This window comes from Notamacropus eugenii, chromosome 5 (genome assembly GCF_028372415.1).
Source record: "Notamacropus eugenii isolate mMacEug1 chromosome 5, mMacEug1.pri_v2, whole genome shotgun sequence".
NCBI lineage: Eukaryota > Metazoa > Chordata > Mammalia > Diprotodontia > Macropodidae > Notamacropus > Notamacropus eugenii.
The window spans coordinates 90,628,618-90,700,706 of NC_092876.1; the positions used below are offsets into that span (position 1 = coordinate 90,628,618).

Here is a 72,089-nt window from a genome sequence, read left to right on the forward strand (position 1 = left end):
TTCAAATCTGCTTTGCCTTTCAATTATTTATGTGAACCTGAAATTTGAAGTAGATCAAAATTGTTAATATAAGCTATATAAGCACCTTAATGTCTCATAATTTCTCTGTACTTTTCTACCCTATATACGCAGAACTTCTTGGCTCAGAGTAGGATACATTACTGTGTAGGAGATCTCTGTCACAGACTGTTTCTTCCTTACATTACCATATTCTTTTTTTCTCTGAGATTCCTCACTTTCCTTTGGCATTATTGCAGAGATAGAGGGAAGAAAGGTAGAAAGCCTAATTCCCTCCTTTCCTTCCTTACCCTTTTTCTTCTCCCCTCTATATCTTGAGCTTGTAATAAAAATTGAGACCATGTCTCTCAGATTTTTGTTTCCTAGTTCATGTATGTAGACAGAGTCCACAATGTGAGTGATGAGGCATTGGTGAAATTGATGATGGTCATAGATTCACCTTGGAACCATCAATTATCAATGTCATGTCTATTTCAGTTCCTATAGCCATCACATATGAGGTTCATAATGATACACTCATTAAGCTACAGCTTACCACCATAAGCCTCAGCAAAGTTATGCATTCCATAGATATTCTGGATTCCTCAGTCGTCATTAATTTCAACTTACACTCAGCAATTAATCAAGCCAACTCACCTCTGGAGCTAACAGGAATCTGATGCACTATGTGACCAGACTTCACTGTTCTTGGGCTTGTCCGAGATAGGTTTTCACTCTTTTGTCAATGACATATTCATTTATGTCCATTCCTAAGGAAGGGAAAACTGGAGTTACTAGAGAACCTGAGGAGTCTAGAGATACTTAAAATCCTGTCAAATTCACAAACAACCCCCTAAATCTGTCTTCCTGTCTTCCTCACTATCCACTGGGGAAACCATATCCGAGGCTTCCAGTCTCCTTTACTCAGAATCACAGAATATCAGAATCAGAAAGGATTTCAGGTGACATTATGTTTATCAGATGACATCAGAGTCAGATGATGGTGCAGTGGATACAGCATGGGGCCTAGAATCTGGAAGTTCAGGTCAAATCCAGCTTTAGATACTTCCTAGCTGTGTGATCCCCAACAAATCATTTAATCTTTGTGTCCAACAGTTTCCTTAATTGTGAAATCAGTATACCAGTTATTTTCTAGGATTATTGGAATGATCAAGGAGTGTGTGAATTTGGGTGTGTGTATTTTTTAAAAAAAATTCTTAATGCAATGCCTGATACATTTTAAGTGCTATAAATGCTTATTTCATTTCCTTCCAAAGTTCAGTCCATACCTGAACAATTGTTCCCTTTCTTATATCTCTAAAAATTGGTTATCTAAACCTCTACTTGAAAGCCATGGGTCTACAATTTCATGTAGACCCTCTTGACCTTCCTCCAAGTACCAGACTCACAAAGCATGCCCTGTTTTCCCTTTGCCAGACCGTATCCTTATATTAAATGAACCCCAAACCAGATCCTTGTATTCCATGCCATATCTAAATCTCTCATTAGCCTCAAGAAGAGTCCTCAAAGGACAAGGAGAGTGGAGTTGAGAATGCCCAAATGGGTATTTTACTAAGGTGTCTCTTAATCTACTTCCACCTTCTTCCTGAGCCAAAGTAATAAGAGCTCTACAAGGTGTTCCAAAAGTCTTAGTGCAGCTAAAACTTGAAACTACACAAAGATTGTTTGAGATACCTTACATTATTGGTCCCCTTCCTTCATATGATGGTTTACATGATTTCACACCATTTGTATAACTCAGACTATACTTAAAAGTAAGCCCTTTCACATCTTCTAGAAAGGAACTGCTTTATGTCTAGTGGTAAGAAATAGGCTACATCATGTGTTAGTTCCTTCTACATGTCAAACAGCTATAATTGCTATGACATTGGGGTAGCTAAGTGGTACAGTGGAGAGTGCAGGAGTCTGGAGTCAGGAAGACATCTTCTTAAATTCAAATCTGGCTTCACGCACTAACTAGATGTATGAACCCTATTTGCCTCAGTCTCTTCATCCATAAAATGAGATGGAAGAGAAATGGTAAACCCACCCATGTATTTGGCAAGAAAACCCCACGAGGAATCATGAAGGGTCAAATGTGATTGAACAATAACATTTTTCTTTAGAGTAAGTGAAAAACTGCCCCTTCACAGCTTTAATCCTTGGTTCTAGTTCTTCCTCTGGGCCCAGGAAACACAGCTATCTGATTTATTCTGTCTCTGTACTGACTACTGTTATAACGTCTGAACAAAGTTAACACAACTACTCCCCAATTATCCTTTTGTCTAGGGTAGACATACCTAATTAATTCAACCAATCTTAACATGTCATTTGCTCTAGACTTATCGTCACCATCAAACTTTCTTGGATGCCTTTGAGTTTATCAATGTTCTTCCTAAAATGTTGGGCCCAGAAGTCAACATGATGTGATGTGATCTGATAGACATGGGTTGGGGTGCTGTGTGCATTTAATTTCTACTTACAAAGCCTAAACTTTTATTTGATTTTATACAAAAATGATCATTCTGCTTTTCCAGAGATAAGGAGACTATTTTGTTCCCAGTAAAACAGTGAATTCCAAATAGATGAGTATTTTTTGAGTTTTTCTGAAGTTAGACTTAATCTTTTGTGTGTTAAGACTCTTCTGCCAGTCCAGTCAACCCCATGAACCTCTCCTCAGAATAATGATTTAAAAAGGTTTACTTGGGAAACCAATTATATTAATAGAGTTTTCAAATTATTCAATAATAACAAGTTCATGGATCGCAGGTTAAGAACCCCTGTTCTAAAGACTTTGGTCTTCTTCTTCATGGATATGTTTTATATTTTTATTATATTATTTCACATGGGCTGAGGATGCCAGGCATAGAGAAGACAGAAGTTAGGCTGGGTAATGTAAAATACATACCAAAGAGTAGTAGCTTCCTTTAAGAATAGTGTCAGAAATACTAATGCTTAGAATGACCTGAGGATTTTGAAAATTCCAAGAACAACAAAAGAAATGATTTTTTTTTGCCTTAAACTTCTAGGGGATACAAGGGATAAATCTCTGATACAGTCAGGAAGATCTGAGTTCAAATCCTTGCTCACCCACTTACTAGATGTATGACCCCAGGCAAGTCTCTTGATCTCTCTGTGCATCAGATTCCTCATCTCTAAAATGGAAATAATCAGAGCACTCACCTCACAGGGTTATTGTAAGCACCAAATGAGATATGATGTACGAAAGCACTGTGCAAATTTTCAAGTACTACGTAAATGCTAGCTATTATTACTACAATTATTTATGTCCGGTTGAGGACTGAGGAGAGTAAAAAGAAGCCACGGGACTGCTGCTTAGGTCAGATGGCATTACGATGACATAGGAGGGGCTGTACTTCATGGAACATGTGTGCGTTGTGGGTCTGTTGGGGCCAGCCCATAGATCATGTTCCAGAGCTCGCTTGGCAACTTATGTCTACCCTTGTAGCTCAGTGCTAAAGGACTTGGTTCTTTGGGATGAAAAAGCAATATCCTTATTGGCCCCTGAATGTGAAAAGCCACTGACTTAATCAATCCTGAGAAAAAGGAATGACTCCACAGTCTGTCCTTCTCTCTATCTTCTCAGGAAAATTTGAACCCCTTTCTACAGGGGGTAGTAAGGGTGCCCTTTCCTAACCCTGGGAGGAGGGTGGTTATAAGCACATGGCATTCACCTGGTGAGCTTTCATGTGGGTTTTGTTTTGCTTCTTCTGTTTTGTTACTTTGACATTGCGACATTCTTGTGATAAATGTTTTCAGTCTTGGAGGCAATGCTTTTAGTTTGAGAAGTTCAGAGATCCTAGGTCCTTCAGTTGGAGCTGACAAGAATCAGAAGTATTCATTAGCTGTAGTACTCTTGGAGAAGATGAACACGAATAGGAGAAGGAGCCCTAAGTGCTGACTTGTTAATCTAGAAAACATGGCCCTAGAGGAAATCATTTGGATGGTACAGAGTTAAATTGAAGATGAAGTGCCGATTCAGCAATTCCCACAAACTTTTATATTGTAATTATTTAAATTCTCAACTTCCCAGGATAGTATTATTTTAGTTATGCAATAATTGTTGTTTTCTTAGGTCTTTTGTGAATGTGACCTTGTTGTTTGTTTTAAAATTTCATATGGAGGGGAGGAGCCAAGATGGCGGAGTAGAAAGATACATATATGCTAGCTCTGAACCCACAGCCCTTAAAATATCCTTAAAAAAGAACTCCCAATAAATTCTGGAGCAGCAGAAGCCACAGAACAACCGAGTGGATGAGATTTCTGTTCCAGAGAGACTTGAAAACCTGATGCAAAAGGTCTGTCGCACACCGGACCCGGAGCCCAGCCCAGCCCTGCCTTCGCTGAGAGGCACCAAGAGGAGCAGATCCCAGCAGGCTTCAGGGACAGAATCTCCAGTGGCCACGCATGTCCCTCCACCACAGGTGACAAGGGTCGGTGAGAGAGTCTTTTTGGCTGCCTGAGAGGGGTGTGGGGTGTCCCCGTGGCTTGAGGCCCCTCGGGAGGCAGCAGCAGGGACAGCAGTGGACAGGGGCTCCCAAAGCAGGCAGGAGCTCGGATCCATTGTTGAAGGTCTCCACATAAACCCCCTGAGGGAACTGAGCCCCATGTCGTGACCCTTCTGCCACCTGAGCACCTGAACTTAATCTCACACTGAATAGCAGCCCTGCCCCTGCCCAAAGCCCTGAGGCTGGGAAGCAGCATTTGAATCTCAGACCCCAAGTGGTGGTTGGGAGGATCTGGAGGCGTGGTGGATATGGAAAGAAAACTCAGAAGTCAAGTCACTGGCTGGGAAAATGCCCAGAAAACGGAAAAAAAAAAAAATAAGACTATAGAAGGTTACTTTCTTGGTGAACATATATTTCCTCCTTTACTTTCTGATGAGGAAGAACAATGCTTACCATCAGGGAAAGACACAGAAATCAAGGTTTCTGTATCCCAAACAACCAAAATTAATATACCATGGGCTCAGGCCATGGAAGAGCTCAAAAAGGATTTTGAAAATCAATTAAGAGAGGTGGAGGAAAAACTGGGAGGAGAAATGAGAGAGATGAAAGAAAAGCATGCAAAGCAGGTCAACACCTTGCTAAAGGAGTCCCAAAAAAATGCTGAAGAAAATAACACCTTGAAAAATAGGCTAACTCAATTGCAAAAGAGGTTCAAAAAGCCAATGAGGAGAAGAATGCTTTCAAAAGCAGAATTAGCCAAATGGAAAAGGAGGTTCAAAAGCTCACTGAAGAAAATAGTTCTTTCAAAATTAGAATGGAACAGATGGAGGCCAATGACTTTATGAGAAACCAAGAAATCACAAAACAAAACCAAAAGAATGAAAAAATAGAAGATGATGTGAAGTGTCTCATTGGAAAAACAACTGACCTGGAAAATAGATCCAGGAGAGACAATTTAAAAATTATGGGACTACCTGAAAGCCATGATACAAAAAAGAGCCTAGACATCATCTTTCATGAAATTATCAAGGAAAACTGCCCTGATATTCTAGAACCAGAGGACAAAATAAGTATTCAAGGAATCCACAGATCACCTCCTGAAAGAAATCCAAAAAGAGAAACTCCTAGGAACATTGTGGACAAATTCCAGAGTTCCCTGGTCCAGAAGAAAATATTGCAAGCAGCTAGAAAGAAACAATTGAAGTACTGTGGAAATACAATCAGGATAACACAAAATCTAGCAGTTTCTACATTAAGGGATCGAAGGGAGTAGAATAGGATATTCCAGAAGTCAAAGGAACTAGGACTAAAACCAAGAATCACCTACCCAGCAAAACTGAGTATAGTACTTCAGGGGAAAAATTGGTCTTTCAATGAAATAGAGGACTTTCAAGCATTCTTGATGAAAAGACCAGAGCTGAAAAGAAAATTTGACTTTCAAACACAAGAATGAAGAGAAGCATGAAAAGGTAAACAGCAAAGAGAAGTCATAAGGGACTTACTAAAGCTGAACTGTTTACATTCTTACATGGAAAGACAATATTTGTAACTCTTGAAACTATTCAGTATCTGGGTACTGGGTGGGATTACACACACATACACACACATGCACACGCACATGCACACACACATAGAGACAGAGTGCACAGAGTGAATTGAAGAGGATGGGATCATATCTTAAAAAAATGAAATCAGGCAGTGAGAGAGAAATATATTGGGAGGAGAAAGGGAGAAATGGAATGGGGCAAATTATCTCTCATAAAAGAGGCAAGCAAAAGACTTATTAGTGGAGGGATAAAGAAGGGAGGTGAGAGAGAAACATGAAGTTTACTCTCATCACATTCCACTAAAGGAAGGAATAAATGCATACTCATTTTGGTATGAAAACCTATCTTAAAATACAGGAAAGTGGGGGAGAAGTGGATAAGCAGGGTGGGGGGGATGATGGAACGGAGAGCATGGGGAGGAGGGAGCAATTTGAGATCGACACTCTTGGGGAGGGACAGGATCAAAAGAGAGAATAGAAGCAATGGGGGGCAGGATAGGATGGAGGGAAATATAGTTAGACAACATGACTATTATGGAAGTCATTTGCAAAACTACATGGATATGGCCTATATTGAATTGCTTGCCTTCCAAAGGGAATGGGTAGGGAGGGAGGGATGAAGAGAAGTTGCAACTCAAAGTTTTAGGAGCAACTGTCGAGTACTGTTCTTGCTACTAGGAAATAAGAAATACAGGTAAAGGGGTATAGAAAGTCGTCTGGCCCTACAGGACAAAAGAGAAGATGGGGACAAGGGAAGGGAGGGATGATAGAAGAGAGGGCAGATTGGTGATAGGGGCAATTAGAATGCTTGGTGTTTTGGAGTGGGCAAGGGGACAAATGGGGAGAAAACTTGGAACCTAAAATTTTGTGAAAATGAATGTTAAAAGATAAATAAATTAATAAAAAAATAAAAATAAAATAAAAGTACCTAAAATCTCACCTTCTACAGCAACCTTTTTAATTCTAGTGCTTTTTTCTGTCTTAATTATTTCCTATTTATATAATACATAGCTTGCTTTTAAAAAATAATTAAATAAATAAATATTTGTATGGAGGAAATCAATAGCAGTCCTATACTTGATTTATATTTTACATTGAATGCCTTTCCACTTTCCTCTTTGGGGAGACTGCATGAATTCAGAGTCAAATTGTGATTACTTTTCTAAAAGACTTCAGAGCATGAGAAAGAGTCTAACACTTCTCTTTAGATTCCAATCTGTACATGCATATGTCATGAGACGAAAGGTCTCACAAAATGGAGACAAAAAACAAACCCACCACCCTCCTGGCCTCAGTTGATACAATAAAACAACACTGAGAAGATAGGACTTCCAAACTATTATTTTACTTCTGTTTTCTCATTCAAAAAAGAATGGTTGTGAATTTAAAAGGAGATGGAAATAATGGTTTAAAGGGAATTGAATACAAATAAAAAATTGGATTTACAGACTTAAAATCTATTGTAAAATTGCTATTAAAATATCTGGCATTGGAGGAAAAAGAGAAATCCAATGAAGTCACATATTGTAAGGATTAGGTTCTAGAGTAACTGTGTAAGTGAAAAATGTCATATTCTCAATGACCCTTGACAATTCTTCAAATTATCTTAAAAGTGCTGCAACCTCTTTCAATAGTTGTATTTTGAAAGGGATTAGGTCTCTTTTAAAGAAAGGCAGCCTGAGTCATAAAGCAGGTGGATCTGAGATGGTTGCTATAGAAACATAGAAATATAGATTTTATTTCTAACGGTACCCAGCTAAATTATTGATAAAGAGAGAAGTAGAGATCAAGAAATAGTGAGTAGTCACAGTTACAAACAGTCATTGAGTTTGAAGAGGAGAGAGTACTTTGTGCTGCCCTTTCTGTAGCCTTTAGAGGGAAATGTGGAGCTCTTTGGAATGTCTCCTTCTAACCAAGATAGGGGATAGACAATTACATTTTTTTTCTGTCAGGGCTGCCTGCAAGGTGAACAAGGCCTGGCAACCTTTAATGTGGCCTTCATTCTCATGGATAAACCACTTTGGCTCTTTTGTTTCCTTTTAATTTGCTTGTTATTGTATTATTTCTTATGAGCTGATGGTGAAGAGAGATGGATCTTGAGGGAGATAGGAATAAGAAGACCTTTCTGCACAGGGATCAAGGGTATCATTCTCCTTATCATATCAAAGTTTTATTTTTTCATTATGTTGCTGCTGTCAGAGTGGGGAGAAGGGAGAGAAATAAGGAGCATGGAACTGGGACTGATATTTCAAAATTATAAAGATGGTGTGTATGGGAAGGCATATTTCTATTTCATTTAAAGAATAATGTCCCAACAATTAGAACAGTATAAAAGTGAATGGGAAGCCTTGGGAAGCACTGAGTACCCTATTACTGAAAATTTTCAAAGATTGGCTGCGTGACCACTTGTCAAATTTTTTTGCAAAGGGCATTCATTCCTGTTTAGGTGAATATGGCAGGTTTAGGTGCTGGCCTCTTCATGAGTTAATATTTTTGGGAATGGGATTCCTGAGAAGAAGATCCTTTAAACAAAAAGATGTAGAAGAGAGTCATGGAGATCAATAATTGTACTCACTTATTGTTGGAATGATTTAAGGACAGACTGATAATATTATTAACATTTATGTTACAACTAATATCTCATTTGATCCTTACAACATCTGTGTGAGGCAGGTGCTATTATTATTCCCATTTGGCAGATGATGAAACTGAGGCAGAGGTTGCTTAGTACCACACAGTTGCTAAGTGTCTGAGGTGAGATTTGCCATCTAGTTGCCTAATTATTTTCTCATTTTCTAGAAAACCCAACTCTTATGAAGGCATTAGGGAGAACATTTAAGTGTAAAGCCCTGAAAAGAGACGTCATATTTTATAGTACCTGATCAGCTAAATGGAAGAAGATAGTGACTGAATTAAGTTAATAGTTCTTAGAAAGTCATACTGTGAATGTGATTAAAAAAGATACACTGTATGATTGGGTTGGAAGAGGTAGAGGGGAATTCTCTACCACTGTTTAAAGTGAGTTGGAAAAAGAAAATTTAAAATGGGAGAGGGAAGAGGAGAAAAAAGAGGTAAGAGAGAAGATATGTAGAAAGAGGAGATAGAAAGTGAGGGAGACAGAGAGAGAGAAGGAGACATGGAGACAGGAAGATTGAGACAGAGATAAAGAGCAGAAAGAATTAAAATAAGATTCAATAATTTTAGGCTAAAGATCCTATGAATTTAGACTCAGGTAAGGTAATAAAAGGATAGGACTAGAGGTTGTGTGAAACAACCATAGAGACCTACTATTGGTTTAAAAGTTGAGTTCATTTTTATAACAATTTAATGGAGTAAAAAATAAACTAATCCACTATAATTTTGAATATGATCAGATTAAAGAGAGGATATCCCTTTCTCCCCTCTTAATTAATGTAGTGATTGAAATGCTAGTGATAACAATAAGTTAAGAAAATGAAATAAACATTGGCAAGGAGATAACAATATAAACCCCATTGGAAGATATTAGGATGGTTTAATTGTAAAATCAGCAGATAAATGATTTTATATGATTAATCAATTCAGTAATAAAGATGGACACACATAAAACCACAAAATCACAACAATTCTGTGAATTATTAATAAAAGTCAGATAGAGAAATCTCATTTTAAACAACTGAATGATAGAATAAAATTTGCAATTTATGCTACCAAGATGCAGTTAATCTTTATATAATATAAAAACATTCATTACAAGTATAAAGCATGGCATAATAACTGATATGTTCAACATACATGATTTCCTTTAGCCAATATAGTAAACATTATATTCCTCAACTAAAACTACAGTTTTTATTTTCAATCTGTCAAACTGCCAAGAGGTTACTTCTTAAGTTTTTCAAAAATAAAGACAAATTTCACATAAAGGAATGAAGTAAATAATTTCAAGGATAGCAGTGGGAAAAATCTCATAAAGTGAGCCTGGTATTATGAGGTCTCAAATTATATTATAAAGCAGGAAACATCAAAATTACTTAATACCACTTTAAAAAAAAGTGAGCAAGTATATTAATGGAATACATCCAATATGTAAGTCCTAGAATAAACACACACACACACACACACACACACAAACACACACCTGTCCAATATTTGATGAAAAGTAGAATACAAATTATAATGGCAATGGCTCCCTTTTCTACAAGAATTCTGGGAAAATTGGGAAACTGGTAGAAATTAGGATTAGACAATCATTTTATCAAAATAAACTGCAGATGAATAAATATATCAAAAATAAGTATTCACATCTTTATGAAAATATAAGATGGAAGATTTTCTTTTAGAACCTTGGATCAGGGAAGAATTTATAACAGGACAGGGAACAGAGAAGATTTTGGTTAAAGGGTAGTATGGGTAACAGTGTGGTGGGTTTTATACTCAGGATAGGTACAAAGGATGGCTTAGATTGACTTTATGGTCCCCACAGAGGAGGAAGCCTAAAGAATAAAATAGAAATTCATTATTCTGACATTTAAGTTTCTTGGCAATGTAGCTACCTACTTTCCCAGCTTTATTCATGTGACCCCTGTTCACAAACTCATTGTTCCAACCAAACCATCCTTCTAGTTATTCCCTGAGCTTAACACGTCATCTCTTATCCATCATTAACTCAAGCTTTTCCTCATGCCTGGAATATTCTCCCTCATCTTTCCCTTTCTCAATACTTATCTTCCATCAAGTTATGCTCAGGTGCCACCTCCTTTGTGGAATCTATGAGGGTGACTTACTGGCCAAGTGCTTATGCAGCACTTAAAAAACTATATTATTTCTCTTTCATTTAAATTGATGATTAATGTTAAAATGTGTTGTAAAACTTTGTTTTAGAAACTGCATATTCTGTTAAGAGTTTGTACTTACAGTGTTAGTGACCAGATTTCCACGAATCATATATTCAATATGAGTCGTTGTGAGCGCTATATTTCTCCCATTTACCCTGTAAGGTTGATGTTGTCTTCTTCCTTCATTTTCAAAGAGGACCATGACATCAGGGAAATTATGACATGAGTTGCAGTTGACTTTGTTTTGAGTGAGGGAGGGCTTTGCAAGATCACCAGCCTCACTTTCTTCTCCTGAGCCACCTGGATCCAGTGACCAGATATTCATCTGGATGACTGGACATGGCCCAGGATACAATGGGAGACTAGTTGGGAGACACTCTATATGGCCATATTTTGCTCTCTGAGCAATTGCTTATTCTTAATGAACAATGATGACTTTGAAACAATCTTAGTGGGACTTAGTTTCTTGTCAACTCTTTGTTTGCCAAGGATCCATTTTCCCATACTCACTGCCCCCTTATGTTTTAGTAGTAAAGATTCTGCTTGTATTTATCTCAAAGTCCCCAGGTGGACCATCTCTCAGAATGATTCTAAAAGAGAAACAGAGGGAAAGACAGAGATGCAGATGGTAAAACAGAGACACAGAGACAGGCAGAGTGTTTCAAAAGGAAACAGAGATACAGAATCAGAAAGATGGAGACAAAGAGAATGAGAAGGAAAGAGAGGAGATAGGGAAATACAGGGAAAAGGGAGAGACAGAGAAAGGGACAGACAGAGACAGAGAGATACACAGAGATTGGCAGTCTATCCATTAACCTTTCCCATTCTGCCCTTGTACTGAGGATAGGGTTTATTATTCATGAAAATATCAAGAATGATCAAGCCCTATAGCAGTCATTGGCTTAGTCATTTCATTGTGAAAGGAAATCCACAGGAACTTATGAAACTGACCATTTATTTTTTGGTTCTATCTTCTTCCACAATCATCTGACTCAGGCCAGAGGTCTCTATCAATCAAAGATTTTTCTTTGTGCCCTTATCCACTGATGTCTTGTTTACTGGACTCTTCCTGTTTATAGATGGCCAGGGGAAGATGCTGACACTGAACAGACTATGTTACTGTATTCTTCAAATCTCCATCTGTTTGAGGAAGGGAAATTTAGATTTATTAGTGGTAGTGCAAAGTAGGGATTCTGTAATTGATAGAGGGCTGTCAGACACCTGTTCCTTACCTTGTCTTTGGAAAACTCAACTTCAGTCTCTTCAGTGAGACCCTATATTTATTCCTCCTGTCACTCTTCACCTATCTCTGTCTCTACAATGATAATACATCCCTGTGCCTGGGCACAGTCTCTCTCTCTCTCTCTCTCTCTCTCTCTCTCTCTCTCTCTCTCTCTCTCTCTCTCTCTCTCTCTCTCTCTCTCTCTCTCTCTCTCTCTCCCTCCCTCCCTCTCTCTCTCTCAATATATCTGTATCTATATCTATATCTATATCTATATCTATATTTTCACTGAATTCTCCTACTGGACTCTATTCTCTTTCTCTGTGGTGAGATCAGATCCTTGTGACTCTGACACTCTTTCAATGAGTTCAGGGTGTCCCAAAAGCCTTAACGCAATTTTAAGCTTGAAGAGTTTAACTCCACTAATACTTTCAGAACACTCTGTAAAGCTCACCATCTCTTCAATGCCACAGCATCCCTATTCCTGAGGTCCTTCCTCTAAACCCATCCCTACACATTTGAGCTTATTTTCTAAATTCTACTTTCTTTCTCCATGGTGGGATCATATCCCTGTTTGCCTGCTCTTCCTTCTTGTGATCTGGGCTTCCCTTTCCCACCTCTCCCTCCCTCCCTCCCTTCCTCCCTCCCTTCCTCCCTCCCTCCCTCTCTGTCTCTGTCTCTGTCTCTCTGTCTCTGTCTCTCTCTGTCTCTCTCTCTCTGTCTCTCTCTCTCTCTCTCTCTCTCTCTCTCTCTCTCTCTTTCTCTCTCGATTTCAGTCTAATCAGTTCTGTACTGAATCTGCCCTTGAGTAATTCATTACATCAACATTTCTCAAGTCCATCATTGACTCTGATCTCCAATACCCCAATCTTGCCTAAATGGCTCACCTGCTTTAAAAGGGTGTCCTCAGGAGCAAACTTCTGAGTACCTGACTGTGAAGGGAGTGGTAAAGTTTCAGGGATACTTATTCTTTCTTTTGAGAATCCTGAAGAGACAACTTTGACCCCAGGGAGACCAGAGCTTGTGTCATTTCCAAATCCTTTCTCACTGGGGCAACATGACTATAGCAGATTTTCTCTTCCTCTGGCATATCTTCAATTAATCTGTCTCTCTTTTTGAGATTTTATTACTTTTAACTACACACATATCTAGCTCATTGTTATAATCAAGTATTGTTATTTTGAGGGACTCCTGATCCCAATAAACTGATAAAATAGTATTCTTTCTTGCCATGTCAAAATATGCTAGAATATTCCAGAAGTGAGTTCTCTGTTTTCTAAACATCTCTCTTGTATTCTTTTTTATATCATAAATTGATTAGTCAATCTTCCCTTCATAGGAGGGCAGAGACAATGTGTCTTAAAAATCAGCTTCATTTATGTTCCAGTGTGTGAATTTGTGCTCATTTATATCTCTGCCTAGGTCTTATGTATGTATTTAGGAACTTTCATTTACACAGACAGATTTAAAAGCAATAATTTCTACAGGAGAAAATGTTAAGTTTAGACCATGTTCCCCTAGTACAAGGAATTTAAACAAATGGTATCAACAAAGGAGAGAATATTGAATATAACTATTATTAGAAAGCTATGACCACAAAACTGTGTTGAGTCTACTAGAAATTTATTATTTTATCTCACTTGGTCTTTTATTGCAATGGAACCATCCTTTTTTATGGCCCCATTTCATGTACTATAAAATATGCATACATATTTATAGACATGCATATTTCATGTATAACTATATGAATATATATACATATATTTACATATATTCTTACTGTTGGATAAGCTCTATTGGTTGTCTATTTTACTGAGTATAATTTGCATTATAGACATTTCTCATATTCTTTGTTTTTCCTTTGTAAATGTTTAGGCCCAACTCCTTTGAGACAATGTACATAGAGCAATTTGTAAACCTTAAGGTGATATATAAATACCGGTCATTACAATCATCCTAGTCATCATCCTTATTATGATTATCATGTGATTAATAATGTCTTCCATGAAGGTTTGAAATGTTCTTGGGCTTGATGCAACTAGCACAATATCATTACAGATGCTAATGTCTGGAGTAACTCATCATTTATTAGACATCCCTCTTTGAAATCTGCTTTTTTTGCTTGGACCTTCACACCTATTTTTTATATGTACTTAAAAAGAAGGAAACATAGAAGTCATCTGGACAGCTGTCTATATGCATGTCTATATAGTTGCATGTCTATAAATATGTATATATTTTATAGTACATGAAATGGGGCCATAAATTATATGTTGAATCTATTGAGCACTTAATAGGAAACACAAGCTGTAAGGAATAGTTTTTTGTTCTACTCTTGTTCTACTGTATATATGAAAACGCTCATTTTATTTTTAGTTCTTTAAATTCAGAACAACAATTGCACAAAGTATGAAGACCTGAAAGAGTGTAGTGGATGTGTGTATGGAAAAAAAAGATACATATGAAAGTACTGATGTAATGCTTTAAGGTTTGAAAATACCTTACAAATATTATCTCATTTTATACACACAGCAACTCTGATACGTAAATGTTATCATTATCCCCCTTTTATAGATTAGGATACTAAAGCTGACAGACGTTAAGTGACTTAACCAGGTTCACAAAGCTAGTGTCTGAAGTCAGATTTGAACTCAGGTTTTCCTGACTCCAGGTCTAGTGCTCTGTCCACTATGCTACTACAAGGTTTTGGCAATTGATTGGATATGTGGTGTGAGTGAAATTGATGAGTCAAAGATGACATCAGGATTGCTAAGCTGGAAGACTGAGAGGATGATAGAGCCCTGAACAGTAATTTGAAAGTTTGGAAAGTAGCTGGGGTCTGGGGGCAAAGATAATGGTTCTGTTTTGAACATGTTGACTTTGAGAATACCTACTAGACATCCAGTGTGAGCTGAGAGAACCAAGAGAGAACAATGTTACAAAACCCAAAGAAGAGTAAGTATACAAAGGGATAAAATCTATATTTTCAACTGCTGTATAGATGTCAAGAAGGATGAAAATTGGGAAAGAAGTAAAAATTTTAAATTAAGCAATCATTGTTTGCTTGAATATATATGTGTGTCTGTGTATATATATATATGCATATGTACATATATATATATATATATATATATATATATATATATATATATATATATATATATATATATATATATATATATATATATATATATATACATGTCATAAAGACTTTTTTTTCTTCTTTTAAGGTGAGGTAAGGGGGAAAGGTAACAAATGCTTTGTAATTAAAAAATTAAAATAAAAAAATATATCATTGGTAACTTTGGAGAAAGCAGGTGATTTAAGTTGAACAATAAGTTGTTTGTAGGGGCTTTGGGAGTCAGATAGAAGCAAATGGAGGTACTCAATATACACTTAAAATATAAGTTTCAATGGAAAGGGAGAAGAGATGTAGGTCAATAGCCAAGGGGAATAGAGGTATGTCGTGAAGGCTTCATTGTTTTATTTTTAAGATTTGGAAACATATATGTGTCTAGGGACAGCATAGAGGGAGCCAGTAGTTAGAAAGAGATTGAAAGTTAGATAAAAAATTGATCTTGTCAAAAATGAGAAGGTGACCATCTTATGACTATTTTAAGACCACTTAGTCAATGTAGATGCCCCATGCTTCGTTAAACCTAAGACTCCTTGCCAATGTGCCATTTTTGGCTCCCATGAGCAAAGTCTATCAACCAGTGAGATTCTGTATTTCACTATTACTCTTTTGCCTATTTGGGTATCAAAGCCTATAATACAAGGTCCTGGAAGAGAGAGGGCTCTCAGATTACGATGAAGATCTGAGGTTCACTTCATTAGGGGGTACCATGGACCCTTTAATAAAGATCCATTGGTTTTGGAAAAATGAAAATAATAGTGGGATCAATATGTTGGAAAAGATAAAAGGTAATGGGATTAATGTTACATGAAGAGAGGTTAAACTTTGGGTTAAGGACCACCACATAAATGGAATCTATCAGTGAAAAAAAATTTGAACATCAGAAAGTCAAGGATGAAGACAGTTAAATGTCTTATCAAGCCAAGATCGCAGATTGAGAGCATGGACTCACCTAAGCTCTACCACTGATTCCTTCAGATACCTCTAAAAAGAGAATATGAACAAATTTTAGATCGGAAGAATCAAATATGAAACAAAATGTGACAGATTTTCATCCCAGGATACCTTGAAACGTCGACTGGAAGGATCTGTTACATGGGGCTCAGGGAGCACAGTACACAGGCTGTATCAGTGCAGACCCCACCATAGTAAAACTGAACAGGAACCAATGGGCAGACTGAATCAGAAGCAGCAGTGCACATTCTCAAACACATCAACCAAGGATGGGAGTCCAGCGGAAATGAGTCTAAGAGAAGCACAGAACCCCAGGAAACAGCAGCAGCCACTCCTGAGTCTATCGACCCTGAGATTAAATGTTTGTAAGTCACTTACATGAACTTCCAGGAGCCAAGATGGGAGAGTGACCTGTAAGTGCTCATACACCTCCTCCCCTTGTTGACTTTGAACAATCCAAAGACTATTTCCCCAGGAAAAAAAAACTGGAATGATGTGATCCTCTGAAAGGATGAACAGTCTCTCAACTTGAGAGGCTAGGAAAATTGTCAAGAGGAGTCCTTCTTGCTATAGCTGAGGACACTGGAGGACCAGAGCTGTCCCAGAGCTATCCTCAGCAAACTAGGAGGAGATCCTGAGCTCCAGGAGTGTAGAGCCCTTAAGAGCAAAACCAGGACGCTAGGCCTGCCTTAACGCAGCCAGGAAGTTGGGAAGACACCAATGCAGACTGGGGTTCACCAACTGCTGAGCCTGTCTTTGCTCTAGCTCAGAGGAGGAGACCTCCTGTGTTCAGACCACCTCAACCCCACACCTCATTCAGTGAGCTCCAGGGTAACTCTGGGGAAACTCAGAAAGACTTCACCTTGGCACAGTAGCCAGCTCAGCACCAAGTAAGCTGCAGTGTTCTAGCTTCCAGCTGAAAGAACCAGAAGCCACAACAAACAAAGCCTCAAGTTCTCAGCACAAGAATTTTGGGACAGAGCCCCCTGTGCCACAGAAGCAGAGATCCACTTTAAAATCCAGGGAAAAGTTAATCATCATGAGCAAGAAGCAAACAAGAAAAGAAAAGGCCATAGAATCTTACTATGGAGCCAAAGAAAAAAACACGAATAAAGAAAAGGTTGGGATTGAGACTGTACTCACAACTGAAACCTCAGAAGGGAATATGAACTGGTCTCAAGCCCAAACAGCATCTTAGAAGAGCTCAAGAAGGATTTTAAAAGCCAGAATAGAGAGGTAGAAGCAAAATTAGCCAAGGATTTTGAAAATATTTTTTAAAAAAAGGAATTCTGGAAGAATTTAAAAGGAATATTGTGCTAATGGAGAAGAGGTAGAAAACCTAACAGGAAAAATTGGACAAAATGAAAAGGAGATGCAAAAGTTAACTGAAGATAACAATCTATTAAAAATTAGCATTAGGCAAGTAGAAGTTAATGACTCCATGAGACATCAAGAATCAGTCAAACAGAATCTAAAGAATGAAAAGAAAGAAGAAAATGTAAAATATCTAATTGGGAAAAAAAAAACTGACCTGGAAAATAGATCCAGGAGAGAAAATCTAAAAATTATTGGTCCACCAGAAAGCCTTGATGAAAAAAAGAACCTGGACAATATCTTCCAAGAAATAATCAAGAAAAACTGCACAGAAGTCCTAGATTCAGAAGGCAAAATAGTTATCAAAAGACTCCACCTTTCACCTCATGAAAGGGATTCCCAAAATAAAAATGCCAAGAAGTATTGTTGCAAAATTCCAGAACTATTAAGTGAAGGAGAAAATACTGCAGGCAGCCAGAAAGAAACAATTCAGCTACTAAAAAGTTACAGTCAGGATCACACAGGACCTTGCAGCTTCTACATGAAAAGACTGAAGGAATTGAAATATGATATTCCGCAAGGCAAAGGAGCTGGGACTACAACCAAGGATCGATTACCCAGCACAATTGAGCATAATATTTCAGGCAAGAGGATGGACATTCAATGAAATAAGGGATTTCCAGACCTTCCTGAGGAAAAGGCAAGAGATCAGTAGAAAATTTGATCTTCAAATACAAGTGTCAAAAGAGGGATAAAAAGGTAAACAGGGGAAGAAATACTTGTGATTCAATATGGACAAACTGTTGACATCCCTATAAGGGAAGAAGATACTTATAAATCTTGAGAATTGTATATTTATTATGATGTTTAAAAGGAATATAGATAGAAGGGGGGTATAAAGGAAATGAATTGATGATAGACATGTGATTTAAGGGTACAAAGGGAATGTAATAGGAGATATGAAAAGGAGGAAACAGAAAAAGGTAAATTACACCAGAGAAAGAGGCAAAAAAATATATTACACTAGAGGGAAAGAAGGGAAGGAGATGAGCATTGTTTGAGATTTACTCTCAAGTGATTTGGTTCAGGGAGGGAAGAACAACCTCAATTAAGCATAGAAATCTAACAACCTCTATAGGCAGTAAGGGGGGAAGGGGGAAAGAAAAGGGAGGTGAGGTTAAAAGGGAGGGAAAAAGTAATAATGGAAAAAGGAAATAAAAGGAATGGGGACCAAAAGAAGGGAGGAAGATTGAAGGAGGCCATGGTCAAAAAGTAAAACTTTATTGTGGAGGGAAAGGGAGAAGGTGGAACTAAAATCATAGACAGGGAGAAAGAGGATAGAGGGAAAGATACAGACTAATCATAACTGTGACTATGAATAGGATGAGCTCTCCCATAAAATAGAGACTGATAGTAGACAGTATTAAAAAACCACAATCCAACAATATGTTGTTTACAAGAAGCACATTTGAAACAGGGGGATACACACAGGGTAAAGATAAAAGGTTGAACAGAACATATTTTACTTCAGCTGATATAAAAAAACAGAAGTAGCAATCCTAATCTCAGAGAAAGCAAAAGCAGAAATAGATCTAATCAAAAGCAATAAGGAAGGAAATTATATTCTGTTAAAAGGCACCATGGACAGCAAAGTAATATCATATAAAAGTGGTATAGCATCCAGATTCTTAGTGGAGAAGTTAAGGGAGTTACAGGAAAAAATAGAAGACAAATCTATACTAGAGGGACCTCAAACTTCCCCTCTCTGAATTTGATAAGTTTAACCTCAAAATAAACAAGAAAGAAGTTAAGGAGGTGATTAGAACTCTGGATAAGGTAGATATGATAGATCTCTGGAGAAAACTGGATGGGGATAGAAAGGAATATACCTTTTTCTCAGTGGTACCTGGCACAAATACAAAAATTAACCATATACTAGGGCACAAAATCCTCACAATCTATTGCAGAAAGACAGAGATAGTCAATGCATCCCTCTGAGATCATAATGCAATAAAAATTATATGTAATAAAAGGCCATGGAAAGATAAACCAAAAATTAATTGGAAACTAAATAATCTAATCCTAAAGAACGAGTGGATTAAAGAACAAATCATAGAAACAATCAACAACTTCATTCAAGAGAAGGACGAAAATGAGACAACCTACCAAAACTTATGGGATACTGCAAAAGCAGTTCTTAGAGGAAGTTTTAAAACATTGAATGCCTACATGAATAAAACAGAGAAAGAGGAGATTAATGAATTGTGCATGCGACTGAAAAAGCTCGAAAAAGAACAAATTGAAAATCCTCAAGTAAATACCAAATTAGCAATACTGAAAACCAAAAGTGAGATTAATAATATTGAAATTAAGAATACTATTGAACTAATAAATAAAATTAAGAATTGGCTTTATGAAAGGGACAATAAAGTTGATAAATCGTTGGTCAATTTGATTGAAAAAAGATAGAAGAAAAGCAAATTACCAATGTCAAAAATGAAAAGGGTGAACTACTCTCCAACAAGGATGAAATTACAAAATTAAATTAGAAATTACTTTCCCCCGCTGTATGTCCATAACTTCAACAATCTGAATGATAGATTTTTTAAAAAAACATATAAATTGTCCAGATAAACAGAAGAAGAAGCTGAATATTTAAATTGCTCCATCTCAGAAAAAGAAATTGAACAAGCCATTAATGAAATCCCTAAGAAAAGTCTCCAGGGCCAGATGGATTTACAAGTGAATTCTCTAAAACATTCAAAGAACAGTTAATTCCAATACTTTATGGACAATTAGGGAAAATTAGGGAAGAAAGAGTCCTAACAAACTCTTTTTATGACAGAAATATGGTTCTGATATCTAAACCAGAAAGAGCCAAAACAGAGAAAGAAAATTATAGACCAATTTTTATAATGCATAGAGATGCAAAATTTTTAAATAAGATATTAACAAAGAGAATACAGAAACTTATCATGAGAATAACACATTATGATCAGGTAGGATTTATACCAGGAATGCAGGACTGGTTCAATATTAGGAAAACTATCAGCATTATTGATCATATCAACAACTAACAGAAACCACATGATTATCTCTATAGAAGCAGAAAAGGTTTTGACAAAATATGACAACCATTCCTTTTGAAAACACTGGAGAGCATAAGAATAAAAGGAACTTTCCATAAAATAATAAGCAGTATCTACCTGAAACCATCAACAAGCATTATACACAATGTGAATAAGCTAAATGCATTTCCAATGAGATCATGGGTGAGACAAGGATATCCATTATCACCAGTGTTATTCAATGTGGGACTAAAAATGTTAGCTTTAGCAATAAGAGAAGAAAAAGAAATTGAAAAAAATTTGAGTAGGTAAAGAAAAAACTAAGCTATCACTCTGCAGATAACATGATGATATACTTAAAGAATCCCAGAGAATCAAATAAAATACTACTTGAAATATTAAACAACTTTGGCCAAGTTGTGGGTTACAAAATAAATCACATAAATCAGCTGCTTATCTATATATTACTTCCAAAGCCAAACAGAAGGAGACAGAAAGAGATATCCCATTTAAAGTTATGGTAGACAATTTAAAATATCTTGGAGTCTACCTGCCAAAACAAACCCAGAGACCATAAGAACACAATTTCAAAACATTTTTTGCACAAATAAAGTTAGATCTAAGTAAATGGAAAGACATCAGTTGCTTGTGGGTAGGCTGAGCTAATACAAATGACAATTCCACTTAAATTAATTTACTTATTCAGTGCCATATCAATCAAACTACCAGATAATTATTTTCTAGAGTTTGAAGAAGTAATATGAAATTCATGTGAAAGGACAAAAGTTCCAGAATATCAAAGGAATTAATGAAAAAAAATCCTAGGGAAGGCAATCTAGCCCTAACAGACCTCAAATTGTGTTATAAAGTAGCAGTTATCAAAACCACTTGTTACTGGCAAAGAAATAGAGGTGTAGACCAGTGGTGTAGGTTAGGTACTCAAGACACAATAGTTAATGAACATGATGATCTACTCTTTGATTAACCCAAGCTTCTGGGACAAGAACTCACTGTTTGAACAAAAATTGCTGGAAAAACTGGATAACACTGTGGTGGAAACTGGGCATACACTTGAATGAAGTCCAAATGGATACATGATCTCAGTATCAAGATTGATAGTATAAATAAAGTATGGAAGTAAGGAATAGTGTATTTGTCAATGAAGAATAGAGAAATTTTTGATCAAACAAGAGATAGAGAATATTATGAAGTGCAAAATGTATAATTTTGATTACATTAAATTGAAACAGTTTTGCACAAACCAACTCAATACAACCACAATTAGGAGAGAAGCAGAAAACTGGGAAAGAACTTTTGCAACTAGTGTCTGTGGTAAAGGCATCATTTATAAAATATATAGAGAAATGAGTCAAATATATAAGAATACAAGTCATTCCCCAATTGATAAATGGTCAAAGGATATGACCAGGGAGTTTTCAGAGGAAGAAATTAAAGCTATAATCATATGAAAAAATGCTCTAGGGGGCGGAGCCAAGATGGTGGAGTAGAAACACACAAATACGCTAGCTCTGAACCCACAGCCCATGAAATATCAGTAGAAAAGAGCTGCCAATAAATTCGGGAGCAGGAGAAGCCACATAACAGCGGAACGGACAAGATTTCTGTTCCAGAGAGCCTGAAAACCTCTCGCAAAAGGTTCTTCACTATGCAGACGGGGAGCCGAGTACAGCCCTGACACCTGGTGCTGAGAGGAGCAGATCTGAGTGGGGAGCGGATCCGAGCAGGCTTGAGGGACAGAATCTCCAGCAGCCGCACGGGGTCCTCCACCCACAGGTGACAAGGGTCAGTGAGAGGGTCTCTTTGGCTGGTCGAGAGGGGAGTGGGGAGCCCCCATGACTCACGCCCCCTCAGGAGGCATCAGTGGAGGTTGGAGCAGACCAGGGCTCCCCAAGCAGGCAGGAGCCCTGATCCATTGTTGAAGGTCTCTGCATAAACCCCCTGAGGGAACTGAGCCCGGGAGGCGGCCCTGCCCCGACTCAGGCAGCTGAACTTGATCTCACACTAAATAGCAGCCCCGCCCCCGCCAAAAGCCTGAGGTTGGGAAGCAGCATTTGAGTCTCAGACCCCAAGCGCTGGCTGGGAGGATCTGGAGGCGAGGTGGGTGTAAGGAGAATATTCAGAGGTCAAGTCACTGGCTGAGAAAATGCTCAGAAAAGGGAAAAAAACCAAGACTATAGAGGGTTACTTTCTTGGTGAGCAGGTTTCTCCTCCCCTCCTTTCTGATGAGGAAGAGCAGTGCTCACCATCAGGGAAAGACACGGAAGACAGGACTTCTGTATCCCAGCCCACTAAATGGTATCAGACCTGGGAAAAGCTCAAAAAGAGCTCAGAAAACTTTGAAAATTATGTTAGAGAGGTGGAGAGAAAACTGGGAAGAGCAATGAAAGACTTGCAAGCAAAGTATGAACAGCAGATCAGCATCCTGCTAAAAGAGACGCAAAAAAATGCTGAAGAAAATAACACTCTGAAAAATAGGCTAACTCAATTGGCAAAGGAGGTTCAAGAAGCCAACGAGGAGAAGAATGCTTTCAAAAGCAGAATTAGCCAAATGGAAAAGAAGGTTCAAAAGCTCACTGAAGAAAATAGTTCTTTCAAAATTAGAATGGCACAGATGGAGGCTAATGACTTTATGAGAAACCAAGAAATCACAAAACAAAACCAAAAGAATGAAAAAATTGAAGATAATGTGAAATATCTCATTGGAAAAACAACTGACCTGGAAAATAGATCCAGGAGAGACAATTTAAAAATTATGGGACTACCTGAAAGCCATGATACAAAAAAGAGCCTAGACATCATCTTTCATGAAATTATCAAGGAAAACTGCCCTGATATTCTAGAAACAGAGGGCAAAATAAATATTGAAAGAATCCACCGATCACCACCTGAAAAAGATCCAAAAAGAGAAACTCCTAGGAATATTGTGGCCAAATTCCAGAATTCTCAGGTCAAGGAGAAAATATTGCAAGCAGCTAGAAAGAAACAATTCAAGTATTGTGGAAATACAATCAGGATAACACAAGATCTAGCAGCTTCTACATTAAGGGATCGAAGGGAGTAGAATAGGATATTCCAGAAGTCAAAGGAACTAGGACTAAAACCAAGAATCACCTACCCAGCAAAACTGAGTAGAATACTTCAGGGGAAAAATTGGTCTTTCAATGAAATAGAGGACTTTCAAGCATTCTTGATGAAAAGACCAGAGCTGAAAAGAAAATTTGACTTTCAAACACAAGAATGAAGAGAAGCATGAAAAGGTAAACAGCAAAGAGAAGTCATAAGGGACTTATAAAAGTTGAACTGTTTACATCCCTACATGGAAAGACAATATTTGTAACTCTTGAAACTATTCAGTATCTGGGTACTGGGTGGGATTACACACACACACATGCACACGCACACACACATAGAGACAGAGTGCACAGAGTGAATTGAATAGGATGGGATCATATCTTTAAAAAAAATGAAATCAAGCAGTGAGAGAGAAATATATTGGGAGGAGAAAGGGAGAAATGGAATGGGGCAAATTATCTCTCATAAAAGAGACAAGCAAAAGACTTTGTTAGTTTGGGGAGAAAGAGGGGAGGTGAGAGAAAAACATGAAGTTTACTCTCATCACATTCCACTAAAGCAAGGAATAAAATGCACACTCATTTTGGTATGAAAACCTATCTTACAATACAGGAAAGTGGGGGATAAAGGGATAAACAGGGTGGGGGGGACGATAGAAGGGAGGGCATGGGGAGGAGGGTGCAATTTGAGGTCGACACTCACGGGGAGGGACATGATCAAAAGAGAGAATAGAAGTAATTGGAGGCAGGATAGGATGGAGGGAAATATAGTTAGTCTTATACAACATGACTACTATGGAAGTCATTTGCAAAACTATACAGATTTGGCCTATATTGAATTGCTTGCCTTCCAAAGGGAGGGGATAGGAAGGGAGGGAGGAAAAGAAGTTGGAACTCAAAGTTTTAAGAATAACTGTCGAGTACTGTTCTTGCCGCTAGGAAATAAGAAATACAGGTAAAGGGTTATAGAAAGTTATTTGGCCCAACAGGACAGAGGAGAGGACGGAGACAAGGGCAGAGAGGAATGATGGAGGAGAGAACGGAGTGGTGATGGGGGCAATTGGAATGCTAGGTGTTTTGGGGTGGGGAGAAGGGTCAAGGAGGGAGAAAATTTGGAGCCCAAAAATTCTGTGAAAATGAATGTTAAAAGTGAAATAAATAAATAAATTAAAAATTAAAAAAAAGAAAAAAGAAAAAATGCTCTAAATCCTTATTGGTTAGAGAGATGCAAATCAAAACAGCACTGAGGTACCACATCACACCTATCAGATTGGCTAACATGAAAAAACAGGAAGATGATAAATATTGGAGAAGATCTGGGAGAGTTGGAACATTATTCTTTGTTAGTGGAGCTGTGAGCTGATCCAACCATTCAGGAGAGCAATTTAGAACTGTGCCCAATGGGCCTCAAAACTATTCATACCCTTTGACCTAGCAATATCGCTTCTAGGAATGTATCCCCAAGAGATCATAAAAATGGGAAAGGGTCTCATATGTACAAAATTATTCAAAACAGCTTTCTTTGTGGTGAACAAGAACTGGAGATTGAGGGGATGCCTATGAATTGTGAAATGGCTGAACTGGTTGTGGTATATTAATGTAATGGAATATTATCATGGTATAAAAAATGATGAATAGGTGGACTTCAGAAAGGCTTGGAAGGACTTACATGAATTGATCCTGAGTGAAATGAACAGAACCAAGAGAACACTGTACATAGTAATAGTCATAGTATGCAACGTCTGTTTCTGATAGACTTCACCCTTCACAGCAAAGGAAGAGTCTAAAACATTCCCAAAGGATTCTTGAGGCAAAATCCCATCCACATTCAGAGAAAGAACTATGGAATCGGAATTCAGAATGAAGCAGACTACTTTCTCTTGTGTTATGTTTTGTTTTTTCTCACGGTTTTTCCCATTCATTTTAATTCTTCTATACAACATGACTAATGTGAAAATGTGGTAAATAAGAATGTATGTGTAGAATCCATATAAGGTTGCATGTTGTCTCAGGAATGGTGGTGAGAGGAAGCAGGAGAAAATTTAAGACTTATGGAAGTGATTGTACAAAGCTGAAAACAAATAATTTAATTTAAAAAAGAAAATAAAACAAAAGGTATTTTTACTTATAACCAGATTGTGCTAGATGGCTTATGATTTTTTCCAACTCTGTGAACACTGCAATTATGTGATGAGCCTACAAATTATATTAGGATACACATTTCTGGAGTTCCAGTCAACCACTCAAAAGAGGAGGTCAGAGGGTCTGGGGTTATCTGGTTTAAATCTTGCCTCTGACATATATAGTTTGTAACCCTGGGCAAATCCTTTATCCTCCTTTTCTCCCCTGCAGCATTGTAAGACAATTATTTGCTTTTCCTTACTGATAGGGTGAAATTCCTCTGGAGACATTTTTCGTGAAGAAATCACAAGTATAGGCCAAAAAGGAAAGATCTGATAAGTTTTCTAGCATTCCAAACTTCATGATGAATAGGGTTTAGATGTGATCCATTGGGCCCTAGGGGAGCAGAATTTAGAACATGGATATAGATTTCAAAGATGCAGATTCAGATTTGATATAAGGAGAAACAAAATCTGACATTTGAAGAAATTGAATGGGCTACTTTGGGAGATCGTGGGTGTGATTTCACTGGAAGTCTTCAAACAAAGGATCAATAATCACTTGTTGGAAATATAGTAGTGGAATCTTTTATTTACATAAAGATTATGCTAGCTGTCCTCTTAGCTAATTATACGATAATTAACTGATTTTATGATATGATGAATTTACAATTATATGAATATGCACATTTCTGGTTTTCAAGCCAACAGATCATAAAAGGGGAGATTAACTCTGTTAAGAGCCCCACCTGTAAGCCTTGGGTCTCTTGATTGATGTACTTTTGCCTCCACACTCATGACCAATGGCACAATCTTCATGCCGTCTCTACTTTTATTGATTGGAATACTTGACCTTGAGGCTGTGCAGTCCTGGATTGGAATTCCATTCTGTGCCATGTATGTCCTTGACATGGTTGGAAATTACTTGTTGCTATTCATCATCTTCCGCAAGCCCATGAAGGTCTACCTGGCCATGTTGGGGGTCAATGATATTGCCTTCAGCACTTGCATCCTCACCAAGATGCTGGGTTATCTTCTGATTTAATCTGAAGGAGATCTACTTTTAATCCTTTCTCCTACAGATATGGCTCATCCACACATTCCAGTCTATAGAGTCAGGTATCTTATTGGCCATGGCCCTGGACAGATATGTGGCCATCTGTGAGCCCCTGAGACATACTACTATTTTCACCCCATAGCTCCTCCCCAGATTGGGTTTGAGGTGACATTAAAGGCTGCTGTCCTTTTGGCTCCATGGCTTGTACTTGTCAAAGGCCATCTGAAACACTACTGAACCACCATCATCTCTCATGCCTATTGTGTGTTTCTAAAGCTAGCTGCTGATGATATCTGGGTCAACAAGTCTTATGGTTTGTTTGTGGCCTTTACCATCTTAGACTTTGACATCATCTTCATTACTCTGTCCTACATTCTAATCTTCATTGTAGTGTTCCACTTACCACAGAAAGAGGCTCAATTCAAAGACTTCAACTGCATTGCCCACATATTTGTATGTCTTAAATTTTATTTCCTTACTTCTCTTTTTTCACTGTTTTGGGATACACATTCCCCCCTCTCTCCATATCCTTTTTTCTAACCTTTATCTGTTGGCCCCACCTCTTCCTAACCCCATTGTTTATGGAGTAAAAACCAAGAAAATTAGGAATCGGTGGTCAAAATGGTTCACCATTAGGATCAGTTCTGATCGCTGTAACTTTTCGACATCCTAGAACATTCTTGATAAATATCTGACTTCTCCGGTGACTCCTAAAATACAAAAAACTTTCCAGGATTTTCTCAGATTATGACAATGCAGTTTGTTGAATACAGCAATCTCCACATTGTCAAATAAAAAAAGATCATTCATTAAACAATACATTACAATGGGCTCTTGGAAAAAAAACATTTGAATCAATTAAAATTTTTCTTTAATTATATAACAAGTTCTAGGTGCTGTGCTAGGTTTTTAAGGAGATATAAGAATTAGCATTGTAACTTAAGGTTCAATTCTATTGCATTTTCTTTAAATTTCTTGCTGATGGAGAGGATACTGACACCATGCTGTTTGCCTATATGCAAAGCAAGCATCGGTGTGAGAGCTTAGGAGAATAGAGACCTTTTTCTTTTTTCTTCTTTGAACCACACATGTGGTTCCATAACTTCTTAAGGAAGAATAATGGAGAGAAAGAGAAAAGACTTGAAAGGTAGACATGGAGAAAAAAAGCCATTTCCCTTCCCTCCCTACAATATGGTCCTGGCTTCCAGCTTGTCTTGAGTGAGGTTGGGGATGCTATCTCTCTGTTTCTGTCTGTGTCTCCATCTCTTTCTCTTTCTCTCCCTCTCCCCCCTCTATTTTCACCCTCCCCCCATGACCAAAACATACTCTCTTCTATATAGGATTTAGTTGTATAGTAAAGAAATATTTGATGTCTAGAAAACCAACACAAAGATATGAAAAGCACATAAAAGAGGCACAGATATAATGCATTTCATGTAAGGTACAAGGAGAATATGTCTTTATTAATGGAAAGTGTAGAATTATTAATACATTAGGGATGTAGAGAAGAAGTGGAATCTGTACTGGCTTTTAAAAGATAGAGATATTGATTGGGAAGGAACACAGTGTAAGAAAAAGTATGGAGGCTGAATTGTCAAGACTTGCTGGGAACTAGAGTGTATGAAGGACACATAAAATCAAATTTAAAGAGTATGTGGTCTCATATTTTACAGTGCCTATAATGCAGTTAGAGTCATATAAACTCTATTATAAAGGCAACAGAAAGTCACTTAGTATTTCTGAGTGGAGGAATATTATGATCATAGCTATGTGGAACAGAGACAACTCCAGCAACAGTGTGAAAGTTTTATGCTGGAGATTGGAGAGATTGTAAACAGGAAGATCCTGAGCATATTAGTGCAATAGACTTAAGTAGGCAGGATTGATGACCCTTATTAAAGTGAAGGCTTTGAGTCAGGAGGAAGATACAGATGGAAGTATTGATACAGGGGTAGAATCAATAGGACTTATTGAAAATGAGAGGGAATAGAGAGAGGAGTGTCAAAGATGATGAAGTTTTAGAATAGGTTGCAACATAGGTAAAAGCTGGCAGGGCTGACATATGATGAAAGAATCAAAAGAAAAAGCTGGGTTGTAGGGAAAGATAATAAACTCAAATTTGGACATGTTGATTTTGAGGTCCTTGTGGGAATTTGAAGTATAGATGTCATGTAGCCATTTTCAAGGATGAAGATTTGGCATTTGGAATAAACATCAAGCTTGTAGATATAAATTTTGGAGTCACATAGAGAAAGATGAGTTAACTAAACATGGCACCCACTCCTCTTCCTCATGGTGCAACGTAAAACACATCTGCTCCAACAAACTCTCCTACTATTATTGCCAAGGGCACCATGGTCTTCTGAGTAGCCCAGGCATGCTAGCTAAATGCTGTCTTCTACTTACTCTCACCTCCCTATGCCCAATATATTGCCAAATCCTGTTATTTTTCCCTTCATAACATCTCTTGTATTTGCTTCCTCTTCTCTTCTGCCAGCATCCTGTTGCAGGCCCTCACCACCTCACATCTGAGCTATTTTAATAGATTTCTGGTTGGTGTCTCTGCCTCATCTTTCTCCATTCTTGTCAGCCCTCTCTTCAATTGCTAAAATGATCATCCCAAAGTACAGGTCTGACCATATTACTCTTGCTATAATAAAAAAGTCCAGTGGCTCCCTTTTAGGGGTTCAGTACAAAATTCTCTTTTTGACTTCTAAAGCTCTTCATGACCTGACCCCCTCCTACTTTTCTAGTCTTCTTACATCTTAATTAATCCAATTAATCTGTGATTTAGTGACATAAGCCTCCTTGCTGTTTCTTGAACAAGAAATTCCATCTCCTAATACTAAGCAATTTCACTGACTGAACCCCCCATTCCTGAAATTCTCTCTCTCCTCATTTTCATCTTCTAATTCTCTTCAAATCCCAATTAAAATCCCACCTTCTACAAGAAGCCTTTTCTGATTCCCTTAGAACTAGGGCCTTACTACTATTGTCTCCAACTTATGGTGTATATACCTTTTCTTTGTGTGTGTGTGTGTGTGTGTGTGTGTGTGTGTGTGTGTGTGTGTGTATGTGTATGTTTATTGTATCTCCCATTAGACTGTGAACTACTTAAACAGACTACCTTTTACTTTTCTTTGTATCACTAGAGTTTAGCACAGTCCCTGACCCTTAGTTGGGTAATTAATAAAAGCTCTTGAGTTGACTTGACTGATAAAGAAATGGACTTGTCCCCCTAGCATCAATTTAGCTGAACTTCTTTGCTCATCAATGATCTTCCAGCACTAACCAAAAACATATCACTGCCCCATCTCCATAAGGAATAATAATAACTCCTACTTATATAGCACTTTAAGGTTTACATAATGTTTTCCTCAAAATAGCTATACCACTGCACATCTCAAACCACAACTGAAGAAGTGAAGACCTCAGATGTGCTTGACATAGGCTGAGTTTATGGTACACAGAGTAAAGAATGTGAACTTTCTTAATGTCCACAAAGTAGAAGTTAATGTTACACAGTGTTTTAAAGCCTCTTAGAAATAACCCTATTCCCCACAACTGAACCCCAGCAAGCAGGCTGGGCCTTGAGCTTGTCATAACAACAGTCCTTTACACTCTGGGTGATCTCACCCTTTGGCAAAATGTATTGCACCAGGTGTTGACTCTCCCTATTCCCCAGTGACATGAGAGCCAATATCCATCAGTTCTCTGACATGCTCACAATCCCTGTTTCTTGTACTGTACTCCTGTTCCCATTACTGAACTCTGGTTCCATACCTCACAGAGTAATCAGGACCCCTAATACTTGGGACAATACTGTTCCTACAGGACCCATGGGAACTGTAGCTCCAGACTTAAAAATGATTGTGTCATAGTTCATCCCAGTGTGTGTATAAGCACTGCCTGCACGCCAACATGTTAATCCTTCCTACTCAGGAGGACTTCCACTTGCAAGTGTTTTCCTCACTTTGAAACTAATTAAAACACTACTTGATTCCAGGCACACCTGTCTCTGACCTGCTCTACTTTGGCCCCAGTCTTTCTCAGGTTAGAGACTAGTTCAGTTTGGACTGCATTCAAAATTCTGTTGACACATGTCATTTCCTGGCCACCACTTCCACACTGTGCTGTCTGACCTCTGACCTTCATGCTAAACATCTTCTCCTCCCCTTCTCCATATAACTTTGAACTTTTCCCCTGGAACACTAGGATCTGTTAGATTATCAACAGTAACAGTTTCTCTTTCCCTTCCAGAGTGTTTTAGTTGTTTTTTTCTTTTCCTCACTAAAAAGGCCATTCCCTGACTACTTCTTAAAGAAGCCTATTCACTCAATTAGCATTACTTCCCTCAAAGTGGGAACCTGAAAAGGCCAAGGTCTCCCATTGCATCCCGGGCCATTTCCAGTTATCCTGAGGAATATCAGATCACTGGCTTCAGATGACTCGGGAGAAGAAGTGAGGCTGGTGACCTGCACAGCGCTCCCTCACTCAAAACAATGTCAAGTGCAAGTCATGTCATCATTTCTCTGATGTCATGATTTTCTCTGAAAATGAAGGACAATCTCAATCAAGAATCTGTTAAATTTGCTTTTGTCTTATCTTTCTTAGAACCAGACATCTCTGTCATTTGCTGCTACTTCTCCATTTCTAGCTTCCCTTTGGTTGTTTGCCTCAATTATAAGGCAAGCTCCTTGAAGACAGGGACTTTGCTTTCTTGCATGTATATCTTCTGTACTTGACCAGCACATAATAGCACTTAAGCAGTACTCTTGTCATTTAGTTACCTGTCCTCATATCTGTCTTTTCTTTTATGGATCCACTATTTCTTACATGTGGGAAATCTTTGCCCTGATAGTATTATAATCTCTTCCTTTCTTCTTTTTCGTATTTGAGCTACTAATTGAGAAATGAAGATAATATTTTAATTTCATCCCATCATAAAATTTAAAACTTACAGAAAAGGCAGACATTCTAAGTTGAGTCTATAAGAGTTTATTTGACATGGCCATTAATTTAAAAGATTTTCTCTCAATATTCTAAAGGTCCTGTGACTATCACTCTACTGGTAAAAGGCAGTTCTCCACTTGTAGTCTGTCATATTATCTTCAATAAGGAAAAGAAATATGGAGATTTTTAGACTTTTGAAAATTTTAATTATGAGGCTGCAATCTTGTCAAGAGGAGTATATCTTCTTATTGTCAGTTGTGTGGAATTTTTAGCATCACAGGCATTAAAAAATATTGAGGAGAAACAGGAAGACCAAGACTTTCAGACTCTGGAGGGAGAATTGGCATGGTACCTCATATCTTTGGCATAGGCAGGAATTCATGAATTAAATGCTCTATGACCTGAGGAGGTGATTTAGAATTGGATCCACTATCTGTGAAATAATTCTGTCCTCTACAAGCTCTAGCACCCCTTACTGAAAACACATTTGTCTCAACCCATTTAAAAATTAGTTTGGGTTCCATACCTGACATGGCACAAAGTTCTCTATTTTCTATCTTAGGCTTTGGCAAGCTAGCCTGGTTTCTGCATTGGTGAAGCAATCCCTGTAGAGGTCTTCAAAGGGACTGACTTTTGAACTACTCCTCAGTTATGGATTGGAGACATGACTTCTGTTACATCCTCTTGGGTAGGCCCTAACCAATGTTTCCCTTGCTTCTGTGTGCTGTAGCTGCCTCATGTTCCCCAGTGAAAATCCTGAATGATTCTTATCCCTGCCTGTGTAGACTTGGCTGTCAGGTCTGAGAATGAATGACCTCATAATGTTGAACTCCTGAATGCACTGAAGCGACAACTGTGCAAAGGATGCAAAGCTTAGGGCAAAGCTTCATGTGATGCCCTTTCCAAAATGTTTGTTGAATTGTTTTTTCAGTTATGTCCAAGTCTTCCTTACCTTATTTGAGGTATTCTTGGCAAGGATACTAGAAGGATTTGTCATTTATTTCTCCAACTCATTTGACAGATGATGAAACTGAGGCAAACAGGATTGAGTGAATTGTCCAGCAACACAGAACTAGTAAGTGTCTGAGGCCAGATTTGAACTCATGAAGATGAGTCTTACTGACTCCATGCCCAGCATTCTACCTACTGTTCTTGACCAAACCAGGTCCCTATGCCTTGTTCCTATTTTTTGTTCCTATTGAACCCACTCTTATCCCCAATAACTGAAATATGATATAAGCCCTTCCCCCTTTTCCATTCATACCTGATATCCTGGAATCTCTTCTGGGGTATAAGTCTACTACATATCCAGTTGCTTCTTATCCTGATTATGGAACACTGAAAATACTGGGAGTTACATGACCCCCAAATATGTAAGCCTCATAAATATGTTGTTTGCTCTGATCCCACCAACATTAGTGTTGATTCCTTTGTAACCCCTCTAGCTTTTTACTGTTTGTGAATGCTTTTTAATAAATCCTCTCCTGGGGATACTCCCAACATGCCAGATAACCTCTTGGTGCCAGTGTATGAACTGACTTGATACCGTTGTCTCTATTTGTTGTCTCATTGACCCAATCAAAGAAAAAGAGAATCTTAAGGGTCATTTACTTCTTACCCGAACAAGAAACCCCACCTCAACCCCCTTGATGAGTGAGCATCCAGTTTATATACAAAGACAGCCCCCCACCCCACACATACCTCCTAAAGCAGTCTGTTCTGTGTTGGAATAGCTCTAAGTGTTAGGATGTTTCTTTTGACATAGAACCTAATTTGCCTATATAACTTCCATTCCTTTTTCCTGCTTGTCTGGGTTCAAACAGAACCAATCTAAACACACACATAAGTACACACTCACACACACTCACACACACTGTACTACTACTATCACCCAACACACTTTTTTTTCCTTAGAAGACTAGGTTCTAGAGCTCATTGTCTTTGTAAGTAGTCTTTGTATTCTCTGATTCAATCTTTGATTCACATGGTAGTCCTATAAATACTACAATATCACTATTAAATATTTTTTTTCTCCCACAGTTCTTTATTGCTTTTCTTTGAATGAAGAAACTTCCTCCACTTCTTCCACTGATATCTCTGAAGCTTATTTTGTCAGAGTTGCCTAGCCCTAGAGCACTGACAGGATAAAGAATTTGCCCAGAGCCACACAGGGTCAGAGGCAGGACTTGAACCCTAGTCTCCCAAGGCTAGCTCTCTACCTACTGTGGACTAAACTCTATATCTTAAAACGCTATATCTGGAATTGAAGACATCGTGCTTTTTAAAGAAACCTGAAGTTGCATTGGCTCTTTAGATATTCAAGATGAATAATTGATGTCAGCTATAGGGGATCAATGAAAACGTTATCCTTTCTATAGATGCTGTCCCTTGTCCTTACCCTAAATCCACCTTGTCCCCTCTTAAAGAGTTTTGAAGAATAGCTCAGAGCATCAGACTCCAGCAAGAAAAGTGTTAAAGAATCTGAAATGTTTGTCTGTAGCTGAATGACCTTAGTGAACAGAGATAACAGCAGAGTCAGAAATCCCCAGGGACAGGAGGATGGAACCACTGTCCCTGAGGAACCCAGAGAGAAGATAAATAATCCTGGGGCTTCCTCTTCACCTGGCTCTCTAGCTACTGTCCATACTACAGGATATTAATTTCTGAATTGGATTGTTTGATTTTGAAATGAGGAGGATGAGGTAGGTATGAAATCCTAATAGTAATTAGAACAAGTTTATATTTCTATGTACTTCGCATTTATCTTGTTTTATATTGATCTCATTTGTCTCTATAGGTATTATATCATTTGTTATTCATAGCAACTATAGAAGGCAGATAATACAAAAAAAAATTGTCTTCATTTTATAGATGAAGAAACTACACAGTCTAGAGGGTAAAAAGACTTGCTAACAAAGTGATTATGAGAAAATGACAGAGCCAGGATTCGAACTCAGATTTTTGATTCCAGACCTAGAACTATGCCTTATTTAGCCTCATGACCTTGACCTCTAGAACCTAGTTTTCTAGGGAGAAGAAAGTGTGTGTTGCGGTGGTGGTAGTGGTGTGTGTGTGTGTGTGTGTGTGTGTGTGTGTGTGTGTGTGTGTGTATGTAGGTGTGTGAAGGATGCCAAACTCAGTCCTTGATTTCTTGATGTTATTCAGTTGTTCAACCATACCTAGCTCTTCATGACCCTGTGGACCATAACACACCAGCCCCTTATGTCCTGCACTGACCCCTGAAGTCTGTCCAAGTTCATGATCATCCCTTGCATTATCTCATCCTCTGCTGTCCCATTCTCTTTTTGCCTTCAATTTTCCCCAACATTAAGGTCTTTTCCAATGAATTCTGTTTTCTCATTATGTGACCAAAGTATTTAAGCTTCAGCTTCAACATGTGTTCTTCCAATGAATTGTCTGAATTAATTTCTCTAAGTATTGGCTGATTTGATCTCCTTGCTGTCTGATGGACTCTCAAAATTTTTCTCCAGCACCACAATTTGAAAATGTCTATTCTGTTCAGCTTTCTTTATAGTCCAACTCTCACAGCCATACATTACTACTAGAAAGAACACAGCTTTGACTATATGGCCCTTTGTTGACAAGGAGATGTATGTGCTTTTTAATATGTAGTCCAAGGAAAAAGCATCTTTTAATTTCATGGCTGTAGTCACCGTCTGCAGTGATCTTTGAGCACAAGAATATAAAATCTGACAAAAATTAAAATTAAAATCTAATTTTTCTCCCCCTGTTTGTCAGAAGGTGATAGGACTAAATGCCAGGATCTTAGGGTATTTTTTAAGTGTTCAGTTTCAAAGTCATTTTTATGCTCTGTTCTTTCCCCCTCAGCAAGAGGCTTCATAATTCTTCACTTTCTGCCATCAGAATGGCATCATATGCATATCTGAAATTGCAGATATTTCTTCCAGCAACCTTATTTCCAGCCTTTGATTCATTCAGGCTGGCATTTTACATGATATGCTCTGACTATGAGGGCAGCTGGGTGGTGCAGTGCATAAAGTGCTGTTCATGAAATGTGGCCTCAGACACTTACTAGCTATGTGACACCAGGCAAGTCGCTCAACCTTGTTTGCCTCAGTTTCCTCGTCTGCAAAATGAGCTGGAGAAGGAAATGATAAACCACTCCTGCATCTTTGCCAGGAAAAGCCCAAATGAGTTCATAAAAACTTGAACATGACTGAAACTACTGAAAAGCAACTCTGCATATTAATTAAATAAGTAAGGTGACAATATGCGAACTTGTAGTCATTTCCTAATTTCGAACCAATCAGTTGTTACATATTCACTTCTAACTGTTGCCTCTTGGCCCATATACAAGTTCCTCAGGAGACAAATTGGTATTTGCATGTCTTTGAAGAATTGCCCCAATTTGTTGTGACCCACACAGTCAGAGGTTTTATTAGTGTAGTCAATAAAGCAAAAGTCATGTTTCTCAATAATAAGCAAATGTTGGCAACTTGCTCTCTAATACCCTTGCCTATTCAAAAACCAGTCTGTGCTTCTGCTAGTTCTTGGTTCTAATACTGCTGAAACTTAGCTTGCAGAATCTTTTGCTTAACTTTGTTGTGAGTACAATTTTTGGTTGATTGAACATTCTTTAGCAGTGGCTTTCTTCAGGACTGGGATATAAACTGCCTTTTTCCAATCTAGTGGCCACTGCTGAGTTTTCCAAATTTGCTTGCATATTGAGTGCAACTCTCTGACAACATCATCATCTTTTAGGATTTTAACTAGCTCCACTGGAATTCTGTCACCTCCTTGTTGTTAGCAGTGCTTTCTAAGGCCCCCTTGATGTCACTCTCCAGGATGTATGGCTCAAGATCACTAACCACAGCACCACAGTTATCAGTGACATTAAGATCTTTCATGTATAGTTCTTTTGTATATTCATGATGTCTCTTTTAATTTCTTCCAATTCTGTTGTCACTATTTTTGTCTTTTATCATGTCTGGAGAACTATGAGAGGAAAATGCATCCAAATCTGTATGAAGAGAGGAGGCCCTTTTACTTACAGCTCCTTACTATTTGAAGGGACAACACAGAGGAATTAGATCAGACACAGGGAATGTGTGCCAAGAAAGGCAAGTCAACATTATTAAATCTGAAAAGCAAAATGGAGAGTTACCTATTTAGTATGTGTGTGAGAGTGGCCAGGGGGACAAAAGGACATACACCTGTTTGGTATGAATGTGGTGGTAACAGGCACACTTCTGTTTAGTAGGATAGATAAACAAAGGGAAGAACTAAAGAAGGAAAAAGAAATATGGATAAGCTACCTGTTTGGCTAGGAGTGGAGACAGAAAAACACCCTTTTATAGGTAGGGAAGATAAATAGCCAGAAAGTTATGGAAGAGAATAAGGGGGAGAACAACAGATGGACAAGATCCCTACTTACTCTGGAGGGTAGAAAGATGGAAGATTGATCATACAAGGATATGGAACTTGAAGGACCCTTAAAGATTATATATTCCAACCCATCATTTTAGAGATAAAGAAACTGAGGCCCAAAGAATGAAAGGATTGGCCAAAATAATGCATTTAGTGCAATTCTGAGGTGGAACTTGAACCCAAGTTTCCTGAGTAATAGTTTACTATGCCTTTCACTGATTTCCCTTACTTGCTTGGACCAAGGTAATATAAGGACTTTGGAGAGTTGCCATATTTTCCTTAGTCAGTTGAATTATAGTCATTGAAAGTATAGTGTTAAACACACCATAAAATATCTTCTCTTCTGCCACATTCCTATAAACCTGGCTCTCTGTTGACATGTTGGCCAGTTATAGAATATAAAAATGACCCATGGGAAGTCCTAGCTTAAAAATAGATTCTAGAGAAAGATCTAAGAGTTTTAGAGGACCACAAGCTCAATATGAGCCACCACTGATAGAACAGTCATGGCATCCAGAATGAAGGAAGTGATGAGTAGACTCAGCTCTACATTGGCCAGACTACAGCTGGGTATCATGCTCCATTCTTGCTCCATATTTTAGGAAGGTTCTTGGCAAGCTTATCTGTATTCAGAAGATGAGTAGAATGATAAAAGAATAGGTGACTATTCCAAATAATGATCTGATTGGAATTGGGGATGGTTAGCCTTGGAGAAGAGATTTTGGGGGGAGGGGTAAGGGTATGATAACTGTCCAATCATTATGTGAGCATAATATATTTGTTGGGGAAAAGAATCAGATTCATTCTGCTGGCCTCAGAGCATAGAACTAGGAGTAGTGATAGAAATTACAGAGGTAAATTTCCATACAATATAAAGGAGAATATCCTCACAATTAGAATTGTCCAAATACTGAACAGACTACTTTGCAAAGTAGTAGATTTTATCGCTTGTCTTAAGACTGGTGTAAAGGATATAGAACTGACTAGGTGATCTCTGAGGTCCCTTCTAACTTTAAGTTTTCTTGATTTAACTTAGACCCAATGAGAGAGGTGAGATAAAATTAGTGGAATATTCTTGGGAAAGTTTGAAGAACAAAATATGCAGATAATTTGTTATTCTTTGAGAGTAACATCAGGAATTTTGACTCCAAGGACGAGGCACATGAAGGGAGTGAGGTTCCAGATAAGAGGAGCCCACTGAAGATCCCAGAATAATTTGGAGTACCAAGGCAATAAAGTATATTTGTAAGAGGGTAGTGATAAATCATGCCCTTAAATATATTATCTTTCTTAGACTATCCCCACTTTCATACACACACGTATACATATATGTATATATACACATATGTATATATACATATATATGTGAATTTGTAACTATGTATTCCAGTCACAGTGACTGATGCACAACCCAACCCTTATTCTCCTGAGAGAGATGACTGCTTGTGAGTTGAGAGAGTCTTAACTCACCTGGATATAAGGTCCAAGGAGCTGGCCTAGGGATAATGTTAGATACTCAGAGGATGCAAAACATTGTCATAGTCTATCTTTGGCCTCTGCGTATGTATACGTGTGCCATGTCCCCCCAAGAACAGAGAGACCAATTTCTTGTGTCTATCCCTGAGAGCATACCCTAGTGTGAGGACTCAGATTGTAGTAGGTATTCAAAATAGACTTATGGGAAAAATGGAGGTAATCAGTACTGGAAAATCTATTTTGGTTGTGCTGTTCCTTTCTTTACTCTGGAGGGTGCAGTCTAAGAGGGAGGGCAAAAAAGGCTTATATTTGAAGGGTGACAGTGCTTTTCTGCATGGGTCCCCAAGTTACACTATCCTGACTTTTGCATGCTTCTGACAGGACTTAAAATGTGTTTATTCCAGCTTCAAATCACTAGAAAGTGCAAGGAGTCGTCATCGGGGAGCCTGGGTTCTAGAGCTCCCTTAGCTACTATCTACCTCCCTGTGGGCCTTGAACAAGTCAACTAACCCCTTTAGATCTCAATTTCATGAATTCTAAAGTTCTTTTGTCACATAATATTCTACAATCACTCCTGAGGCAATGAACTTGCTGGGTTGACACAGGGAGTCTTTTGATTGGTCCTGTTACATTGCTGGAAATTTCAGTCATCTCCCATCTCAGAAGCAATGGGCATCCAACATATTTCCTTGTTTCAAATGTTCACCATCTAGTGGCCAAAGAAGGTAGTTATAGGGCAATGAAGCTTTCTAAAATCTTTCTAACCCATCCATGCATGACTCATTAACTAAAAAAGAAGTCACAGCTGGACGAGTCAAATAATTAAAGACTATTTAGTCTGTTCCCCTCCTCCCTGACTGAACAGATGAGGAAACTGAAGTCCAGAGGCTAGGAGTGACTATTCTAAGACCACAAAGCCAGGTGCTGATAAAGGCATATCTAAAATCCAGATTTCTCGATACCTAGTCTTTAAATGACACACTTTCCCTGTTGTCACATAGTTCATTTTAATTTTACAGATATTCACTAACTATTGATTACATGTAGTTCACTGTGCTGTATTGCAGGAATAAAAAATAAAAAAAGACCAAAAGAGAATGTTTTTTTCTCCAGGATCTTATCTTCTACTGAAGGAAATAACATGGATGCAAATGAGTAAATTCAAATTCCCTCATTTTCTGATAATATCTTTGTCCACAGGAATGTAACCCAAAGTTGACCATTCCTGGTTATGGCCTCTACCAACCACACAAGTACCAGCCACACAGTATTCATCTTGCTGGGCATCCCTGGACTACAGGACCAGCATTTATGGATTTCCATCCCCTTCTGCTTCTCCTACCTAGTTGCTCTCCTTGGCAACAGCCTCCTTATCTTTGTCATCATCAATGAACGCAGCCTCCATGATCCCATGTACCTTTTCCTCTCCATGCTTGCTGGAGCTGACCTCATCCTCTCTAACACAGCTTTGCCCAAGGCATTGGCCATCTTCTGGTTCCAAGCTGGAGAGATCTCCCTGGATGGATGTGTCACTCAGATTTTCTTCATCCATTCCACATTCATTGCTGAGTCAGGAATTCTGTTGGCAATGGCATTTGATCGCTATGTAGCTATCTGCCACCCACTGAGATATGCCACTGTCCTCAGCCACAGGACAATTGCATATGTTGGTCTGGCTGTCATTGTGAGGAGCTTTTGTGTAATTCTTCCTGATGTGTTTCTAGTCAAGAGGCTACCCTTTTGCCGCAGTCGAGTACTACCCCACACCTACTGTGAGCATATGGCCGTGGCCAAGTTTGCTTGTGCTGATATCCGTGTGAATGTCTGGTATGGCCTATCTGTCCTCCTTTCCACTGTGGTGTTGGATGCCCTGCTCATAGCCATTTCCTACATTCTCATACTTCGAGCTGTCTTTCACCTCCCGTCTCAGGGGGCCCGTAGCAAAGCTTTGGGAACATGTGGCTCCCACCTTGGAGTCATCTCCATGTTTTACCTTCCAGGAATTTTCACCATCATCACCCAAAGATTTGGGCACCATGTGCCCCTTCACACTCACATTCTCCTGGCCAACATCTGTATGCTGGCTCCTCCTATGCTGAATCCCATCATTTATGGGGTGAAGACTAAGCAGATCCGGGATTGTGTAGTTCATTTCCTATTCTCATGGGGAAAGTAGAGGTGGGAACTTCACTGGTGTGGAGAGTAAGGTGTGGACAGTTTAAATCACTCTGAAACTCACTAGTTTGGGGATATTGAATAATTCACCTAACTTCCCATATCATTCAGGTCTCATATTTGTGCCATGGATATAACATATCCAATACTTACTTCACAGGATTGTTGTGAGGAAAAAAATAAAACTACAGCAAACCTTAAGGCAACTAAATGAATGTAAACTATTGTTCTTACTTCGTTATGGGTAGGTGACTCTCTTCAGGTTGTAGAGTACCTCTAATTCTCTTGGCCATTCACTGGTCACATTGAATTAAGAGTTCAGCTAATGGTGAGCATAATATCATCTATGGCAGCAGTGGGGTTTCCTTGAACAAAACAATCAGTTAGGATTCAAAAGCCTCAGGAGTTACTGGAGAGACAGAATTCCTGTTCAGTTAGGGAGTCAACTAAGATTGTCTTAGTGTCAAAATGTTTTCATATTGCTTCTGAAAGCTTCTTAACATCTGCAGTAGAATTATGTCCTTGAGTATCTGCAATTCTTTCTGACCCTAGCTTCTAAAATATTTTACTCAATGGAATCCTACTCATTTTCTGAAATTTGAAATATGATTTGCAGAAATCTAGCACACCTGTCAAACTATGCCCAGATTTCCTCTTTCACAGACTCTAGAATGGAATCCCCTTAACTTTCCTAGCATCCACCTCAAGACCGATTTCTCTTTATTAATGAAAACTGTGTTCCAAAAGTATTTTCCCTCATTATTTCTCTAGTGCTATTCCTTCACATTGCCTTCCAGCTATTCTGCATTTTTATTGTATGGTCTGATTTATGTTGTTTCCCCATTAGAATGAAAGCCCCTTGAGAAAGGGGTTGATTTTTGCCTTTTATTGTATCCCCCATACTTAGCACAGTGCCTGGATCACCATGAGAGTTTGTCTAATAAATACTTTTTGACACACTGTTTGATTGCCTAGACTTTGTCCATTTGTGTATAGATATTTGAGGCCATGGATTTTGCCACTGGTCCCTGTCTTAAATTTTGTCTCTTATGAATGTCTAGATGTCAGTTGTTATCCTTCCTTCTTTGCAGCTGCTCTCTATAGAGTGCATTTTGTACATATACATATACATAATGTACATAAACTGTCTTTTCCTTCTGCATCATTTTTATTTTGAAGTCCTTTTGATTTGATTTGATTTGAAAGACATTTGGAAAAATTTTCTTAATGAATATAGCACAAACTGAAGATGAGTAAATAGTATGCTATGATTGTTGCCATCTTGGCCATCTGAATTTATGCAAGAGTAATGTACTACAGTGGGGATGTGAGTCTTACTGTCTTCTCCCCTGGTTAGAAGATCTTGGCCAGAAAGTTTTATTAAAGAAATTTCCAAGATGAAACATAGCCAGAAGACAATGTTCACTTCTGGGAACTGAGATTTTAGGAAAGACATACACATTCTAAAGAACAACATAACCAAGATGGTGAGAGGATTAGTAAATATGCCCTGCAAGTATGTCAGCCTACAAGTACAAGTGGGGATTGAACAAAGCATGCACAAAATCTTTCCTGATTCTGGCAGACCACTTGGAAACTTTGGGCATGATAAAGCCTGCTCCTTCCATTAACAGAGGACTTAGAGCTGAAGGATTCTGTTTTGAGATGATTATTAGCTGCCAAGAGCGATATCTACGTCTCAGTGGATCGTTACAAATAAAGTAACTTTGTTCTTGTAACTCTCTTCCCTTCTGGTTGTGATCATGTCAAGACTGTTTGGAGATGCTTCTCACAAGAAGTAGAGGGTAATGGGGGCAGACAGGGCAGCTTGTTTTACCCTCCATTCTGACTGCCATATAGCTATGACTGTATCACATCTAAAGCCCATATCCTTCCAAGGCAAGCCTGATTCTGGGTTTTGGCTAACATTTTTCCCCCTTGATCTTAGGTATCAATCTCAAGATAGACATGTCCAGACTTTGACACCATCTTGTGATTTCTAGGAGTTAAGAGAATCTGACTCTTCAGGCACTGATGACTGCACTTCAGAAGCAGTTGCTACCAACTAATCTGATGCTTTTGAAGAAGAGTGCTGGCTGAAGGATGAGTTTAATCTCTAACCTGCCTTGTAGAAGACATAAACTTTGTGGGAGATAGTACAGATCCAAGGTGAAACAAAATGTCTCATCAGTAATGCACAAAAGTACTTCATGGTTAGGTGATCTTAAGAATCAACCCTTAAACAGAATATAACAGTAGTTAGTACTGCTATGTTTTCAATTTAAACATTTTTTTTAATTTCTTGTTCAGTTTATGCTTGTGTTTTATATTAAGTATTTTTCTTGAATGTGGGAAACAAATAGTTATTGCATACTTTAACATTGTATATTGAATACCTTTCTACTGTGCATTTTGGAGAGACCCAAGATGTGTGCTCAAACCTAAAACTTAAGTAAATTGTCTCTGAAGTTTCACAGTGGGAGCACAAAAAAGCTGGAATATAAGAAAATAGAATTTAATCCCCTTTAATTAAAGGTCAGGTTTCCCCAGAACTGAAACTAGATGGGATTGTCTATGTAGGTCCAGAGCAGAGGAGCCCTTTAGTGGAGAGGAAGTGGGTACTGTATCCTTGCCCCTTGGGTCTAATAGCTTTGTATTTTAGCTAGGGATCGGTGGAGGGAAATGGTGATTCTTAGCTTGGAAAAAGCTTGGAAGAACATGATTGCCATTTTGAAATATTTGAAAGATTTGTCATATAGAAGAAGGAATAAACATGTTAGGGTTATTTCTAGTGTGAATAACCATCTACAATGAAAGGAAATGGCAGAGAGAGGCAGGCATACTTGATATAAGGAAATGTTTCTTGACATTTAGAATTTCCCAAGCGAAAAGGATTATCGTTGGAAAAAATCGGGCCTTTCATTAATGGCCACCTTCAGGTAAAGACCAGAATGACCATTTGATGGATTTCTTCTTCAGGTACAAGCTGGGGGAGATAATCTCTGAGTTTCCTTCAACTTCTTAGATTCTGTGATTCTATAATAGTAAGGAGATTGGAAACCCTGACTGAGATGAAGGAAATGGGGATGCTCAGCTTCAAACAGGGGAGAAGACCTAGAAACATCATTATAGTTGTCTTTAACTCTCCAAGCCTCAGTATCCTCATCTTTAGTATGAGAATAATAATATTGGTATTATCTTTCTCGTTGTGTTGTTGGGAAGACTTTGTGAGAAAACATATGTAAAGCATTTCTTGAAATCTAAAACCCTAAATGCAAAATATTTTCTAAACTATCATGCAGAACACTTGTCTCCAGAGGGTAGAACTAAGTGTAAAGGTAGGAGGAAGTTGCAGAGAGGATTTTAGCTTGAATAAAGGGAAGGAGGACTTCTTAACTATTAAAACTGTTTAAAATGGAAAAATGCAATAGGTGACCTTAAGAAGTGGTGAGTTCACTGTCAGCGAAATACAGACTAAATGACCTCTTATCTGGAGTGTTTTGGAGTAATTGTGGATTACACTAGATAATCTTTGAGGTTTCTTCCCACTCTGAAATTGTATTATTCTATGATTTTGCCTTTTCTAATTCTTTCTCCTAAAGACTTTATGAGATGTCTCTATACATTAAGAGAAACTTATACTGAATAATATAGAAATAGACCTATGGGGTCCAAAGAAGGATTTATTCACTCAATGAAGAGGCAATGGACAATAATTTGAAGAAAAAAGTAATAGTTATAAGATAAAATTATTCTATAAAAGACCAAGAATCTCCTCTAAACCATGCCAAGCTGTCATTTAAAGTTTGCTTGAAGACTTTAAAAGTAGAAGGGATAGGGGTGGGAGTGAATAGGGATTGAAGTCACTGTCTCCAGAGAACATACCCCGCTTTGGAGTGTCTTTAATTGTTAAGGTAATTTTACTCTCTATTGATATTTTCTTTTTGTTCATTGTTCTTTTTGGAGCCAGCATGAGGCATACAAAGATTAACAAACATAACCCATGCTTGCAAAAAAAAAAAAAAAAACTTAACAAAATGGGTATGGTGTGGTATGGCATCAACAGAAATAATATAATTCAATAGGAACTGTTATTAGAACAAAAGAGAAAAGCTGACTATTAACTACTAAGACAGTCATATACAAATGAAATCATAGATCTTCCTAATTCCTAAGACAGTCATAGAATGTTAAAGCATTGAAAAGATTTTAGAAGGGTCTTATTTTATATATGAGAATTACTATGGGTAACCCAGCTAGTCAGTACTCTAACTGATATTAGAGCTTTTGTTTTCTTAGTCCCAGCCCAGTAGTCCAGACATTACAATAAGCACCTGCTATATGCACTAATATAGACATGATAATAACAAGGTAATAACAATTGAAGCACTAAGCACCCATGCTATCTTCCAGGAGTGCACAGTCACACAAACAAGCAATAGACAATGGAGACAATGTGTGCTGGAATCAGCACGAATGGTTTAGGAAATGGAATATTGGTTCAGGGAAAAAGTGGTAGTAAAAATAGTTAGCATTTATTTGTTATTCATTTGTTTTAATCATAACTTCATTTGGGATTTTCTTGGTAGAGACATTGGAATAGCTTGTCATTTCCTTCTCCAGATCATTTTGTGAATGAGGAAACTGAGGCAAACAAGGTTAAATGACTTGCCAAGAATCACACAGCTAGTGTTTGAGGCTGGATTTGGTCTTCTAGGTCTTCCTGACTCCAAACCCTACACTCTTTCCATTGTTTTATCTAGCTTCTCTGGCATTTATAAAGTGTTTTAAAGTTTACAAAGTGCTTTACATAGATTATGTCATGCTATTCTCATAATTTTGTGAAGTAGATTCTATTATTATCTTGATTTTCTGGATAAGGAAGCTAAAGCTGAGGGGTTGAACTTATATCTCTCTGACTCAAAGTGTATTGAATACACCACCTAGCTGCCTCCTGAGTGATGGAAATGCTCTCTGAAAATACCCAATATATTTTTAAGTTTTGGTTTAATCTGCACTGTTAACATTTTCTCTATCACTTTACTTAAAATCTAGACAATCAACAAAGCAAGAAATCAAACCTGGATTTGTAACATTTGCTGATTTCTTACATGTGAATTCTCCCATTGAAAATGAGAGAATTATGTCTTGTAAGCCACTACAAGATGGCTCTTCCACACCCCTGAATTCCAGGAACAGAAAGTCAGTTTGGTCTGTGGTCATTAGACAAAGTTTTATGAAGAGGTGGAACCTGGACGAAACTTTGAAGGACAGGTATTACCTATATATAATAAAGATTCTGGGTGAGTTTTTGTATTTAGGAACTGAGAGAATTAGAATTAGATCAAACAATGATTATTAATAGTTAAAAAAAAGTAACAAAAGAACTAAATCATACATAGGTGCTTCCAGTTTTAAAAACCTTGTTTAATTGGTATAATAGAACTTTTCATTGTTACCAATTAGCACTTAGTAATCAATGCACTTTGGAGGTTAACTATTTTGCTCAATCTTACAAAAAGAAAAATTAATTAAATAGAAAACTATGCCGCATTATGATTTATTTTTTCTATGTTTATAGGAAAATTTTTTGTTCAGGCATGAGAACACTGACAAGGTACCACCATGCTATTGAGATCCAGTTTACCTGGGAGATAATAAACTGTCTTTGAAGCACTGAAGTATTGGAAAATCAATACTATAATGTAGCAGCAGCATAGCAACAATGTACTTTGATCAACCTGATCTAGAGTGGTAGTTATGCAAGTAAAGAGAAGACAATAGATATGTGAAATACTATGTAGGTATTCTATTATAGTGTAGAGTATTCCAGTTGGGCAGCTAGGTGGTGCAATGGATAGAACACCAGTGCAGGAGTCAGGAGGACCTGAGTTCTTATCTCACCTCAGACACTTGACACTTACTAGCTGTGTGACCTTGGGCAAGTCACTTAACCCCAACTGCCTCATCCTGGGTCATCTCCAGTCATCCTGATGAATATCTGGTCACTGGATTCAGATGGCTCTGGAGGAGAGGTGAGGCTGGTGACCTGCACAGCTCTCCCTCACTCAAAACAAAGTCAAGCGCAAGTCATGTCATTATTTCTGTAATGACATGATCTCTTCGGCAATGAAAGATGAACACACAGAGGATTCCAGTCATACAGATTGAATGGAATATATATGTGAATGTGGCTATATGTCTATTGTTCTCTGTTCTTTTCCCATACATAGGAGGAGTACAGAATTTTTTTATCTTGAATGAATGAATGTATCTATCCCTACGTATGTCTATGTATGCTTTTTTTGTGTGTCTGCATGTGTATTTCAGTGTGCATTTTTAGTAAAAGAAGTGATGTCTTTGTGGCTCAATGCTCTTCAAGTTACGAGTCAGTCAATAAGCATTAATTAAGCCAGACACTATATTATGGACTGGAGATAGAACAATAGGCAAACAAAACAAAACAAAACAAAAAAAACAGTTGATGCTCTCCTGTTCAGAGTCTAATGGGAGTGACAACATGCAAACAATTACATACAAACTCTCTCTCTTTCTCTCCCCCTCTTTTTCTCCCTCTTCATGGATAAGTTATGTGTGTTTGGGGAGACCAGGACAGAGTTGGTAAGAGATAGAAACTTTGGTTCTCTATCAGTCCTCTTTGGGACCCTTCAGGACCAGTCCCCTTTAGGACTAGTCAAACTTCAAGTCTTCTTCAAATGCTGAGACAATTTAGGTGCTCCAAGCTCGCAGGATTGAAAAAGAAGATGAAAGAGGTCAACTGCACTTTCGTTTGCTTAAATGTGTCTCAGAAGACATGAGAGGAGCTGACAGTCTCCATTATGTCCCTCTATCCAGTTTGCCAATTTAGAGACTTTGAGGAGTTTCCTCTTGTGTGAGATCTAGGACTCCCTCTCTTGATCGAGATGAGTTATTCTTCTTCCAGTAGGAGAGCTCCTTCATTCTGTATTGTCTGCTATATGTTCTTCTATGTATACCTTCTCTTATTTCTGTTTCACTATCATTTGGATAAATGTGTTTCTCTGCTATTTTGCCATGTGTGTTCATTATGGATCTGATATTGAGTGGGAAAGGAGTCAAGTCTTGGAGTTTGGGATCCTCCCTTCCCTTCCAAAATAACAAAGCTATTAGAAGTTAGAAGCAACCAAATCATATCTCCCCAGACTACTAATATTTAAGGGAGTAAAGGAATGATACATATGCTTGATTAAAGTGATTTTGAAGCCCTTGAAAGTTGCCTTTCATTTTATGAATGCAGATCTAAGAACCTGTGATAGCAGGGCCCCCTTTGTATATTGGGATGCTTACTGTTACAGGGAAGATGGTCTCATCTTCTATAACTGTTCTTCCTGAAACTGGACATAGAGCTGTCTCTGTCCCAAGAGGTCCCTTTGACAGGTCAGTTCTTTAGCTGGCATCTGAAGCTTGGTTGATTCCAGGTCCTGGGGTGACATGTCACAGTCATGGACAAAGGGGTGACAATTGCCTTAAGGAATCAGGCATCTGCAGGTGGAGGGTACTGAGCCTGCAGGAAACAAATCTAGCAAACAAGTTTAACAGATAAAACGACAAAAAGAAACAGGGAAACAATAACTAGAAATAGGGTAGATATAAGGTCAGGTGAGCTTCTGGAGTCTGGGAATCCACTATCATAACCTCAATCATGGTAGAATATATGAGTTAAGGTACAATCTGGTAATCATCTTCTCCTGAATAAACAGCAGTTGTGGTATTATCTTTCCCATATACTATAATTTCCACAGCCTTTGGAACATTGTCAGGCTTCTGTTTAACACATACTGTAGCTCCCAATTTTATTCTGTCAATACAACCCAATCCTTCAGTTCCTCTGCTAGTTATTTCAGAAGGAGGGTCAGTTTTCACAAGGAGTAATATTTCACAAGGAATAATAATCACGTGAACTATTCTATTATTTTTGCAAAACTGTATAGGTTCTTCATTTAAACTTTGGAACTCCACAATAATTTCTCCTTGATAATTAGAATCTATCACTCCAGCCAATACATGTATTCCTCGAGTGGCTAATCTTGATTAGGTAATATCTGTCCAAAATAACTTTTATGAGTTTTCACACATATTCCAATAGAGATTTTTCTTATTTCTTTTCTATCCAACCGAAAGTCCTCTAAACAATGTAAATCATATCCAGCTGAACAAGGTGGCCCTGGATACAGCACTGGGACACCTGGCCTCACAGTCTAATACTCAATATTTGGGATCTTATGTGTTTGTTGTTTTCTAATTTGCAGATTTGGGGTCATCATTTTGGCTAGAGGTGTACTTCCTTCCAAAAGTCTATTTTTGAAGTTATGTAGAGCAGTGAACAAATTGTCTTTCCAATGTTGATAAGAATTGTTAGAACTTAACTTCCTTAATTGTTCTTTCAATAATCCATTCATTCTTTCAATTAACCCAGATACTTGTGGATAGTATGGAATATGATATATCTATTCCATGTTGTTTAATGCACAATATCTCTTCATTTCATTACCTTTGAAATGTGAATCATTGTCACTTTGAAGCTGCATTGGGGTTCCATAATATAGACTTGTGATACCTAGAGTTTTATAGATGCTTTTCTGGATCACATTGTTAGGGGGACAAGTCACTAGTACACCTGAATAGGTGTCAACACAAGTACATATAAATTTGCATCCTTTATCTTGGAGTAGGGGTCCAATATAATTTATTTGCCAAATTTGGGCTGGTACTTTTCCCTTTGCTCTCTCTCTCTCCAGTTACTACCTGAGGAATAATTCATTCCCTTTCCAATTGACATACATTTCTCTGCTACGTGTTTTAACAATGAATGAGAGATAGCAATGCCTCAGTCTTGTACCCACTGGTGTATGGCCAGGACACCTAAAGGGCTGACCATTTATGGACCCATTTTGGTAGTACCAGATCATCAATTAGTGTCAGAGTAGGGACAATATGTTGAGTAGCAATATTTGCTAGTTGATCAGCATGTGAATTGTTTTCACCTTCTGGCATGGTGAGGATCATATGAAAGTATTTCCCAATTTTGATTTTTCCAGATGTGCATCCATGTAGCTAACCTATTAACTACCACCCATGAATCAGTGAATATGTGACACTGTCCTCCTTGGGCTGTAAAAACTATTGCTTTGGTTCAGGGGGTTCATTTCCCTCAGTATCTGTGTCTGCTATACATTCATGTAAAAGCCTGTTTTAGATCTATTTTGTACATGCCATGTACATTTAATTATGCTAGCCTCTTGCACATGTCCAATTCTGTGAGAAACTAGAGTACTCATTATCCAGGTCATAATCTGGATTCCAGGTCTTAGTATTATCTCATGCCCAAAGTTAGTTGTTCAGTCTCTACCAAAGCCCAGTATGCAGCTAACAATTGTTTTTCAAAAGGGGCATATTGAATTGCAGATGAAGGGACTTTTCTAGACCAAAATCCTGAGGGTACATTTCAGCATTGTTGTTTTTGCCATAAACTCCAGCTTGCATATTCATATTGTGCACTCACTTTTAAGTCCATTGGGCCACTTGGCACAGGCCTAGGGCCAATTGTATAGCGGCCTTTCCTTCTTCAAAAGCTTTACTCTGCTCAAGTACCCAATCAAATTCATATTTTTTTTTCCTACTAATTTTATACAAGGGTTTAAAAATTTGTTCTACATGCGGTATGTGATGTCACCAATATCCAAATAACCCTGTAAACTTTTGAGCCTCATTCTTATTGGTGGGGATAGGAAAATCATGAATCTTTTGTTGGTCTTGTGGGAGAATCTCTCACTGCCCCTTATTTGTTATATACCCCCAAATTTTACAGTTTGAGCTGGCCCTTGAATCTTTGCAGAGTTATTTTCCTACCTTTTGTTTTTCATATGCTCAATTAAAAGCATCAAATGCTTCTCCACTTCTTTTACATTTTTCCCCTGTATCATATTATCATCTGTATAGGGGTAAGCTGTATACCAGATAGCTCTAATTCATCTACATGTTCAGCCCTAATCCTTCAACAAATAGTGGGGCTATGAAAATATCCTTGTGGCAAGCATGTAACAGTATATTGTTGGCCCTGCCAAGTGAAAGTAAAGTGGTCCCATTGTTTAAAATCTATTGGGATAGTAAAGAAATCATTGACCAAATCAAGAACTGCATAACAAGTCCCATCATGCTTTTGGATACCTTCTGTTTAGGTAATGGTCTCTGCAACAGCAGCATGCAAGGGAGGACTCACCTTATTCAATTGTCTATGATCCACTGTCATCCTCCATGTCTCATCTGACTTTCGTACTGGCCAGACAGGATTATTCCATTGAGTGGTTGTAGGGACTAACACTCCTGCCTCAACATATTCCTTTATAGTATTGGTTGCATTTTGTCCACCTGGCACACAATACTGCTTTAAAGTAATTGCTTCAGAAGGTTCAGGTAAAGTGATTTGGTCCATTTTTATTTTACCCATTAAAACTGTATCAATTCCTATCTTCCTTGTCGGTACTTATCCTTATTAGTATCTCCCCTTAGGTAAATTTAAAGTCATTCCTCTCAGTATATCAATTCCAATAATGTATTCAGGAATGGGCACAATTACCATGGTATATTCTTTCTTAGTTAATTGTACAATTTGTTAGTTTGACTTGTCAGGCTGATATTTCAGCCTCTCCTAGTCCTGTGATGGTGATAGCAATTCAGTGTTTAAACTTATCAGCATTGCCATTTATAAGAGAGCCCTCTGCCCAGTATCCATTAATACCTGAGTTACAGAATTTGATCCATTTTTCCAATATATGGTCAAAGTGATATGGGATCTATAATCCTATCTGTGCATTTCTTTAATCTGAGCTGGGGCTCAGCCAATTTCCTATTCTCCCTGAAGGTGTGAGAAACTTGGATATAAGGATTGAAGAACATCTGTAGAGGCACTTATTACTTCTCTATTCTGTCTAGTATCAAGTCAATTTTCTTGGTACATTTTGTATAGTTCATTAGTTGGAATACCATCTATGCTTCCAAAATCTACCCCTTCTCTCAGTAGAGCAGTAAACACTTCTTTCATTGTCGATCTGTTTTGACTTTGAATCTGATGACTATTTACTCTTCTGTCTTGAGGAAATTTGGCTTTTCCCCAGTCCCCTAAGTCACTTAACTGTGATATCTTGTCCAGTACTTCTGAAAGAGGGTGTCCTATTTTCCCAATTATTAGAGTCAAAATTAAATGCTTGTAAGCAGGATGAGCTATTATATTCCTATGGGAAACTGCTAAGGGGGTGTCAGAGTATGCATATATGTTTCTTATCATCATGGCCATCTTCATTACCTCCTCCTTTAACTTTCTTATACAGTGCCTAAGTGAATACCAGGATCTAGCTCCACTAGGTCACATAGCGTCAGTAAGATAATGCTTATTACATCCATCTTCAGTCAAAGTTAACACATTAGTCTTATTGTTACCTCCTTGCATGTAGTAATGGCTAAAGACTTGCTCTACAAAAGGATTCTAAAACCTAAAAATTTCAAGCAATACACTCCATCTATAGATACTCCTCCACGTGCTTCATCACTGATTCTCACCATCCAGGATATGAACAATTCTCCCATCCTTTGGGTGAACTGACTCTTTCTGAGTAAAATCCTTAATTACCTAAATACTATGTTGCTTCTTTGATTCTCCTGTTTTCACATTTGTATGTGGCATTCTTCTGGCTGACAATTCTCCCCCTGTTACATTGTTTCATTTTCCAACTCTGACTTCCTTATGGCTTCCTCTCCTGCCCTCTCCTGTCAGTAGTCACTGTGGCAACTAGGTTAGGTCTGCACAAGCTTGTATGCATACTTATTTTGCCAGCTTTTTACTTCTGAGCTAAATGAATAACTTTTTCTTCCACCTGAGGCTCCCCAGTTTTCTTTTTTAAAGGGGAGCCCAAACACTGAGATTTCCCATGCAAACTAGCTATTTTTCCATCTTAATTTTTCCCTTCAGCAGCTGGTATCTGCTTTTATACATAATATGAGAAACCATAAATAAAATCCAGCCTCTCCTACACACCTCTGCCAACTCTTTCCGTGGTTTTATTGGTATTCTTTGCAAATATATTTCCAAATATCTAGATTCCTCCTCCTGTAACCTTGGTTCCCAGTTTTCACAGGATCCAGTGTTTTTAGCCATTCACTTGCCAGGGAGGAATAAGATGTCTTCCCATTCTAGGATATCTGTTTCTTCCTTTAAAACCTTTCTCCCTGCAAAGAGATTTTATACCCTGCAATGCTTTTCTTGATGCCAAATGTATCACCAAGACAATATTCACAGCACTGAGGGAGACTAGGAATATGCTGGTATAGTCCTGAATCCCAAAGTATAGCAAACTCTCCATATAGAAGGCAGAAGAAAAAAAAAACAGCATTTATTCAGATACCAGAAAGTCATATCCCAACACTAGAAAGCCAAATCTGTCATAGTGACCAAGAAGTCAATAAACATTAGCACTGCAGTGGACAAAGTCATTCCCAAGCTTCCTCCACCCCCACTCCACTCATGAGCCTAGCTGTGCCTGCTTGTGTTCTCTCCTCCACCCTCACTGCTCTCACCAAATTCCTTTCAGCTTCACTCCACCTTTCCTGTTCCATCTATTCAGCAAGCTCCTCCCACCACATGTGACTTAGGCTTCCATGTGATTTAAGTAGGTCACACAGGTCTATTAATGAATGGGAAAGATCTTCCCATTGAAATTGTCATTACAGGAATCAAGATCAGTGGTGTCAAAATCAAATGGAAATTGATCCCTGAACCCACATATTTACTTAGAAAAACCACAAATTAATGTTATCTATGTTGTATTGCTAATTTTTGTGTTAAATATTTCATAATTACATTTTAATCTGGTGCTGATGTTATTTGTGGTCAGCTTAGACCCAAGGTCACAAGTTTTATATCTCTTGTCAAGAGGACTCTAGGTTTACTGGGTTCCATCTTTTCACATCCCCGACTGTAAAAACACCTGGACAGCCTCTTGCCAGATCTGTTTGGTTCTTACACTGTAAATGACAGGGTTGAGAACAGGTGGGATAACAACATAGAGGTTGGCTTGGAGGATATGGACATAGTGGGGAAAATTTTTCCTACCAAAGTGGTAGGCAAAGGTAGAAAACAGAGCAGGGGTATAAAAGAGCAATATAATACAAATATGAGAACCACACATTCCCAATTCTTTGAGCTGAGCTTCATGTGAGGGAAGATGAAAGACACTGCGTAGGATGAGTGCATAAGAGATAGCAATAAGAATGATATCTAGACGTATGGGGAGCAAAGCAGCTGCCAAACCATACCAGACATTAACAGAGATATCAGCACAGGTCAACCAAGCAATGCCCATGTGCTCACAGAAGGTATGTGAAATTATATTGGTCTGGCAATAGGGTAACCTTTTGAGGAGGAAGATAGATGGGAATAAAATGCGGAAGCAGTGAGTAAGTATGACCCCAGCTATCTTTCTGATGATGGTGGGAGTAAGGATAGTGTTATAGTGTAAAGGTGAACAGATGTCCACATAGCAGTCAAATGTCATGGCCAACAGGATGGCTGAGTCAGCCATAAACAAAAAGTAGATACGGAACGTCTGCGTTAAAACGACATGCATTAAAGGAGATGGCTTGTGTCCCCAACCAGAAGATGGTCAGAGCCTTGGGTATAGAGGAAGTAGAGAACAGGACATCAGTCCTAGCTAGCATGGATATGAACAGGTATATGGGTCCATGCAGACTTCTCTGGGAGATGATTATACTGATCAGGATGCTATTCCCTGCCAAGGCAGCCACATACATGATACAGAAGAGGATAGAAAGCCAGATGTGCAGGTGTTCCAGGCCTGGAATTCCAGTGAGAAAGCAACCACCAAGGTGGGTATCAGTGATATTCAGAGGAGGCATTGTGACTTTACAGCTTTGGAGGTGAAGGTCTTATTATTTTATAGATGTTTCATCTGTATGAGAGAAGAAAGCTAGGAAATTAGTTTTAGACTTTGGTAAAAGCTATGGAATCTTCAAACAATGTCAAATTCTGGTTATAACTACCAGATACCTACAGCCTGTACAAATAGCATTTTTGGCCATAAACCAAGGACCAGTCTTTAGGTGCTTTGCACATGATGACAAGATTTGCAAACATTGTTTGTTTCTATACATGTGAGGAGGTTGGGCACAGTAACAGACTCTTGGTCAGCTTTTCTCAGTACATAAATAGAAGGGCAGGAGTGTCACCATATCTGTTTCTCAGGAGATAACTAATGTAAAGCTAGTGATCATTGTTCATAGGAACACTTTTGAAAGTACAGGTTATTGATAGAAACAGACTGACAATAATGATCTTGCTTATATCAGAATCTATATATTCTGATATATAGGAATATATAGGAAACCTTTAGTAAGTCTCATTTTTTAAACACATCTGCTTTCTGAAAATGTCCTGACTTTAATATTTGGTATAAAGATATCTAAGAGCCCAGTTATCAATAGGTAATAGGGGCTAGGAAAAAGCTATAGAATGAGTACTAGATTGTTCTGGTTACCTGTAGTAATCTTCATAATATAAGTGTATAAATAAATTAGAAGAGTGACTGATTTCCCTTTTTTCCCAAATACCTGTTTGTCCTTTTGAAAAACTCTAATGAATTTTCAAATGTTGAATATGAGGGAAATATTATTGAACCAGGAATCAAGAAATGTTATTCCTGCTCTGCCATTAATTTCCTATATGAAAGTCATCACAATCTAAGGATCCTACCTGCTGTAACCTGCCATGATTTCACTACACAGAAATGAATTTCACTCTCTCAGCAACCTTTCCAGTTAATTGAGAGAGTTGGAAAAGGAGGGAGGAATAGGAAATATGATAAAGACGAGGATAGGGAAGCTGAAAGAGGGAGGGAGGGAGGAAGAGAAAGAGAGGAAAAGAAGAATATGAAGAAGGAGGAGGAGGAGGAAGAGGTGGTGATGGTGGTTACCTGAGCCCTTCTAAGGACAAAGAGGGAAGGACTATCTTCTATCTGTTGCATCAGCACCTGAACTGAAAGGATGAGTGTCTCAGTGCCTCTCTTTTGGGTGGAACCTATATGGCTTGGGTAGTAGCAACAAAAATCAGCAGTTGACCAAATCTCTATTCCCTTCTTTCTGTGTTGCCAAGAACCAGAGGGTGTTCTTTTACTGTCTGGATATTAAAAAGCATCTTTGAAGTGGTTCAGCAAAACAAAATGAAATTAATTAATTTTTCATTGAAAATGGATTTGTGATTTCACCAGTATAGAGTATTCCCTGTAAGATACCTCCCATATGAATGCATGTAGACCCCCTTCTTTACAATTTACAGTCTTACAGACCCCTGAGGTCATGTAGAGTTAAATCATTTGTCCAAATTCACACAGAGTAGGTGCCAGAAACGGGACTTTATCCCAGGCTTCAAGTCTGGGATGTCCTGCCTCTAGATTCTCTTTAATACATCTTTAGCCTAGTTTTCCTCCCCTTACATGTCACTCTTCCCCAGTCCTTGGGAAAGAGGATGAGCTGGGGCTGCAGCAGGAAAGATTCAGGATAGAATGCCATCATATAATCTCATAGGTGGAAAGGACTTCAGAGACCATGAAGGCTAACTTGTACTTGTGTAAATGTCCTGTATATTTCCAAGAGTGTTTATGTAGCCTTTCCTTGAAGACCTCAGTGATAATGATACCATCAGGTCTGGAGGCAAATGAAGAACTTCCTATTACTGAGTTTTACTTCAGAATGAGGCATATGCTTGAGAGAGACCAACACAGATACGCTCAACCACCACCACCACCACCATTTTATTAAACAATTACTATGTGCAAGGCACTTTACAGACAGTATAATGAAAGAAATGAAACATCCCTCAAGGTGTTTGCATTCTGCTGGGTGTTTGGGGATATAACCTATGTATACTCAGGAATACATGAACATTTATGTAATAGTGCACTGATATGCATACCTGTATGTTAAGTGCTTCTGTATAATAATACTAGCAACCTCTAACATGCAGTCACTCATACATTTACAATAGCATGCATAAACACAGACACAATGTGAATATTTCCCACTATAGGAAATGTCTTAGTACAATCTTTGTGTCCATCTTATGGAAATGTAGAGAAAATGACTATACTCAATTGAGAGAGAAATTTGATGACCTTTAATATTCCTTCTACCTCCCAGAGTCTATGGTTCTATTTTTTCATAATTTTAACAATCAATATGAACAAGTAGATGACATTGCCATCTAATAATTAATCTTTCCCCTTGATTCTGCAGACCTTTAGCAACTCTTCATATCAGCCAACCACTAGAATAAGCCATTTTCTGGATCTCGTCTTCATGGTAATATTTCCATCCTCCTCCAGTCCTTCCTTACCTAAACCATCACAATCTGAGAACATCAATGGAATAGTTGTATTTACCTAGTTAAAGATTCAGGGAATCAGGGAGCATAGGTAAATTTTAAAGAAAGGCAAGTTGGAGACTTGATAGGGTTTCAAATGTAGCCAAGAGAAACTAAATAAAAACTTATTTCACATTCTTTGTTCTCTATTGGATTCAGAACTTGAAAGTTCCTTATTTCCTCCTACCTTCATCGCTTTGTGAACTCCATCAGCCATCAAGTCAATAGTTAATTCAATTCAATACAACCCGACATGCATTTTTTGTCAACTATATGTCAGACACTAGACATGCAAACACAAATATTAAACAGTTTTTTTCTATTGTTTTGAAAAACAGAAACAGGGTTTGATCTTTTTCAGAATGAAAAAAGATAAAATGCAGTTACACTAAAGGATTCAAAATAGCTGAGCACTGCAGGGAGAGAAGGTATGTTTTCACTTATTATTTCTTGAACTATAAAGTCCAGACTTTTTTAAAAATCCTGTTTGGGGGATTGCAAATATTATTAAGTGGTCTTTCTTTAATTTGTTTTTCACGTCAATCATTTTTTACATCAAATATCTTATGTTTTCTTCTAATTGTTTTTCAATATTTTGATTTTTTCTAATATTTCTTGCTATTTCATGGATTCATTTATTTCTTCTTGGTTTATTCCAGTTTTCAGGGATACAATTTCTTGAGTAAAGTGTGCCACTTTTGGTTCTAAGTTATTTATTCTCCTTCCAAATGCTTCCTTAAGAATTTTTAATTCCTTCTGCTCAGATTGTGAATCATTGTTGAGGTCCCAGAGCTAAGATGAGCTGCTTTGTAATATATCTGTCCTGTCTGACTTCAAATGGAACCTCCCTGCTGTTTCCCAGTTTCTCAACTTCTTGGGATCCCATAGTATGGGTCATCCAGTCCTCCTCTATTTCAATCAGTGCAAGGTCTCAACATTTCTCTTCTTGGCCTCAGGGCATCTCTAGCTCAAACTTCTCCCCATTCTCTCCTATCTCAGAGAAAGTTTCCATTGTCTATATTGTCAAAGCAAAATGTCACCCCTAGTCCCACATACCTTTTTAATTTAATATAATTGATATTGTCCATTTTGAATTTCATGTTCTCTGTCTTTTGTGTGGTTATAAATTCTCAGGAAGACCCATCTTCAAATCTGAGTTCAAATCTGACCCCAGACACTTAATAGCTGTGTGATTGTAGGCAAATTGCTTAACTCTGTTTGCCTAAGTTTCCTCATTTGTAAAAAAAAAAAAATGTGCTCGAGAAGGAAATGGTGAACCATTCCTGTATCTTTGCCAAGAAAACCTCAGATGGGGACATAGAGTCAGACAAGTGAAATGGCTGAACAGCAGCTCAGGAGATGCCTATTCAATAATGAATTATTCTCTGTTTCTGTCTCTGTGTCTCCATCTCTGTCTCTGTCTCTCTCTCTCTCACACACACAGTTACCCATAAGTATAACAGTGCACTTGCATAACTAGTTGCACACATTTAAACATATATTTTCACATATATGTGAAAATAAGCACAGTACAATAACACATATTTACAATCTTCCATTGATTTCCTTCCAGTCTCCTTCAAACTTGCCCATACATAAACACTCATGGCTATACCATTGACATGAGTCAACATGTACTTCCTTCCAGGACCCCTATATGCTAAGAAAGATTTAGGGAAACATTGAGACATTCTAATATTTTCATTCCCTTAAACAAACAATCCTGTTCCAGTGATCTTCAAATCTCCAATCTCTAATACACTAGTCTCTAGACCTCCAATCCTCCACATGTATTCCCATGACCTACATGCTCCAATGAACTAATCCTAATCCCCCTTTCCTCTATTTATTGGTTGCCCCTCACTTATTGCTCCTTTCCCAAACTCATCACCTCACAAGCCCCCTATAACTTCAGTCACTACCCTAGCCCCTTACTGAGCCATTATTCTGGGACCTTCTTAATTAATGTCTCATGATTCATTGGTATTGCTCTCCTTTTCTTCTTCTGCCATTGCTACAATCCCTTTCCCCTTCATTTTCCCTAAAACTTTCCTTCCCCAGTACAGTCAGCAGAACCTCCCATCTCAGTCAGATATCTTAATCTCTACTTATATCAGAAGCCCTCTATTGGAATCTTGCCTCTGCCTTTTTATGTGCTGTGTGACCTTGGCTATGTCACTGACCTCTCTGACCCTCAATTTCCTCATGTATTAAGTGAAAGATTTGTATTATAGGATCTATAAGGTCCTTTCAGACTGAAAATTCTATGACCCTGTATTCCCCATATGCTGTATGTCCTCTTCTTCATAGAAATCTGCTCTCTCTGTGACACTTTCTTTACTACCAAGACACATATCTATTTTGCCTTAATCTTCTATCTTTGTTTCCTCTTCCTTATTCTTTGTTCATTAATTTGCTTTTTAGTAATTTGGAATGCATTTACTTAAAAACACAAGTAATAATAACTATTCTCAAGTGTTGGATGCAAAAGTGATTACCAATATCAAACTGATGTGTTTGATCCAAGTGGTTCAAAAAAAAGAAAGGTAAATATACTGGTTTCCAGCATTATAGGGAACACTAGATAAGTAAGATAGTTATATTTGAACAAGCAATGTAAATTTTTATTTTAAGGCAGCTGCTTCTAATGCTCAGAGGCAACAAGGTTCCTGGGTCCCTAGTTCCCAGAACTAACTTTAAGGATGCAGCCAAATAATTGTAAACCTTAAACTAGTAAGGGAGAAAGAGTACACCTGTATATTGTCTTTCTTAATGTGATTCAAGACAACAATAACTTTCTTGGACTCTGCGTTGTTTTTGCCTATTCTGAGTCAAACTGTTTGCTCATATCGATCTTGCAATCCATTAAAATTTAGACAATTGTCCTCATCAAGCTTCTCTCACTTTGAACTTGTGAAGTTGGTTCTTTTAAAACAAAAGATAAAAATGCACATTTATTCTAATTAAAAGTGATCATATTAAATTCAACACAAGGGAGTAGTCTGTCCAGACAGTTAAATCTTGATGCATTTAGTGTTTCAGCTAATGTTCCCAGTTTTATGTCATTGTCAAACATTATGAATGTATTCAAGTGTTCCCAAGTTACTAATAAAATTTACTAATAGTAATTTTACCCCAAATCACTAATAAAAGTGTTGTAACAAGGCAGGGTCAAGCACAGATCTGTGGAGGTTCCCTTTCAAATTGCTGCTTAACCAATGACTACTTCTTAGGATTTTGCCATTCAATTGAGACCCATTTCTAAGAAATATAGTGAGTTTCTTCAAATTTATAAGAATAAGAGCCACTCCTCATTTGATAATCAAAGCATATGAACAGACAAATTTCACAGAAAGAAATGCAAACTGTCAAGAATCATATGGAAAAAAATGCTTTAAATAATTAGAAATTAGAGAGAAACAAATGAAAAGAATTCTAAGATTTTACCTTACACTTCCCAGATTGGAAAAGTTGGCAAAAAGTAGAATGACAAATGCTAGAGGGACAGTGGGCAAACAGGTACTTTAATGCACTGTTGATGAAGCTGTGAGCCACAGTTTCTGAAGAATCGTGGTGAAACAGACTATTGGATGCAGAATACACAGATTGAGACAAAATTCATTTGAACATGGCCAGTATGTTTTACTTGACTAGGTTTTTGTTTTGTTTTGTTTTGTTTTTGCTTTCGTACTAGGAAAACAGAGTGAGAAGGAAAAGGGATAGATTTGCATTAAAAAAAGATGAAAAGTTCCTTTTGGTGGTCCTTAGTTTTTCTTTCTAGTTCAAACTCATTCTGAATTTTACTATATTTTGTACTATTTTTTTCAGAACCATGCATGCTTTTGTATTCATTTTATCTGTCCTTACTTATATTGTCTGTAGATGGTCTTTGTTTCATTCAAGTTTACTGGTAAGTTTCCTGTGTATCTAAACCAATTCTTTTTTTAAACCAATTTTTTCCCTTTATTAGAATTAGGTAGTTGGTCTACCATAAATTTGTTTCTTTCAAGTCTCAGTTAAAATCCCATATCCTATGATAAGTTTTTCCTGTTCTCCCTTAATGCCAGTGCTTTCCTTGGATTATCTCCAGTTTATGTTTGTTCACAGTAGTTTTCATGTTGTCCTCACTCATACCATTTACTGAGAGACCCTTGAAAGGCAGAGAATGTCTTTTGTCTTTCTTTGAATTCCTAGAATTTAACACGGCATCTAGTACATAGTAGGCACCTAATAGATATTTGCTGACTATCAATTCAGAATGAAAATACTTTTCAGTCATGCCTTAGTGAATCGGGGAGTTATATATTCATAATCACCACCTTTTGGAACTCTTTCAATCTGGTTTTTATAATGTCCCTCTTGTTGCTTCTGGACTGACACAGTGTCTAATTACTAGTTTAAGAAGAATATGATAGTATGGATGGAGAATGGATGGAGAATAGATGGAGAATAATAATAATTGATTCTCTATGTGTGTATACATATATATCACTTTAAGGTTTCCAAACATTTTTAAATATGTTAATTCATCAGATTTTCACAACAGTTCTGTGAGGTGGGTACTATTATGTCTACTTCAAATGTAAGGAAACTGAATCAAAAAGAGATTAATTGGTTTGCTCCAGGTCATACAACCAGTAAGTGTCTGAAAAAGGATTCGAACTCATCTTTTCCTAAAACCAAATTCCATTCTCTATTCACTGCACTACCCAGTGGCCTCACTAGAGTTAGATTGGTGGCTAGAAGATCTAGGTTTAAATCAGATACTTAGTAGATATATAACCCTGTCAAGATATTCTCTGAAAGAACTTCTCTGAAATTCAGTGTCCTCATTTCTAAAATGAGTGGGTTGGAATCTATGAATTCTTTGTCTCTTCCAGCTCTACCTGTGGTCCAGTTATGAACAAAAAATGCCATAGCCCATGAATGGAAATGAAATTTTTATACATAAATGGTAATACCAAATGCTTCTTTTATTTTTAAGCTACTGCTGTATTTGTGGAACTGAATCTCATTTTTTGTCATTTACAGTGACAGAATTGGCAGAGAATCCCAAGGCAGAGACTCTTGAATGTCTTGATGAACAAACTTCTATCTGTAAAGTGTCTACAGCTCTATTTTAGCAGCTGGGCAGTTATTCTCTGAAACTAAAGACCAAGTGATTATAGCTTCACATTTCATTCAAATAAATTTGGCTTCAGATATGTAATGCAGTACCTGAGCTATCTTTCACTTCAGCATGGCTCCTGAGTGATCCCCAAATCACCTCCCTGGAAAACACATTTGTAAATGGTAGGGAAGAGACAGGCTATTCTAATCACTGCTTATTATTTCAACAAGCCACAAGTTCACAATACACACTGCTCAAGCACAAATAGGGTCTCACTCTCTGTCTCTTGGTTATAAGCAGTTTTGACCTTCTCTTTGAGGAAAAATCATCTTTCCTGATTTCCTGGTTATTTTTTCCTGTCTCTATTCTGCTCATTCTTGGTGCTAGGGTTAGCTTCTTGAATTTTATGGAGATAGGAATCTATATAGGTTTCTTTCTCCTTTTTATGGAAAATATCACAAACTGACTTTTATTTTACTTTTAAGATTTCCCCTCACATCTTCCCAGTTCCCCTTACAATAGTCAGGTGTCACTGTGTCCCCTTCAGAGAAAATAGGAGGAGAATTTTCTCACGAATTTGCTTGGTCTTCACTCCATAGACAATGGGGTTGAGAGCTGGAGGAATGACAACATAAAAGTTGGCAAATAGGATAAGGACATGACGTGGGACATTGTGTCCAAAGCGATGTACAAGGATGGAGAAGAAGAGTGGAGTATAGAACATGAGGATAACACAGATGTGAGACCCACAGGTTCCAAGAGCCTTTTGGCGAGCACCATGAGAAGGAAGGCAGAAGACTGCACTCAGTATAATGGTGTATGAGACAGCAATAAGCACAATATCAGAGAGTACAATCATGAGGGGTACAGCAAAACCATACCAGATGTTGATGGAGATGTCAGCACAGGAGAGTTGAGCCACACCTATATGTTCACAATATGTATGGGGGATGACAAGTGTTCGGCAGAAGGGCAGTCGTTTTACCAAGAACACATCTGGTAAGATGACACAGAAGCTCCTGATGATGATTCCCACCATAATCTTGAAGATGACTTGGTGGGTCAGGATGGTGGTGTATCTCAGTGGGGAGCATATAGCCACATAGCGATCATATGCCATGGCCATTAGTGTGGCAGAATCCACAGTACGACTGAAATGGAGGAAGAACATCTGAGTGAGGCAGCCTGAAAAGGTGATTTTCTTGTCACCACACCAGAGGTTACTGAGCAGTTTGGGCACTGTAGTAGATGACAGAATCAGGTCTGTTTGGGCCAGCATGGAGAGGAAAAGGAACATGGGCTCATGGAGGCTGTGCTCCATGACAATGAGGTACAGCAGGACACAGTTGCCTGCAATGGCCACAAGGTAGATAGCACAGAAAGGAATTGCAATCCAGATGTGGAACTTCTCAAGCCCTGGGATCCCCACTAGGGTAAAGGAATTGGGGTTGTAGCTGCTTAGGTTGAATGTGGCCATCAGGACTCCTGAAGAGGTGATTCTTGGGCCCTGAAGAGAAAGCAAAAGCCAGAATTAACTGTTAGAGATGATGGTGGCTCTGAGGAATGTGCCAATGTCAAATTTCTGTGTGCTTGGAGGCCTCTTTCCCAGTGCAAAGAATTCTGCCGGATGTGGTACCCTGAAGAAGTAATAACCCAAAGTTAACCTGGGAATTTTGTAGGAGGAGTAGAGTAGACAGAGGGCATTTTGTGTCCCAGCAGGAGGAAATTATGCTAAATTAAATAAGAGGAGTCATTGCTACACAATACAAATATGTAGATGTATGCATACATATTTTATATGTAATATATATAAAATAATATTCACAGATGTATATACATATGTACATGTTCTTATATAATATATACAAAGTGCTATTCGCAAAATATACATACCTAAATCTATATAATATATATGTTTGTATATAAGTAAAATACATATAAAAGTGTTATTCACATATAAGTATATACATATATATAGGTATATATGTGTAGATAATGTGGTATTCATACACTTTATAGATAACATATTCCATTCTGTACAGCAACTCTGTGAAGTAGGTAATACAAAGTGTTATAATTCCACTGTATAGATGAGGGCCTTGGATTCTGAGAGATCAAGTAATTGAGTCACTGTGAAAAAATTAAGAAATTTGAGAACCCAGATCTTGTGATCTGACCAATGCTCTTTGCTTAAAATGGCAGACAATCAAACACTTCACCCTTTGTAATGGCTAAATAGTGTTTTTTTCTCTTTTACTCAGGAACCATGAGGGTCTTCCCCTCCGAGTTTGATTTTTTTTGGATTAAAAGGACAATCCCTTGAGTAACTACTCAAAGAAACCTTTTCATTGAATGGGTATATCTCATTCAAAGTGATAATGTGTTAAGACTTTAGCCTGAAAGAGCTAAGGTGTCATATGGCATCCTAGGCCATTAATATTCATCCTGATAAATACCAGGCCACTGGACCCAGATGGCTCAGGAGAAGAAAGTGAGGTTAGTGACCTTGCACAGCCTTCCTTCACTCAAATCAAAGTCAACCGCAAGTCATGTCACCATCTTGATGTCATGGACCTCTTCGAGAAGAAGGACAAAGACAACAACAACAACAAACCTAGGGTGATCTTTGACCTTAGAATAAGCTGGAAATTCTTCAGATGGGGTAGACTACCTGATAGATATGATAAAGGAGCCTAAAAACTTCTACAGAATGAATGTAGTTAATAGAGGTTTATAGTTAATTTCTATTTAACTGGATGGGGTGAAGTCCCTTCCTCTCACAATGCAGTCTATCCTTAAAGGGTCAGAAAAGAAGGAAAAACATCAAAGTTGATTGGATTGATTCATTCAGACATTATCTTTCTTGGAAGTTCAAAGTGACTTTATCATACCAGGGTCCTAACCCTCCACAGCCTGGAGCTAAATTTGTGTATTATCTATTCTCCCATATAACAATATGAGGGCCCCCTTCTGCATCCATATTATATACTCAAGCTGAGGTGGACTACTTACTCTCTTTCCCCAACACACTGAAAGGATCATAAATCTAGAGGTGGTAGGTACCTCAGAGACCAACTCTCTTCACTTTACAGATGGAGAAAGTGAGATTCCAGGAATCAATTGGTTTGGCCAATGTGGCTTAGGTAATAAGTATTGGAGATAGGATTTGAACCCAGGGCTTCTTGGGTCCAGGAACTCCAGATTCCACTGTTTAAGAGTACTATTCTTATAGCTCTGTAGCTTTGCTTTTGATTTTGACTCTAAGTGGAACATTCTCTATCCCTGCCTCATCCTTTAAAGTTGAACCTAAATGATATCCTCTCCAGGAATTTGTCTCTTGTCCTGCGGTGATATGAGCCTGAACTGAGGAAATGTATATAAAGCACATTGTAAACTTTAAAATAGTCTATAACTGCCAGTCATTGTGATTAGAATTGCAGGCATTATTATCCTTCATTTCCTTAGCCTTCTACTATAAACTGCTACTGAGCTTAAGCAATGTTACCTAGAGCAATTCAAGGATGTGCAACAAATGTTTTATAACTGGACTTTCTGGGGAAAAATATGCGTACACTCCCACATTTCAGTTTAATCTGCATTATAAACATTTTCTTAGGTACAATCAGTGAGCCAATATCTTAAGCTCTACTTTATGCTGACTTCTGAAGTGTGAATATTCATACTGAAAATTTCAGAGTTGACTCTGGAAAGGTAGTTAGAGCTGGCTCCAGCACACTTCTGTTCTGCTTTTCCCTATCTAGTTGGAAAATTTACTGAAAGTTGTTTAAATGGAAAGGTATACATATATACTCCCCCTGAAAGTATGGTTGAGTTTTATTATGTCTTGAATACTACAACTAAAGGCATAAGTGAATGCTTCTCTGGATAGAAAATTAATGATCCCTTACATCAAGTGCTGAACCTAGTTTTATTTGCATGTTTTTTCTAAGTGATTATGAGAGAATACAGTGAAAACTTCAGATTTGCAGATGACATTAATGACTTTTAGCCATCTTACTGAGATGAATTTCATAGAGTTTGAAATCATTATATAGTACACTGTAAAGATATCAGGCCAATGGTCAGTATATCCAACAAAAGTATGAGTGATCTAGAAAGAAAACTGAGAGAAAACACAGACATTTTAAATTCTGAGGAGCACATACCCAATTCAAAAGAATTTCAGTCTCATTTTATTTTTCTCTGGGAGCTGGTATCTTTCATGTTGAATTAGGCAGTAAAAAAAATGAAAGGACACATTAAAAGCCACAAGTGTGTATATGTAAGAAATGATCAAGGAAAATGATCTGATGCCAGTCCATTGACCCAAACCCCATTTGAGTATTTTACTGAGGACTGAGACTCTCTCTCACATACACACACACACACACACATACACATGTGAATATGTATATTTATGTGTGTTTATGTATGTGTGTATAAATATGTATACATATGTGTGTATACATGCATCGCATTCTCCATATCTGCTCTCTGATTCTTTCAGAACTAGAAGAATCCCCTATTTATCCAACGTGGTCTTGTGGGTTTCCTTATCTCCAGGTGGGATTGTGTGCTACCAAAGGCTGAGACCAGGTAGTTTAATGACATTTCTAGACACATGAAACAATTCCCCAATCCCTACCCCATTCCCCTAGCTGCCACCCTTATCACTATGTTCACAACCTTGCTTTTGCTCACCAAGCTCAGGTTCCAGTTATCCTACTTGTAGGAAGAAAAATTCTGTCTTTGACTGAGAACTCAGATGACAGCTGAATGAATGCCCTTGTAAGAAAGAATATTGGACTTTTTATTCTTTTCCTTGGAATCCCAGGAGGGAAAGCTCCAAGGCTGCAAATCCCTGAGTACTTTCTTGTATGCTATCCTGAGAACAGAGATTGTATTCTGTGCAGAAAATTGTTCTAGACACTGTGGAGCCCGAGGATTCCTGTGTTCCTGAGGGACTATGTGAGTGGTTTCAGACAATCAATCTGTAGCTCCTTGGATTAGGAGTCAAAAGCATTAGAGGCTTCTCTTCTTCTACAATACATAATGTTCATTAATGTGGCATTCATGACCCTCCAGATTCTGTGTTCAGCTTTTCAGGTTTATTTCACTTTCTCACTTCACACACTCTGTATTCCAATTAAAATACCTCTTATTGTCTGACCTTCATGTGTCTTCTTTCACCTCTGGGTATTTTCCTGGGCTTTTTTCCATGCCTGAAACGTATCCAATCCTTTTCTATCACTTTGGTTCCTTATGGTAAGGCCTATTGAAATCCTACCTTTCCTTCAATGTCGACCTCTGGTGGCATTTTCTTTATGAAGTTTCCTCCAACTAGAGGAAACGCTAGCTTTCTTAATTTCCTTTTTTATCCCTTTCTAACTATTATTATGAGAGGCAGTATTGCATATTGCATTGGGAGCCAACTTTGAAAATAAAAATCTGGGTTCAAGTTCCACCCTCTGACAGTTACTAGCCATGTGACACTAAGTAACCCCTTGATGCTCTAGACCTCAGAGAGTATCAAATTCAAACGGAAAATGGCTATTACACCGTACATATGCGCAGCGTATTGACTTGTAAAACTACATATTAACATTAGCTATGTCCTATGTATTTTTATTTATTTTGTTAAACATTTCCTAATGACATTTTATTTTTTTTGTTTTTTTTATTATTTTTTAATGTTTAACAATCACTGCCATACAATTGAGATTTTATCCCCCCCACACCTACCCCCCACTACCCCCCTCCCTCCCCATGACTGCATACAGTTCTGTATAGGTTCTACATATACTTTCCTATTGAGTACATTTTCACTATAGTCATGCTATGTAGTCGGACTAAAATAAATGGAAGAAATCGTATAACAAATCAAAACATGATACACAAAAACATACACATACACAAACATGATCTGCTACATTCTGCGAATGACTTCCATATTTCTCTCTCTGAGTGTGGAAGGCATTTTGCCTTAGAGAACCACCTCCTAATTATATTTCAATCTGAATCAGTTGCACACGAGGAATGTTACTTGTTGCAATGTCAGTGGGTGGAATGTTTGACATTTCTGCTACAGCTAACTGTAAAAGACTTTAAGTTTCAGATAAATCATTGTCCTAGTACTGGTAGAGGGACTTTATTTTTCTCACTTGGGAATTCCCTATACCAATGAAAACACAGATACAGTCCCTTATTCCAATTTGCATTATAGTTATTTGTAGAGGTATTTTATCTTTATAATAGATTATAATCCGATTGAGGGCAGACAGGTTCATCTGGTCCTACTTCTAGCATGGTGTCTTGAACATGGCAAATATCTGCTGAATGGTAACTATTTCCATCTTTGTGTGTGCCTGCATGGACACACACAAACACAGATACACACACATAAGTACATTTAATAAGTATGATATTGATTTGGAGAAGGAGGGAGAATGAGCCTTTGAGAGGGATCAGAGAAACCAGGACTGTGAAACAAAATGTTCAATGGACACCCATTTTCTCAATACAGATATCCCAGAGGGGGAGTATTCCATGAAAGCAAGACAGAATGCTTAATATAAACACATCATTCTTGTACTGCTTTCCTCAATCTAAATTCTTCACTTTGCCAGTACACCATTCCAAACCCAGGGTTTCCTCCAGTGAAATTCCCTTAATCCTAAATCTCATCATGTCAGGATCTGATTATCTGCTCCTTCAAAGGTGAACACTTTATAGGTGAAATTATAATCCCTTGAGACTTGATAACGGACATATAACAGGGGAGAATCCTAATTAGTATATGATTTTCTAGGAGAATTCTTCCAAATGTATATTCCCTAAGTTACCTAATTCAGAGGAGACACTCAAATGGGGAAAATTTCGCCTATGACTTCTGGTGGCCCAGCCAATTTAGGAAATACAGTAGGATGAATAGGGACTTACCTTTGTAATCAAACTATAGGTCTCCACCTCCCCTCCCTAAAGGTAACCCATGATGACAGGTCACTGCTCTGACTTCTCCCAACTGTGCTGAAACAATTTTTAGGGTTTTTAAATTCCACTAATCATCCTGTGCTCAACCCTGTACTCAATAGAGAGGAGATAAATTCATAGAAAACATCATTGCCAAACCTACTGATTTAATTATTACAAAGTTAAAGAGAGAAATTGCATAAGGTCGATTCTACCATGCTCTTTACCCAGCTAATCTCTAACTGGATCACCAAAGTGGTATGTTAAAGCATGCTATTCTTAATTACAAGATTCTAGGATTCAGATATGGGTTTTGTCCCCTTCTCTGTTGGGCTGCTGTTTTAAAAAAATGACAAGAGTACCTTCTAAACACATATGAGGTTGTTTTGATTTACAATCTCCTAAGGTAAGGAGTGATGAGACAGGAGATACACTCACAGACAAGTTTTGTTTAGCCAAACATTGACTTAGATATCATTGTAACCCTTCTCTTTTTCATGGTGGTGGGAATAAAAGTTTCCCTTGGAAAAGAGACTAGAAATGTCTACACAAAGTGACATAAAGGTAATTGAATTCCAGATATTGAATAAGTGATGTATTCATAGATAATACTGAATGTATATAGAAATTTGTGGGTAAAGTGTAAAGACACAATATTGGGGGCTTTCCATATGAATGGGTAGGGTTAAAAGGACTAGATTGAAGGAACTGTTGAATTCCTTTCAATAAGTCCAAAAAGCTATCCTGAAGGTGAGAGTGTTCAGGAACCACTTGAAGACTACGAAGGAGGGGGTTTAGTAAGCTGGTAGAAGGAAAGATGTTATTGATATATCTGGAGAACAGAGAGGGAAAGGAGAGAGGGGATGAAATGGAGCATCTATTGGTAGAGATTCAGAAGAAGTTATGGTTAGGTGATTAGGTAAAGATGGCGATGGGGTTAGGGATAAAATTAAAGATGGGAATGTAGATAGATGGGAAGAGGGATTAACATGGGTTTGGAATGGATTAGAGTTAGAGATGATGGTGTAAATGAGAACAGAGATTGTTATGTTGTCGGGTTTTGGATAGAAATCATGAATATTGGTACTGGGTTGGGATAGGACTGGAAGTGGGGAAAGGGATAAAGATAAGGACTGTGTTAGGAAAATAATATGATTGGAATAGTGATAAGGATATGGATTTTGCTTAGCATGGATTGGATGCTAAGATAGGGTAGGGTTGAGTGGTGATAAATCTAGAGATCAGGATAAGTTTAGAGTTGGGGACAAATGTGGGGTGTCTTACTTTGTGAAGTTGATAGTCATAAGGATAGATACTGGAACAGGATTGAGAAAAGATCAGGGATGAAGCAGGCTTGAATTTGGGCATAAGGAGAAGACTGAAATGGAGAAGACAATGTATCTGGGTTGGGAGTCAAGATCAGTGATGTCAAACTCTGGAAATGGATTTCTGAAACCACAGTCCCTTCCCAAAAATTTTTGATCCTTACAACACAAATGACAGGGTTGAGCATGGGTGGGACAACAACATAAAGGTTGGCTATGAGGATATGGACAAAATGGGGAATACTTTTCTTACCAAAGTTGTAGGGAAAGACAGAAAATAGAATAGGGATGTAGAAGAGTATTATCACACAAATTTGGGAACCACCTGTTCCCAGTACTTCGTGCTAAACTTCATGTAAGGGAAGATAGAAGACAGTGCATAAGATGAATATATAGTAGATAGCATTAAGTATAATATCTAGACTTGTGGAGAGCAAGGCAGCAGCCAAACCATACCAGACATTGACAGAAATATCAGGGCAAGACAACCAAGCAATGCCCATATGTTCACAGAATGTATTTGAAATTACATTGGTTAGGGAACAGGGTAACCTTTGAACAGGAAGATAGATGGGAACATAATGTAGAGACTGTGTAAATGTGGCCCCAGTTATCTTTCTGATGATGGTGGAAGTAAAGATAGAGTGATAGTATAAGGGTGAGCACATGACCATATGGTGGTAAAATGCACGACCCATAAGATGGAAGAGTCAACCGCAAACAAAAACTGGATACAGACCATGTGGTAGAGGCATGCATCAAAGGACATGGCTTGGGTCTTCAACCAGAAGATGGTCAGAGCCTTTGGCATAGTGGAAGTAGAGAGCAGGGTATCAGCAGTGGCCAGTATGGATAGGAACAGGTGGTACATGAATCCAGGAAAGCTCCCTGTGGGGGATGTTTCCACTGGTTAGGATGCTATCCCCTGCCAAGGCAGCCTCATACATGATGCAGAAGGGGATAGAAAGAAAGATGTGCAAGTGCTGGAGACCTGGACTTCCAGCGAGAAGAGGTATCAGAAGAGGGATTTAACTCAAGGTAGACTGACTGATTTCTTACTCTTATTCTAGCACTCTATTCATGATGACACATTGCCTCCACTATTATTGATATGGCTGTATCTTCCTAGTCTATTGTGTTTGAAACCACAGTCATCTTTGACTCTTTACTCTCCCCTCCCATACCCAATCATCACCTCATCTAAATAATCTGTATATTTCCATTTCTAAAGGAACAACATTTGTTTGCCTAGTCAAATCCTACCCATTGTCCAAGGCAGAGGTATGTTTTACTCTGTCTAGGAAGTTTTCTTTCTTGATTCTTCCTCCTGCATTATATTGAAGTGTGCTCTGTTGTGTGCTATAAATACACCTAATTATTACCTTATGGTGTTCATTAGTTGTGTCATGGGTTCT

General features: G+C 38.0%; 2 protein-coding genes and 2 pseudogenes across 2 annotated transcripts; 2 read left to right on the plus strand and 2 right to left on the minus strand.

Moving 5' to 3' along the window:
- Positions 1-26,531: 26,531 nt before the first annotated feature.
- On the plus strand, positions 26,532-27,465 carry LOC140507551 (olfactory receptor 52A5-like; annotated as a pseudogene).
- Positions 27,466-39,861: 12,396 nt separating this feature from the next.
- LOC140508686 (olfactory receptor 52B4-like) lies at positions 39,862-44,249 on the plus strand. Its single transcript, XM_072616576.1, has 2 exons — positions 39,862-40,771; positions 44,248-44,249. Coding segments are annotated over exons 1-2 (912 nt in total).
- A 9,551-nt stretch (positions 44,250-53,800) lies between these two features.
- On the minus strand, positions 53,801-54,647 carry LOC140507552 (olfactory receptor 52B6-like; annotated as a pseudogene).
- Positions 54,648-62,909: 8,262 nt separating this feature from the next.
- On the minus strand, positions 62,910-63,857 carry LOC140508687 (olfactory receptor 52H1-like). Its single transcript, XM_072616577.1, has one exon. The coding sequence runs from the start codon at positions 63,855-63,857 to the stop codon at positions 62,910-62,912; it is 948 nt and encodes a 315-aa protein (XP_072472678.1).
- Positions 63,858-72,089: the final 8,232 nt, after the last annotated feature.

What these genes read in the sequence shown, in the direction of transcription:
- LOC140508686 (XM_072616576.1), top strand. Translation starts at nt 39,862, where the DNA reads ATGGCCTCTACCAACCACACAAGTACCAGCCACACAGTATTCATCTTG.
- LOC140508687 (XM_072616577.1), bottom strand. Translation starts at nt 63,857, where the DNA reads ATGGCCACATTCAACCTAAGCAGCTACAACCCCAATTCCTTTACCCTA.